The sequence below is a fragment of the Agelaius tricolor genome, unplaced genomic scaffold (genome assembly GCF_023055355.1).
Source record: "Agelaius tricolor isolate 1412-34295 unplaced genomic scaffold, bAgeTri1.0.p SCAF_34, whole genome shotgun sequence".
NCBI lineage: Eukaryota > Metazoa > Chordata > Aves > Passeriformes > Icteridae > Agelaius > Agelaius tricolor.
The window spans coordinates 279,770-349,590 of NW_027269294.1; the positions used below are offsets into that span (position 1 = coordinate 279,770).

The window sequence follows — 69,821 nt, forward strand, 5'->3', positions numbered from 1 at the left end:
TAAGGTTTACTTGGCTTTCTTCATTCACTGTAAATGTTCGTCCTCTCTAGGTTGTGATTGCTCATGGTCATTACGGGCATGTATCTGTCTGCTGAATTAGATTTCAGAGGTAAGCTCAAGACCTGTAACAAAATCTCATTTAGTCTTTTTGTGATTAAAATAATCTCCCTACCTCTTTCTTTCCCTTCAGAAACAAATTGATTGCTGTAGAAGTGTAGGTAGAATCTTTTTTAAGAAGATGCCTGCTACTGGAATAAGATTGAAGTTGACATTTTGACTGTAGGTCCTTCTAGCTGAGGAACAGATTATTAAAATACTTCTAATTATAGAAATTGCTTAGGTGTCTTACACTATGAAAAATAGTATTTTACAGGGGGTTGGGCAGTGTCTCCTCAACAGGAGAGTTCACACAGATTGTTCTGCCCGTTGGGATGCCAGTGAGCCAAATTGATTCTCAGCAAGTTCTGATGTGCTTAGCACTGAATCTGACTCAACTTGACAGTTCTCTAAGTCAAGTGGGATTGATAGCCTTACAGCAGCTCCACTTGTTTTTCTTTCTCCTTTATTTAATTGAATAAGAGTTAGTGAAATTCTATTGTCTGTCTCTGCTGTGCAGACCCACAGTGTAAGTATAAAGCTGTCTTTGATGTGCTATGACCTCATGATTTTAATCTAGCCAGATGAATTGCACAATTATATATTTCATGGCAGTCACAGTAGCTGGGCTACAGGAGTTGCTTGAGAAGCATAAATTAGCCATATGCCCAGGTATTTAATTAACAAACATCCTATTCTGGATCTTGCTGAATCTGGCATCTCAACTGTAAAAACAATGAGTTGTTCTGTTATGCTTAGATGTGCACTTTGATTTTCAGCAGATAGAGTTATTGAGTCTTTGACAAATAAATTAGGTAAATAAGCAGCTAAGTATGTTAAGAAGCAGCTCCTGTCTGCTGTAAATTAGTCTGGATTTGCTGACTTTGAGAGAGGAGGCTCCTGCCATCCCTGCCCATGCACGTTGGCGTGCAAACAGCCCTATCAACTTAGCTCACACGGTGGAACCCAGTGCTCTGCCCTGTATGGTAGCAGCCAGTTGAAAATATTTGTATACAGACAGGGCTTAAAGGAGCTGTAGAGCAGTCTGATGGTGCTCAGGTAAGGTTCTGTGATTTGGGAACACAATCAGAGACAATTCAGAGCAGCAGTACACTTGTGTTTTCCAGACTTCTGCAGTGGCAGGACTATAGAAATTATCCCTGTGTTAGCTAAGAGCTGACCTGCTGTTCTTATGCCACTAATACTGACATAGACACAGATAGACGTATTTGATCCTTAAATGCAAGACTGAAATTTTCAAAAATAAAGCTACAACATCTAAAAATAAATAGGATGCTGCGTAACTCAACATCTGTCTGTTGAAATCAGAGCTGCAGAAGTTTATAGTATGAAATAGTTATGTGTAATATTTAAAAAGGGCAATTTTAGAACTGATAATCAACACTTGAGGTTATGTAAACTGAAGTAAGGAGCATGCTCTCATTTTCAAGAGTAAAAGCTACTTGCTTATGAAAGGCATGGGAGCAAGAAGAAATTTCTTCACTACTCCCATCACAGTTTGCTTGGAGGTAGATGATGAGCTTCCATCAGGGAAACCATCATCCTTCTTCCTTTTTGCCCTATGTAGGCCCTAACCGTGGATCACAGGATTTAGCAGGGCCATTTACAGCACCGCAAGATAGATAGAAGGAAAGGTGTAGCAGTTATTGTAGACAGCACTGGATGATCCATCACTTGGATAAGTGAGCAGCCTGTTCTTCCTTTCTGTTCTCTCCAATAAGGACTTGACAGACAAGAAATTGTCCTCTGTGGTACCTAAACTATAAAAAGTGTGCTGGAACTATTGCTGGAGTGATTGAGCCTTGCTTTGTGCTGTTTCCTGCTGTGTGTCATGGTCTGCATGTTCCAGTTCTCGTCCCCTGATATTAGCCCTTGCCAAGAGGACCATCAGTTGTGAGAAGGTTCAGCTGTCTGTCACACATGAATGAATTCACCTTTTCTTCTAAAACTCAAAAGACAATAAGGCATAGATTAGTGTTTAAAAAGTTAGATAGTGTACTAACATGGTAACTTTCAGGTAGACAGATATTCTCAAGCTATGTTATAATGATCCCTGAATCAATTCTTTAGTGAATTATTGAAGTTAACCCTCACCTTAATTAAGGTCATGGAAAACTAAGTTTGATATCAAAATTTATTTATCTCTTAAGTCTTTCTCAAGATGTCACATCTGAGATAGGAATCAATAAATTAATTCACAATGCTGATAGATTGCAACCACTTGGCTTTAAGAAAAGAACATTTAAATATTTCCTTATCTAAGTATGCACACACTCACCTGAGTTTATTTTCAATGTTACTCATTAAAAAAAAATCTCTTGCCAGTGTTCAGTGCTCATGAACAGTTATGGTTTTCTGAGGAATCAGTACTTATTCCAGCACAAGTGTCTGGGTTTGGAATGGGATCATTTCATTTCTTGAAATCAGAATATGAAATCAGGGAGTTGCAAAACAGTATTTGCCACTTAATGGAATCTGTTTCTGCTTTCCAGTGTGTTAAGGTTTTAGATCTGAATTTTCATCTTGATAACTTTTCTTTGATTCCTTACTGAGGTTTATTGTCCAGAGAATGTGTTGTGTCATCAATCTAAGCACGTGCATTATTCTTTCCATTATTTTGCAATAATAGAAAAAAGTCTAAGTAATAGTCAGTCTAAAAATCTTTCTAATCTCATCTTGCTTATTCTGTTTTAATTTTATCTTGCTTATTCTGATAGAATTCCAAAAATCAAAACTCACTTGTGTATTAAGGTATTCTCAAAATTGCAGAAGAAGCTACTAAAGGTTTGGAGAAATTTTCCAATCCTTTTAATTCCATTAAATTCTTTTAATTCCATTTACAGAGAATGATTTTGTAAGGCTATACATATTTCCATTATTTCTGAAGTTGATAGAATGAATTATATTCTAGAGTTGTTAATCTGTTTTTGTGGATGAGTAGAAATTATCAAAATATTTTTAAATATCTTTCACATCCAGTGATGGTCCACGTTCATCGCGTTACCTGGGTAGTTAGCTGGAAGCAAATAGGCAATTTTGTATTAATTTGTGAACAAGCAGTGTTAGCATTGCAAATGATGCAGATGATGCAAATACAGAAAATGGTCTCTATAAAATTAAAATCACTGACAGTATACCAATATTGCATTTTGAAATATTCCTAATGCAGCTCTACTGGTGTCTTGAAAATCATCTAATAAAGATTATTGCTCTTTGAACTGTAATAACAGACTAACCATTTGAAACATCTGCTATTTCCCCGAATCATTTCTTACAAGCTGTGGAAGACCTATGGGTGAATTTGAAAGGAAAAACCCAAACCTGTTGGGTTTTATGTCACTCTCATCTAATTAACATAAGCAGGTGTCTATTTTTTTCTGTAGATGTTATTGTGTCACTTTACAGAAGTGCATGCATTTTATACATACAAAAATGTTTTAAGAAATCTGTTTTTCATGTTATGCTGGAATTGGTTCTATATTCTCCATTTGTCTTGTGTTTTACGCCTGGAAGGCCAGGATGAGCAGTTGAGAAACTCATTTTGCGTGGACTTGACTTTTAATGGCAGGTAAATCACTTTGTTGAGATTCTATTTAAATAATTAATATTGTGTGAAACTGAGGCCACTACAAGATGTTGTAGCCAAAAAGTGACTTTGAAGAAAGATTCCTAAAATGTAGTCATGCAGAAATGTCACAGAGGCTTGAAAAATCAGAATATTATTGGCAGATGGTTTTAGGTCTTCATTTCCTTCTGGACAGTTTTTCAGTCTTGAGATGGTATTCTCAGTAGAAAAAGGACTTTCAAGGATTCAGGTCTCTGAAGCTCTTGATCTTCCTTCCAGTTCCATTGAGCAGTTCTGATATTCTGTAGCTCAGTATCAGAGTATCAGTAGCTCAGTCTGAGTAGAACTCCCTCCAGATCATAAGTTACTTAGGCGGGCAAAAGTATTCCGAGAACTTGAATGATACCTTTTCTTGGATGTTTCCAGGTTTTGAGCAGGGAAACCATTTTCCCACTGCCTGTGATACTTTATCCTCCCCAGAGCAGCCAGTGAGACATTGGAGAATGGTAACGTGCATAGGTGGTAAGCAGTTGTAGTTGATGAAATCCAATTAAACTGGGTAGCAATTTTCTTCCATACCTTTGCTTCTCCTCCCCAGCTCTGGAAGTACAAAACCGGAGGCTGGGCTGGTATCCAAGGAGGAACAAATTCAGCTGGGCTTCATCCTCCTGGAGTCAAGATTCAAGTAATGGGTTTGTGTTTCATTAGTAGTTTGTCTTTATAAACCGAGTTTCTTCAGGCTGAATTTCATCCTGAAAACAAGGGTTAAGTCAACACTATCTTGGTTGGTGTTGCTTTGAGAAAGATTGATTCTTTCATTTATTCCTTTGCTCCTATACCGGCTGAAATGCATTATTTGCCCTAAAATGATGGGTGTGTGATAACTCTAATGGGCAAAGCCAGGTAGGTCCATTTTTGCTCCTCACTGAAAGAGTAGGAAAAAAAGGAAGGAACAAAAGAAATAAACTTCAATGTGTGCTTCATGTTGGTTTTGGAGCACTGGGAAAAACCCATTTAATTTTTTTTCCTCTTCATTTTAGGTTCTGAAGGAAATGCTCACCTTTTTAGCCAGCAGATGGTCAATAAATATTCTTTTAGAGTAGAGGAAGCAGTGTAGATCTATAACAGCAGTTGTCTCCATCTGTTGCCTTTCCCTCACTTTGCATTGTAATTTTCCTTTAGTATGGAGTTGCTGTCCTTCTTCCCCTTCTGACCACCCTCCTTTATTCTGGATAGCATCCTGGACAGGAAGACAAATATGGCTTGTGATGGGGAGAAAATGCTGTCTGTGCTTCTTTTTTGAGCCCTGAGAGCAATTTCTGGAAATTTATTAATTTTTTTAATGCCAGTTTTTAAATAGCCTAAGTTGGAAACGAACTAGGGGAAAAAAATAAAATTCAGTGTTGTAGTATTGAATGTTAAGAAAACCAAATTGAGGCTATGGAGCCTTACCAAGCTAATAAAGTGATTCTCATTTACCACAGTAGGGATTTTTAATAACCTTTTCTATACACATGATTAGATCCTTAGCAGAAATAAGAAGGTGCTATGGCCTCCCAGAAATACCCAGGGTTGTTTCAATGGTGGTCTGAGGCTCACTGAGTACACCAAAGACAGAAAAAGCTCATGGGGTATTGCTGAGATGGTTAAACTGCAAGTTTTCCCTTTATTCCTGGGGTTACCAAGTGAATTCTTGTTACAGATTTCTGTGTCATGTGAACAGTGCTGACAGACTTGATGTATCAAATCTGACATGTCAGTGAGTGATTTACCGGGGAATGTGTGGTAAGCAAAAGTAAAATCAAGGGAAAGTAGTAAGTAATATTTTCTAGGAGACCCATGATTTCTGGGATTCTCAGGAGAAGTGTGATTTTAAATTCTTGTCTGTGGGAAATCCCTCCTTTGTGTGTTGTGATTGACCTTGATATTTTCTCAGATGGGTTCTTGTTACTGGCAAATGCTGATCAGGATGAACTTAGGTCCTAAAAACCCCCAAATGCTAGTACTTTTAAGTGATTTTACTTGTAGAAATATGAAAGTAGAAACCTTCCTGCATCACACATCAGATTAGGGATAACGGCACCAAATAACTCCACAGCCCTTCAAAGTTCAATTCCTGAGTGTTCCTTTCAATCCAAAGGTACTTTTCTGTATTCTCAGTAAAGCTGCCCAGAAATTATATCAATGCAGATGTAAATAAATATTATCAATGCTTTAATCCTCTAATAGAACTCAACTTCCATAATCTGCTGAGGGAGAGCACCGCAGGGAAAAAAGCAAGTTTGAGTTATGACTGGAAGTGTAAGCTTTGGAGTAAGAGATTGTTAGAAGGTACACTGAGCTTCATAGGTAATGTACTCAGTGCCAGGAAGCTGCCAGCTGAGATTTCAGTGAAATATGAGGAGAAAATAATATCAAACAGTATGATCTCTATATGCTTTTACAGGCCAAGCACAAATAAAAATATCACTCTCTGTTATGACAGTGTGAAATAGAAAATGTAAAGCTGAACACAATATTCTGGCAAGTAAACAGAGGAGACAATCTTAGCTGAAGTGAGTGTATCAGGAGGTTCATGCGGTGTTTCAAGCCTGTAGTATTTGAGGGGATCAAAGTTCTCCAGACCTTTGTTCTCTTGTTCTTTCCTACATTGCCAAAAGCTAACAGAGAAACGACAGCAACTAACATTTAAAAGTATTTAAACAGCTCTGTATTCAAGTAGGTCTGTGTTAATGATTGAGAATGACAGAAACACTTGAAGGAGAAATATTCAGGGTGCCAAAGATACATCCTGTTCAACTCTTCAACTTTTCTCACTACCTAAAAAGTGGAGTTTGGGAGCCAACAGTTTTAATTTAAAGAATGCTGCAGATGTGCTCTGTACTTGTCCAGTAACTCCAGGAGAGGTAAGCAAAACTCTTATTCCCCAACCTGCAGACAGGGCTGGGGAGTGACAGATGAGCTCTGCTTGCTGTCAGTGTCATTACCAGAGGCCAGAGCAGGGACTCTCTGGGACTCTAATTATCAGCATAAACTGATAATTATTCACGTACAGCGTTGCGTGGGTGATTGGATGGGTTACGCTCTCTGTCAAGGCAAATGTTCAAACTGCTTGAAGGTGGGGAATATCCTCATGGATACACTTTTTCTCCCTAAGGGACTCATTCAAAACTGGTTCAAGTGAGTGACTGATGAATTTCAGTGGTTTTGAGTTTAGTATTAAGATCTGGAAAGTGCAGGGTGCCTGAGTTTATCTTTGTTTTGTTGCAAGGAGTGCAGAGTACACTCTAAGTGGTTTATCTCAGCTAAAGCCTTCACCTTAGGGGGCTGTGTGTTTGCTCTACCATTCCCTTGTTTGTTTAAATTACTCCTACGCATTTCCACGTGTTCTACATGTGTTAATGGGCTTATTATTTCACAGATGAAACACTGTCTTCCCTCTGAGGATTGCCATTTGCAGAGAATCATTCTTTTCAGTGTATTTCTCTTCTATTTCCTCAAGTACCACCCTGACCTGCCATGTTGGACCTAGACCACAGCCTCACATCAGAAAGGTAAATTAATGGATTGAAAAGGCTCCTGGAAGGACTCCTGGCTTAGCTCCTGTAAGTACCGTTTTCAATGAGAGTGGAGGGAGAGGGGAAACTGGAAGGATGACAAGACAAACTATTTATAGGCATTGAAGTTATAAATTGTAGTTTCTGTGCGCAGCACATCAGAGAACAGCGTTTTCTTGTAGTTGGAACACCAAAATCCAATTGCAAGTGTAGAAAAGGAAAGTATTTGAATTCTTTTTGCTTGCCTCAACTGAAAGGTCTTAGTTCTTGATGGTCTGAGCATTTTTACAGTTCAGAATTGGTCACTAATATTAGGAGATGGAGTTCTGCCATCTGACATGTTCTGAAAAATTGGCCTGTATAGCAGCATAGTGCAGATCCTCAAACCTTCTCAGCATAAAGAAGTGACAGACACCACCTCTTCCCTCTGTCTAAAGCTAAACATCTTATGTGAGAAACAGAGAACTTGGCCTGTGTTAGTCTCTAACAGCAGCTGCTTAAGTGCCTTGGCTGCATAAACACTTGGTGTAAGTAAAAATGGATTCAGATCTGACCCCCTGTTCCTTTGGATCTACTTTCCATGTGTCTGCTGTTTTAATGGTTCAGTTCTTGAACAGAATTTTTGTAAGAAACCGAACTTATACAAAGCAGTTCAATTTTTTTCCTTTTTCTTCCTCCTGGCAAGAAGTATTCTTAAATTAGAGCCATTAACATCTATTGTATTGCGGAGAGTGCACGTGCCAGACATTTTTTCCCTCACTAATGTGGAGTGGGAGAAACAGAAGTTTGACTACATTAATGGATTGTGGGGAGTACACTCGGCTACCCACCAGCTTACAAGGCAAAATGTAGCAGCATACAGAACTATAACAAAAGGAACTGAGCTGCAGGAGGCTGTAATAAAAGGATGGTAAATGAAATCTAGCTGCATATCACCATGACAAGTAATTCCTAATGGAATTCACTGATCAAAATTCTGCTGGCCTGTCTAAGGCAAAGGAGCGGTTGAAGCCTGCCCTGAAGGCTTTGTGCTGATAATGCATAGGTGAGATAATCACACTCAGTAGTAGGGACCTTCCTAAGTGTTAGAGTTACACATATCAGAATTATGCTTGTGTTGGGAACGCTGGGATCTGCAAGCATTTCCCTCCAAATTTCCCAGATGCAATTCTTCTGTTAAAGATAAAAGCTTTTTTGGCAAGCCAGTACCCTTTTAATTTCAATTATTCTTTTAAAAAATAATCTAAACGGTCAGATGACTTTGACATACTTACCTGTTTCATAGGGTACAATTAGTTGCATGCATTGAAAGATGCAAGATTGCCATCAGAACCATAACTCATGGTGTGAAAATAGATTCCAAGTGAAAGAAATTAATAAATCCATGCTGGATTATGCTACTGACATTTCTCTATCTTCAAATGTTTCTGTGAGAAAACAATGATGTAAAACAAGGAAAACTTAGCTGAATGAAAGGAATAATTTCAGGATGACTCCCCTTATGAAAGATGTCCTAATTAATTGTTGTACAATATTTAAGTGATGAGAGGAAGAATTGTATGGAATGTAAACAAAAAGTGTTTTAAAGCATTTCAGAAGTTTTAAAGTTATTTAACAAAGGTTTAGGTATTGCCTACTTCGTTTTCTTTTTGCAAAGACAAAGGGGAAATTGGCATGCTGAATCACAGTAATTCGTGTCATTAAGCTAATTGTTACCCAGGCAGTGTGGCAGTAGTCACTGTTGGAGCCATTCCTGGCCAATTTATCAATATTAGAGTCTAATACATTGATTAAAATCAGTTACATATGTCAAGTGAAACCTTGGTTTTCCTGCTTCACGACGCTAACTATTTGCCAAAATGGATCTATAGAGGAGTTTTCTTTTTGGCAAGTTGAAAATGTGTCATATCGAGGCACTAAGCCAGAGACTTTGAATCAGCTGGCAGAATGACAAAAAGCAGAATTACGTTGAAGGGAAAGAAGTAAAGTTTCTCTTGGATGAAGGATCAAAATGATTTCTGGCAAGAGAAATAGCTATTGCCAAGGAGATGTGAAGGCCCATCTCTGCTCTCAGCTACCAGCACGTCTGGTGCGGCTGTAACAGCTTCTTCTGCTGTGGAGTCATACGTGCCGCTGTGGCCTCTGTCCTTCTCATCAAAACAGCCTTAGTTCTCTAATCATTTCCATGAGAATGACCATTCCTGGTTCTTTTCTGAAATATTCTATTTGTGCATAAACATGTCTAAACTCTTAATAACCATTCTGTAGTCCATGTGCCTGATCTGTTTTCACTTCTATTCAATTTCCACTCCCCAAGGGAGAAAATTGAGTCCTTTCTCAAAGCATATGACAATAAAAGGATGTAATATTTTGGCAAGCCTCATTACTGTCAGGTGACCTGCTGATCCTCATTTATCAGGAGAGCACGAAATAATAGAAATAAAATATTTTCAGCACTTGTAAGTGGTTATACAAAGACGTACTGTCACCAGGGATGTAGGTCACTTCAGAAATCAGAGCCTCAGTAAGGGAGTACCTGACCTGAAAATGAGCAAAACTTGGAGAAGTTAGACTCAAATGATTTATTGTAGTGGTCCAAGCTGACTTAGGTGGCACACCACATGCATTGCTTTGGAGTAATCACCTGCAATGTCATGTAGGAAGTAGCACAGGAGAATGGTTAGGAAAATAATAATGGAAATGAAAAAATGACTGTTCCAAGGCCAGCAGTATGTAAAACTCTGCAGAGGATTGGTTTATCACTGCAGGTAATCCAATAATGCAGACACACACACACCAGGTCTTGCCAAACCATCTTGGGGTTCTCCATTCTCCTATTGCCAGCTTCCAGCTCCCAGTTCACACTGCTTTTAGCTGGCACTTGAGTTTACATTTTGAAAGGTAATGGAGATGCAATTTTGTGGTTGGCCAATCATTCCTTGACCTTGGTACAAACCTGGGAGAGAAGGGAGGGTGGTGGGAATGCAGTGATCATCCACCTGCTTGTAGCTGCTACCTTGTAATGTCAAATCAGGCAGGACTTGTGCCCATCAAAGAAGGATTTCATCAGGCCTAGCACAGACAGCTGAACGTGTCCTGCCCTCTAATCACAGATCTGGGCTTTTGTATTATTTCAAATTATTATTATTAGTGGAAACAACACTAATATCAACATAACAGAAAGCAAAGTAATATTGCTGAAAAATAACACACCAAGGTATCTTCAGAGTCCAAATGTTGAAATTCAAGGAGAAAAATAAAAGGATTTGCACACTGGTCAAGATGTTGATTTGTGATTTCAACCAGAAAGTGCAATAAACGTCCCTGAGGAAAAAGTTTTTGTACTGATATGTGCAGTTAATCCACGTCCTCACCTCTCTTTCCTGGTCACAGTGTTTCCCAATTAGATTTCTATTTCAGTACAGTTTCTATAGCAAAGAACTCGCATAAAAGAGAAGGAGGGGGAGATTTTCAAAGTCCCCTTGCTAATTAGGTGTCCAGCACTCATGGATTTGGAAGAGGAGCTGGGTCCCTCAGAACTCTTCATGCCTTTGAAAAATTGTCCTGTAATCTCTGCCAGTTCCCTGTACAGCCTCCAGCCTTCAAAGACTTCTAGCCCACAGAAGAGAAAGTGCGAGATGCCTGGGCTGCATTCCCCTTCCTGTCAGACCTGCTATTTACAACTGGAAGGTTTCAAAAGGACAGCCTATATGTTGTTGACAGAAAGGAATTTTAGGGCTCTTAATGTTTTGCACATGAACTCCTTACCTGCTGCAATGCCTGCTTTAGTGTAACTTTAAACATAGGATTTCAGTAGGTCTGTGTGGAATCAATACATGTGACAATGCATTGAGCACCACTGCTCAATGCTCAGGGTTTAATCAGTTTAAGAAACATTAAGTCAGAATCACAGCTTTAAATGACTCTGCTGTTTTCTAAAACTGTGACTCATTTGTTAGGCCAGACAAGCTGGGAATTAGTTATTCCATGTACCATGCTCAAATTGATTGAATCAGCAGTAAGAATAGCAAGTTATTTTAAATCATTCATCTCCTGGCTCATCGGCAGTCAGAATGTCTTTTATTGGATCTTAAAACTAGCAGTGAGGATTTAAAGAAACTTCTGTTAATAGAAATGAAAAAATACTGTCTGATTTTTACTCGACAGAAGTTCTTGAAATGTTAAGTGCATATTTCTCTTTCTCACCACGGCTGTTATGTGGGTATTGCTGTGTTTTCTGAGCTTTCAAAGGCATAAAAAATGAAAGCCTTACCTATGTCCCTGGACTTTGTTAGATAAATAATTTTAAAGGATTTTTTTATGTTTTTAAATCACCTGGGTTTGTTTGGAAAGAAAGAAAAGATATGGTACTGCCACCTTTGTGACTGGGACAATCATTTTTACTGCAATTTTCCAGCTAACCTGCAATGTCTGCTCTGAAATAATGAAATAGACACGATTGCCTGAGGCCTATGCAAGGAGTCTGAATATGTCTTTTGTTCTAAATTTTCCGAAAGAAATTGAATGAAAGCCCAGTGTTTGCTGACATTACAGCTGTAAATAGAACATGGTGTCTTAGGGCAGAGTTCAGGAAAGGGGAGAAAAACAGGGAGCCTTTTTCAAAGTTTTTTTTTTCATACATTTTCAGGTTTGCTTACATCAAAGATTGCCCCCAAGCCTGCAGGAAGGAATTTCATTACTTGCTTGTAACATTTTATGGTTTCTAAAAAATATTGCCTTGATGTTTGATCCAGCATTAGGGAAAGAATAATTTCCATTTCTGGTTCTGCATCATTTGATCTTCCTGAGGTAAGGAAATTGAAAGCACTCTTGCAGTCATTGTAGGCACACTACGCAGGTTTCTTCCAGGAATGCTACTGATGAATTCATTTGGTTAAAAAGAAGCTGAAGTTTAATCTCACCTAACTATAACTAATACAAAGATCACAAATACAGATGATTTTCTAGATTTGCACTTAGAGTTTCTCTCTTTTGATCACAGGGGACCTTGGACAGGTCCTTCCTTAATTTCTGCTCTAAGTGTTCAACAAAGTGAATCTTCACTAGTTCTGTGTCTTGATAGTGACTTTTGATAATAAATAAACATTCTTTTTTTTCTAAAATACTGTAGCCTAAGAAAAAAAGGATGATCAAAAATTACCTCTAGGTTTGTGGATACAAAGGTAAGTTGTTAATTTTCAGGTTCTTTTGTTTACTTGAAGCAATTATTGACGCCTCTGAAAAACAGCACATTCTGTTGACTAAATTCACTGGAAGGGAAAAATTTACATGTTTTATACAGACCTAAGTCACTGGCATAGAACAAACAAGGTACCACAAGTGAATATATATTTCACTTAATTGCAGGAGATGTGTGATTCTTTGAGGGGAAAAATTCAAATAGGTAACACTTCAAATGCAGGGAACTTTTGCTTCTTTTAACTATTAAATAATTAATAAGCTAAATATAACCCCCCCAAACTTTTATTATTTTCATGACTAGAGGATGCTGATTTGTCTAATTTATTTAGAACAATAAACATTTAAAAATGTTATAGCTTTGGTTTGCTCAGTCTGATTTCTTAAGAATTCTTGATAACCCAGAGTGAGGGTCGAGGATAAGAAAGGTAGGAGGTGAAGATGGTAGGGCAGTATCACCAATTCAATTTAATCTTGAATTCTAAAAGCCTGTTCAAAATCAAATCAAACATAGAAGGAAAAATTAGCATAAGAATCACCAGCAATAAAAGTAAAGAGAAAGAATAAAGTAATTGCTTTTCACTAAAGTTTAAAGCAAAGCAATAACAGAGAAAATACTGCAGCTTAAAAAATGATTTTCCATTGTGATGATTCATGTCTAGCCGCTAATAGGTGTTATTTCCCTGCTTTGCAGTAATGCATTCATTACATGCCCAATTTAGAGCAAAGTTAGCCGCAGAATTCTTTATAAATATCCAACAGTCACTCTTCAGCTCATCTTCAATGCTACATCAGCACCACAACCCAGATGGTAACAGTGCAGCACGACAAGAAAATGTGCACAATCCTTCTCTAGCAGTGTCTTATTAGCTGAAAGAATAGGCAAAAATGACAGCAGTTCATTGTATAATTCCTTAGTCCAGTTTCCAGTCCCTTTGGAATCAGCATTAAAATGCTTGTTGTTTGGAAAGAGCATTTGCTTTTCACAGGCACACCCTGGATAATGGTTAGCGCTGTACTGGGAGCACTGGTCTGGTGGAGGTCTTTGTGTTTTGGCACGCGTCACACGCTGTGAGTCCAAACATGTCCTGTCAGACAGGAACCATGGGTAAGACCATTCTGATCTAGAAATACTTCCACACAGTCTTTGTGTCATATACAAGGTGAGGGAAAGGTGCATCCATTCAGGCCAATGAAATTACACTGAGGAAAGGTGGGCTTGGCTGAAATTAAACCCAACAGCAATTTACCACTAGAAATTGGTAGCCATTTAGCGGTTACTGTCGCTACATGAATTCAAAGAAGAGGAAAGATGTACTGGTTTACTCAAGGTACTGAAGAAAGAACCTTTTTAACTAATGTAGTAGCTAACTTTCTTCAAGTCCAGGAATTTCCAGAGTACTCTACAGTGAACAGACAGCAAGGAGTTTTCAAAGACATTTCTATCTGACTCTGCTGAGTGCCTATGAAACTCTCAAATTTATTTTCATTGCCCCAGTCTTTAGGGAACTTAAAATTGAGGTGAAATCTGGGTACATTTGTAAACACCTCCAAAACACTACATTTTTTTCAGATGAGTTGATTATGATGCTCATTTGCAAGAAATTGTGAAGAGAAACATTTGAAATCCAACTTTTGTTTCAGGAAGCTTTTAAAGCACCTGTTTTTTTACAGGTTATCAATTGTATATTGCATAGGTACTGACCTGTAAATATGAGCAATGCAGTTTGTATGTTTACAGTTTAACAAAGAAAGCATTATAAAATATGTCACTCAAAATAATAGTCCAAAAAAGATTGATTTTGCCACTTTGGACATGCCTTTGCCAACTGTCATAAAATGATTTTTAGAGCACTCTCAGTTCCTAAGGATTGTCTGTTGAAGCAATAATATGAGGAAACAATCTATCTGTCTGGAAATGCCATTGTCAAAATAAACCAGACATATTTTCAACTCTGGGATGTAGCAGTGATGAAAATGTAACAGTGCTGCATCAATGGCAGAATTGTCCATGAGTTCAGCAGGACGGAGGTTTCATCTCAGAGCTTCTAATTTTCATGAGTTTATATATTCATTTTCACCCCTAAAAGGACACATCAAGAAATACAAGCATTTAGTTATTCTGATGCACAGACTAGGAGAGCAGGCCAGGCCATCTGGCATCCAAAAAAATCTTATGATTACTGGGGACTTGTTTCCAAAATATCAATTGCTGAATTGTTTTTTTCATTCCAGCAAAAGCAAACAGGTTAAGAGCTTTCTCTCTGAAGGTGATGTTATTTCTGCACAATACAACAGATGGAAGTGCTTTTCACCCCACTCATCACTAAGCAGGAGCATTGAGCCTTATTTTGAGAAGTCTACCAGCTGAAGTTTACAGCTTCATCAGGAACATATTCTAACTTCTGCTATCATTTCTTGAACAAATTACAGCTTTGTGCATTGTGTTTTGTCTGGGAAATGTTCCAAGTTTCAGAGACCTGCTCTCCACTAATTTAAAGTGGATGCTGTGTGAAAAGTAAAATGTCTTTGTAATACGGGGCTGCAAAGTCACAGCAAATTAACGCAGCCAGCAGTGCACAGAATGACACATCTGTGCCAAGTACACCTTTGTGGCAAGGCACTGGCTCTCAGTTTGCTGCCTGGGAATCTCTGCTGCTCCTGGACAAGGTCTTCTTCTGCAGGTTGGCTACAAAATAGAAATGCTTTAGCCTCGTTTTTTGAAATAAAAAAAAAAATACACATGCTGTTAACCCACTCAGCTGAAAGAAAAGCCACTGGCTCAGCTGCCACCATTGGGCTCCTGACTCTTAGACATCCAGTGTAAAATCAAACCAAATCATTGAACACAAAGGGCAGTGGCCTCAGGTCCAAGTCAGATTCCTCCCTTAATTCCAATTGTATTGTCCTTAATAATTGTATTAAGGACAATAATTCATTTTTTTTCAGCAGTCAACAAGTGCGTATATGTCGCAGACATCTTTCATGAAAAATCCTTTCTTAGGATTTTTCCTTGTGAGAAGCTGCAGTTTCAGCAACCAAAAGTAACCAATGGTTATCTGCTGCTGTGCAATGCAACAGGTAGACCCGTGATTGGTCTCCTGTGGATGTTTGGATTTACTGACCACTCATGGCAGAGCTGGCTCTTGCTCTCTGTCTGAGACACAGATCTTTGTTAGTCCTTCTTTTCTATTCTTAGCTTAGCTAGCTTCTGAAGAAACCTTTTCCTTTCTATTTCTTTTTAGTATAGCCTTAATGTAACGTATATCATAAAATAATAAATCAAGCCTTCTGATCATGGAGTCAACATTCTCATCTCTTCTTCATCCTGAAAACCCTTGTGACCATACATATAAGTCACACATATAAGTCATATCTGTACCGTCCATATTTCTAGGCTGTTAAAGAGGGCTGGACAAATTATTAACTCTTAACGTTCTTACCAGCATTGCACAGCAAATTACATTCTAATGGGCAGGTCATGAAAGGAGCAACCTGATGTGGTATTGGACTGAATGCCTAGATTCACAACATTGGGAGGGGTGGTAATAATAATATTTTGTGTAGCTGTAGAATACGTAAATGTACAAAGAAAGAGCAAAATAGAACAGAACCAAACAGAAATAATAAGACCACATTCTGATAGGTGACAGTATTGAGTATCCAGTTATGAGAGCCATTTTTCTAAGGTGTGTAGAAATGCTGGAGATACTTATTTAAGAGTTTCTGCTATAAAAGTTTAATAACAGAGTAATATTATGAAACTGAGAAAACAGGCTAGCTATTGAAATTACCATCATAGCTATATAAATTTGGCTGTAGATTGCTATTGCCAGTAAAGGTAACAACTCTGCACTCAAGTCAATGAAAACTTTTTAAATATCAAGTCCCACAGCAACGAAAGCAGAAAAAGTTGAGCAGCTCCAGGCGAGCCAATAAATACCACTGAATTTTATTACTCTGAGAACTGAGGAATGAAGAAAGTTGCACCCTGAGCTTTGTGAGCTTTGAAGAGAATATTTAAAAATTAGGTTGAATTTTTTTGGGACCTGAGCTTTGATGCGTGGAGTACAATGGAACTGAATTCATATGAATTTTCTTTGTTACAAGCCTTGCTTTGCTGGCTGAAACTGTAACCCAGGCGGAGAAGAAGAAAGGCATTGGAAAATCTCTGCCTCCTTCTGCCCCTCAAGTCATTACTTGTGTAAATACTTAGGAGAGAAGAGGGTACTGTAAGACACACTGAGACAGAAGACAAGTATTTTATGACAAATTAGCTTCAGATATTATAGGAGTCTCTATTAGGAAAATAAAGGAATGCACAAAGATCTTACCAGGGCAGCCATTTAAACCATGCTGCAGCCTGGCTGAGTGCTCAGGACTGTCCTTGGTGCATTCCAGTAGTACAAGGACTTCTGTGGTTTGTCATTATTGATTGGTGGGGCACAAAAGATCAGTTTATTGTGATTTCATTTCTCCAGCCCTAGACTGTGGAAATGAGCAATCCTCAAACACATTTACAAAGGGCTGTAAATGCAATTAATAAGAAAAGCCACCCTGCAGTATAGGTGGAAAAGCCCACACCTTAGGTCAAAGATGCTCAATATACTTTCAATCTCATCTAACCCATTGGAACTTGCAGATTTGTGTTTCCTGAAGGCAAAATCTGAGAAACGGAAGAAGTATTTTCACTTACTTCAGTTTAAATAAGAAGGTGGTCTCTGTTCTCAGCTTCTGCAGCCATCTGTGTATGTGGTCATATCAAATCCTACTGATACTAATTTCGATGGCAAAGAGTAATATAATGAAGAGTTAAGTTTATCAGTCAAATGGATAAAAATAATCCCACTTCAAAAGAAATGATTTTCTAATTCTCTAATGAGTACCTGATTTACATGTAAACAATGGTTATGGTTAATTAATTAAATGTCACATGATTGTTCAAAGTGCACTTACTGCTACTTGTGATGCAGTTTAGTCATAAACAACACAGCCAAGGAAGAATACTTTGAGACACATTTGCTTGGGCTTGCTGCTATTGGAATATCCCTGCAATTGCATTTTGCTTCCTGAAAATGGGACCTACATGGGTAGGTCCTTTTGTGGCTGTAGTACCAGCATAGCAGCAGGGCTGCTCTCCTTTCCTGAGAAGGGAATCTGCAGTGTGTGTTTGAAGTTATTATTGCATTTCCTGATTTAGAGTGGAGATCTGTAGCACAGAGTGGCAATCTTCTCACTTTGGTGTTTTGGTAAACCAGAACTAACTGTTGCCAAAAGGCTTTCCTGTGTTCTCACTGGTACAGTTGGTGTCTCCTCCTTAGGCTCGCTTTGTGGCTAGAAAATTTTATACTGACAGCTGTATGTCTTATTTTTGTTTGCTTTGTTTTCTCATGTTGATCTTTGCTGATTCTTCCCTGCAGTGTATCCTTGAATTAGAATCAATAGACAGTTTATTGTGGAGGAAGAGAAAGAATGTATGCAGAGGACAGAGAGGGGAATCTGAAGGCTTTGTGGCCGTTGGATTCTGTCATAGCAATTTCATTTCTAATCAGAGACTTTATTTATTACCCTGGCATCACCTGTCATCCTGATGAGGATAATGATTCAAGTGTGGTACATTTGTACTTCCTTTAAACTAAAAATAGGCTCCTTTTAGTTCTGTGTCTTTTCAGGATGTCTTTCATTTTTCTTTGACAGCTTAACTCTGGTTTTCATTTTAACTTAGGAAATAGTTCATAAAATACAAGTAGACAAATTCTTCCAGGGACCATGATTTTTAAAAACATTTAATGATGCAATTTTTGTAGAGGGACGGCACTGAATGTTTTGTGTGTAAAGTAGCTATTAATCAAAAACTACAATATGTAACAAACAAAGCAAAACAAAATTGAATTCACCTCTTTTCTTAAAAAAGAGCTGTTCCTAATGATGGAAATTAGAGATACTTTAGCAAAATTGAATGCTCTCTATCACAGAGCTGAAACCCTGGAAAATGCACTAAATGCCGTGAAACCCAACTGGAAATTCTTGTTTTCATAATCTATTACAAACTTGATGGATAACAAAGTCATGGTTGACCTTTCGGGGAAAGCAAATCAGATGTTTTTTTCCAGAGCATTTGTTATGTCCCTACTGGATTCCTTATTTATCTGGTGTGAAGAAATCATACACATGACTTCTGATGAAGACCGTGTGTAACTGTATCTATTTCTGCTTGGCCTGAGGTTTTCCCTTTATTGGTACTATTGCATAGATCACCTTGTTGGGATGTATTTTTCCATGCAGAAAAAGAAAAAATATAATATTATGTTTTTTAATGTAAGGAATGCAAGTTTTCCATATCTTGAGGCTATCTGGAGCATTATTTGGTTTAAAGGAAGCATTGTTAGGGTTAGGATTCCCACTTTGAGGCAATTGGCCTGTGTTGATCTAAAGGATTAGGGACTGTAGCATTTTCAAAACCTTTGTCAGAGGTTTCTCCCCCTTGTTTACTTTGTGTCACTGATAGAAATGTATCATTTTTGGAGTTGATATTTGTCATACCAGACTATGTGCATTTAGAAGGGAACACCCGCATTCAGCATCACAACAAAACCTAAACACCAGCAAAGTGGTGACAATCCTTGAAAGGAAATTGTAATTAAGTTTTTAATTATTTATTATTACTTCTATAATCATTTCATGTCTGAACAGTAGCTTATGATAAAAAAAATCTCCATCACCTGGAGCCGTGAGGCAAAGGCTTTCCATTAGTCATCATACTCTGCATAATGAGCAGCATTGCTAATGAGACACAAAACACTTCAAAGTTATTCAATCAGCAGTCTGAATAATGAGATTTTACACAAAAATGTAAATAGTGAGCATGCAACAAAAGCAGTAAGGTGGATTATAGCTTTTTCTTTTAAGCCACCATGAATGGATAGATTGAACGAAAATTAATTACATTTTATAAATAATATAGTGTTCCACAGATTCCTAAGAAAACAGAATAGGCCAGGGCACTTGGTGCTTTAGAAGAATATGAAATTAAATATGAGACATAGCTGCTTTGAATAAGCTTTATTGGAATCTCTAACATTGCCTTTAAATTTTTGTGGGAAACATCTGCAAAATGTTTCTTATAATAAGTCAGAAGATTCTTAATACCATATTTGACAATTAGGTCAGACTTAGAGATCGGCCTGTAGTATACATTGATGCAAATTACATTAAAATATATATTCTATAATATAATAGGCATCAAGCCTGTCAGAATTCAAGGGGCATCCAGACAATGCTCCAGTCATGCTGCTTAACTTTAGGTGGTCCTGTGAGGAGCACAGAACTGGACTTGATCCTTCTGTGTCCCTTCCAGTTTGAGATATTCCATGGTAGCAAAATACCACGTCACATAACAGCAACCTGAGAAAGGACAATGGGTGACTGAGAGTTGAACATAATTTTTTCACATGTACAATCATATGGTTTTTAATCCTACTACTTGAGAGAAGCAAAATTAGAGGACAATGTTTCAGTTTTATTTAAAATGCCATGAAAATCAGTATCAGGACTGGTAAAACTAATGGCAGCTTCGTGATAGATATTACTGAAAAATAAAAATTTTTACTGATGGAAACCAGGAACATTTGAGATTTGACTTTGGATGCTTTGGAAGGTCTATGTTGCAGGATCATGCTTTTTTCAGAATAATTCCTGTATTTTTATATGAAAGAAAAAATGTCTTTGATGTAAAATTCTGCAAATGTTCAGGTGGAGCTTTATAAATCAATCAGTAGATTATGATTATGAGCAGTAGCAAACTCAGTTTCAAAGCAGTGTGCTCCCTTTATAATCATGTCAGCAGGGAAAAGCTTTGCTGCTGGCCATCTGCTGTTCAGGCAGGCTGCACTAACCTTCCACCTGCCTGAAAGAATAAAGGTGTTCTTTAGAAAGAGACACCAGAATTGTATTTAAAATTATTATTCGGAGCTGCAAAAAATTGTCAAAGTCGGAACCAGCAATGGATAGAATATAACTTAGAATTACTGAGTTATGTTGCATTGAAGAGAAATATATGATATGGGTCTCAATTTCTTACAAAATCTATTATCCCTTATGGAACAAACAAACAAATGAACAAGCAGACCCAAAATAAAACAAAGAAATTGTCTGAAAAATAGATCAATTTCTAGTGAATGTTTTTTACATTGCTGATTTCACTAATTCTGTTTTAAATATGTAAGCTACTAATTATCTCTGGTTATCAAACCAGATTCAGTGGCTAGGAGATGAAGTCCAATGTATTCAGACTTTAAATGCAAACCATGAAATGTTTACAATTCCCAGTTTGGTGAGAAACAACAAAAATCAATAAATAAATTTCAGTTGTAAGAGACTTATACAGAAGAGACTGGGATTAGGATTTTCAAGTTTATCTGTTAGAAAGGGCAGAAAACTACAAAGGGCAGAAAACTTATTGAGCTTCACTTTTTGCTGCACATAAATATCTGATGGTTTAAATACCACTCCTCCCAAGATTCATTGCTCCCAATGATGAAATGTATTTTTAGCTCAGCAGCACATCTCCCGGTGTGGGATAGGTAGCTGTAAACTGGACCAAGACTTAAAATAATGGCCCTGTCATTTTTAATTGTTCAGTAATAATATGAATCATTGTGAACTCATTTAGTATTAATTTGGTTGTTATAAAATGCTTCTATAGATCCTCTCAACTAATTAGCTTGACCTTCCTTTTGAAGGGTAACCGGTGGCTGTCTGGTGTTCAAGCTTGACTTGGAGCAGAGGGCAGGCTGGGAGCAGATTCCTGAGCCCCAAGTTCAGCCTTTCCAAGTTTCCTTCCCACCCTTTGACAAGAACTTGGTTGGATAAATGCAACAATGACCTGGTTTGCTGGTTGCATATGAATAATGAGACTTGATGTTCAAAATGAAAAGCTTTTCTGGATCTCCTCTAGCTGTGGATCTCCTTAATTGCTGTGATGTTTGAGGTAGTTAAAACTTCTCCACTCTTCTGGGAGTAATGATGCTTGTGCATCAGCACAGGAATGTTTAATGAAGAGTGTCTGGGATGCAAGCATATGCCTTAACAGCAAGTTTAAAGAGAAAGAAAATAAACTGTATTTAAGATACATTTCTTCAAAAGGGGCAACACCACGCCAAGAGGGAGAGACAAATAATTCCCTGAAAAAACAGTGATTTCATTTGTCCTACATGACTTCAATGAGATCATAACTTTTTTTTTTGAGAAATAGTGATGATTTTGCTAAACTGAGCTTTTAATGCAGAAGCCAGTGACCCATCCTATTGACAGAGATGGATACTGCAAGTGCAATAATTTGATTGCCAGAATATGACACAAAGTAGATAAGGTATTTTATCTTTTTCATCCACTAGATTATGCATTCTCCTTACTTTGGTATTTCTGATCTATTTTCTGAGAATCAGTTTTGTCTCATGTAAATGGTTCTCTGGAGAATTTCATAACTAGAGGCAGCAGAAATAAAAAATAAAACCTGTCATTAAGGAAAAAATATTTTGCATTGTTGGCACAAAAATAATCCAAATATGCACATGGCCAGGCAAAGCAGTGGAGCAGTGGTTGAGTTTGTTCAGAAAAATGTCCCGCTGTTCTGTCAAAAGCAGCACATGTATCTCATGTCATTGGGCAAGATGAGCAGGCCAAGCTGTAGACTTGTAGTAAAATACCCAAAGAAGAGGTGCAAGTCTAGGATGTCCTTCCAGGAAATTTTAAATCTATGTGCAAGAAAGAGGAAAATACTGTCTATTTTTTTATTTTTCTAAGGTGATGAGTTAATATTAACTGTTTTCCTGTTTCTGCTGCTGTGCTTCCCCCTTCTGTGCAAATGTGTGCAGAGTTGCTGCTGTTACATAAAGAATGCAAAGCAGTAGTTTATTTTCTTCTTGCAAATTAAATATTCTGTACATTTTTTTTCTGGTGTTTTTTTCCCCTTTCCTGAACATCCTTGTTGCTGTTATTGTAGGCAACATAACCCTGGTTGAAAAGAAATCATCTGTACAGAAACAAGAAGAGTGGATTTGGGAAGAAATTGCTGCAAAGAATAAATGCTAGACTGATGTTTTCAAAAGAATAAATGCTATTTTCAACATTTTTGGCATTTTTGGTAAGTGCACAAGTAATATTCTGCTGTAACCTATTTCCAGAAATCTTTTGCATTGTGTAAGTCACTCCTTTGAATGTCTGTGGCTGGGCAGATCACAATATTGTCAAAAGGTGTTCAAATATGATTATTATTTCAAATGTAATGGATATTTTCTGAGCAAATGAATTCTTGAAAATCAGAGATGTTAAAGATATATGAAGACTGAACCCAGTAACCTGCATCCAGATTTTGATGTTTAGTCAGAAACATGTCATAAGTCAAGAGACATTGTAATTACCAATGGATATTCTTTACCAAGGTGCGATTATTAGTTTAATTTTTAATTTTTTCAACTTTGCTCATTCTTACTTAAAGGAGTTTAAGTCTTTTCATTTTCTTTTTGTAACTAACATTTAATATTCCACATCTGGTTGCCAAAATGGAAAATGTGTATTATTTGCTTACAGTAGAGGTGGGAATTATTCCTTGCCATAGCACTGGTATGAAGTTTGTTTTAAAACATGAAAGATCCATTTTAGATTCCTGAAAAGAGGTATTAAAATTTCTTGTTAGATATTGCTGATTGTGATTGAAAACCACTTCATTGAATTACAGTAGAGGGAGATGAAGGACATCTTGCAGCAATGAAAATGGTTGCAAATTTAATTAAAACATTAAATTATTGTTGGAATAAAGGTCATAATCATAAAACCTAATTGAAGGAAGTACATTAGCATGTACCCTAAGGTATCCTTTCCATTTCCAAATATCTATTACATATTTGACATTTGAAGAGGAAAGAGGTTCCATTTTATCTGGATGGATGAACGGCGATGGGGAGAAGTGTTATACATAATACAGTGTAAGAGCCCCATTTTTCAAAACATCATTTGCTCCTTGCATAGGTGCAACACTCTGATTTTATGTCTCTGACTGAGGAAATTCCCCTTATTTCTTGAGCATCATGGACCTGCATAGGGCAGAGGACATCATATCATGTACTTAGACTTTTCCCTGTGGAAAAAGTGGAACTTAACTCCCTTTAAATTTGACAAAGCCTCAGTTACCAGCTGTCACCTTGTTACCTAGGCTGCCTTTGTGAGAGATGTGTTGCTGCCTGGAGAATGGGATGTCTGTGTAACATCATATGAAATGCTTATCAAAGAGAAGTCAGTATTCAAAAAGTTCAACTGGAGATACCTTGTTATAGATGAGGCCCACAGGATTAAAAATGAAAAATCAAAGGTAATTTATTTTACACTAAGCAAGAGATCTGTGTGGGTTATTTAGTTGATGGTGTAGGGACTAGTAATGTTTAAATATATATGTTTGATATTTGGACATGTCTCACTGTCCTTCAGTTATCAGAAATTGTAAGGGAATTCAAGACTACCAACCGACTGCTATTAACTGGAACTCCACTTCAGAACAATTTTATTTACATGATTTTACATACAAAATTTTACATACAAAATTACATGAACTCTGGGCACTTCTCAACTTCCTTTTGCCAGATGTCTTTAACTCAGCTGAAGTAAGTCTTTTGTTTCTGAATCAAATTAATTTTGCTGGTTTTCCCAATTTGAAAGTAGACCTGGATATGTATAGTTAGTGGTGTCAGTTACTGATAAGTGATAGATTGAGTTGGAAATGTTTGTTATAAAGCTTTTCATAAAATAGGCCAAACAAGGTCATTTGTTCTTTTACTTCCTGGCCATATGAGAGTTGTATTTGTTCACCATTGTGATGCTATTGTACCTTGAAAGGAAGCCTCTTATAAACCAATGATTTTGTTGATACAGGATTTTGATTCGTGGTTTGATACCAACAACTGTCTAGGGGATCAAAAACTGGTGGAGCGCCTTCCTGTGGTGAGTCCTTTTGCCTTTTATACAAGGGTTACATTTACCTAAGTTAAATCCCAAACAGTTCTTCTAATACTTCTTATGATAGACTATTAGGATGAGAGAGATTATTCCACAACTTTTCAGTCAAGCAAAATTAAGTCCAAGGACACAGAACCATGTCAAAGATCATTTTGACCTAATCTTTGAGTCTTTCAAATAAAGCACATGTATATCCTATGTATAGCAAATAATTTCTCCATATAGGTTGCTTTTTTTTTTTTCAGATTGTCTAACACTAGATCATGTATCTGTGATAGAGAATATCTGCTCTTTGATTCATCCATTGACCTGATCAGTGTTTCAGTTTCCAAAATGCATTTAATGGTGAACCTCTTTCAGGTGCTACGACCATTCCTTCTCCGTCGCATCAAGGCTGATGTGGAGAAAAGCTTGCCTCCAAAGAAGGAAGTTAAAATTTATGTGGGCCTCAGCAAAATGCAGCGAGAATGGTAATTAATGCATGTGCTTGACTGGGCTGTGGTTCAGGCTCAGAAGGAATGTGCTGTCTGTGACTTGGAGGTTGTGTAGAACTCAATTTATTCTCTCTGGTATACTCCCAGTTTATTCCTGTTTCTTTCTGACACTGCTATGACAGAACCATGCATGTCAGGGAGATTTACCTGATTAAATGAAGAGAAGGGTGAGCTTTAGACAGTATTTGTAGCCTAAAGACTTATGAAAACTTGCTTAACTTCTTGCTTAAAGAAGAGGAGGTTCAGGAGGAACCTTTTTGCTCTGCACGACTCCTGGATGGGAGGGTGCAGCCGAGGGGGTCATCAGCCTCTTCTCCCAGGCAACAGAACAAGAAGAAATGGCCTCAAACTACACCAAGGGAGGTTCAGGTCAAGCATCAGGAGGAATCTCTTAGTGGAAAGGGTTGTCAAGCATTGGAATAGACTGCTCAGGCAGGTGGTGGATTCACCATCTCTGGAGGTATTGAGGAAACAGCTGGATGTGGCACCCAGTGGATGGTGGTGTTTAGCCTAAGGTTGGAACTGATGATCTCAGAGTTCTCTTGCAACACAATCGATTCTGTGAGTCTGTGCTACATTTCTGACTTGCCCAGAGGCAAAAGAATGACACCCAAACCATGTCCCATGGCTGCCATGATGCTGAGGGCAGGTTCTGTCTCCCACAGGCTTTTCCTGGCTTACATGTATTCAAACCTTTCCTCCTCCTCCCTCTGCACCAGCAAAAGATGCAGCTTGTAAATCATCCCCCAGCTTCATTTTAGAGTGAACAGAAGGGTTTTTTTCTTTCCCTGCTGTAGGTATACCCGAATCCTGATGAAGGATATAGATATCCTGAACTCAGCTGGGAAGCTGGACAAGATGAGACTGCTGAACATCCTGATGCAGCTGCGGAAATGCTGCAATCACCCGTACCTCTTTGATGGAGCAGAGCCTGGCCCACCTTACACAACAGACATGCATTTGGTCACTAACAGTGGCAAAATGGTACTTCTAGACAAATTGCTGCCTAAGTTGAAAGAACAAGGTATACATCTCCTTTCTGGGGTTTTGAGAGTTTTTTGGTTCAGTAATATTTTTGTGTATTCTGAGCAAAACCCAGAGGACTTTAGCCAGGATTACTGTTGGTTTCTAGTATGATACCAGCTTGGATCAATAGTCCATTATGGCTTTTTGTGTTGAAGTGTTTTGATTTCTTTTTTTTTCCCACTTTTTCATCGCAGCTAAGTTCACACCATAAAAACATCATTTGATTGGGGCTTTAGATTTTCTTTCATAGTTTTCTTAGCTATCTGAAATATAATTATGTAGTATTTTAGCCACACCTTTGATTTGCCATGAAGGATCATTTCAGATTCAGAGTCCTCATACATAGTTCAAGTCAAATCCTGTGTGAAATTGCTGGATGTGATTTTGAACAGTACCTGAGGTTTTTCTGTGTATTCTATAAACACTCAGACATGGGGGAACTCTTGAGTTGTTTTAAAGTTATTTGAGCTTTGAAATGGATTACTGTAAAAGTCACTTGCAACAGAGTTTTTGACACTGGAATAAATTTTTAGCTCACTATTTTTTGAGTATGCTTACAGTAGTAACTTTGCTAAAGAAGTTGGATGTAGGTTTGTGAGTGGGGACACTTTGCAGGAAAACAAAACCACGTCCAAACCTCAACCTTCTGTAGTATAGAAGTAAACTGTACTTTGTATCTAGGTATCATCCAAGCAGCTGTGACTGTATAACTCAAGACTGAAAACCAAGCAATTCAGTGGTTACTGTGCTTTTTTGATCTTGGTTTCTTCCTGATATCAGGTTTATTGATGAGGTGTTGTAATTAATACTGGACTGGTCTCCAATCAAATTAGCATCTTAAACAAGAGAGTTCAGTATTAACCCTTGAGTCCAAAGGACAAAAGGAAGTAGAAACTTTGTTATATCCTGTGTTTTACTTAAATTTCTCCAGTAGACTGGAAATGGTTGAGTGTATATGCATAAAGTACTGAACCTTTTCTTTTTTTTTTTTTATTTAAGTTGTTCTTGGCAGTAAACTGACAAGTACTTAAGAAGAATTCACTTTATTTCTAGAGATCTTAAATCCAAAACAATCAAATACTTCAAAATTTTATTATTTATACTTGATAATGTTTTTATATTTGTGTTACCATCTTACTCTGCCATGTCTGGGAACTTTTCCTTGGGGAGTACAACACAAAATGAAAAGGAGAAGCCAGCCATTAATTAGACAGTGACATATCAGGGTAAGACAAACGTGTCCTATGGCATGGATGTGCTGTGGCAGCAGCAGCTGCAGCCCTGCATTGTAGTTTGGGTCTGAAATTCAAACGACTTTTCTTCTTAGTACATGGAATTGCCCTCCTTCCTTTTCTGGTAGTGCAGACTTGGAGAGTTTGTTTAATCTTACATTTTGGTGAAAGCATAAGAAACCTTTTTACCCAAACAGGCTCAAGGGTTCTAATCTTCAGGCAGATGACAAGAGTTCTAGATATTTTGGAAGATTACTGTATGTGGAGAAATTACGAATATTGCAGACTGGATGGACAAACTCCTCACAATGAGCGACAGGTATTTACAACTTCAGGGATTGTATTTATGTAAAAATACTACTTGTAAAACATTTTGTTTAACTGATACATTCTTTTCATTGATTTAGGCTTCCATTAATGCATTCAATGATCCTGACAGCTCAAAATTTGTGTTCATGTTGAGTACACGAGCAGGAGGTCTTGGAATCGATCTGGCTACTGCTGATGTTGTAATTCTCTATGATTCAGACTGGAATCCACAAGTAGATCTCCAGGCTATGGTAAGATTCCAGATGGAAATTATGGGGTTTTGTTTTTCTTTTTCTCACAGTACTTTGCTAGAAATGTGTACTTCCAAAATAAATTGGTATTTTCCCATTTTAGCACAGGAGCAGGATTTGTAAGACTAATTTTCAGTTCAAGTGCAGCTTCCACTGTGTGGAACCATTAGTCCTCAGTCACATTTGGGTTCTACAGTGTTTTATGTAGTGGGAAATGCTGGGTGTGTGCTACACCTCATAGTATTGTTTAATGCAAATAGCCTACTTGAGTAAGTAAAAATGAATTAAATCTAGGTTGTTAATCCCAAAACTATAAAGCTGTTGTGGGGAGTGGAGGTGAATGTGTTTTCACTGTTTTTCCTGCGATCTTGAAAATGAGATAAAGAAGAGTTGAATTAAAGTTTTCAAAAACTGCTTTTATGGTGATGGTAATGAAAGGATCTCATTTTAGTAACTATCCTTAGGGGTTTTTTTAAGTAGATGTGGATGCATCTCCATCCTGGATACATGTCAAGGACATGAGTGACCACCTAAGAAAGCAAAGCTATCTAAAAACTGCCAGTGGATTTTTGGATTTTTGGTTGGTTTTTTTTTGGTTGTTTTTTTTTTTTTGACAAATGAGGCCTTTCAGAGACAAGTCTTGGAAATGTCTTAAATTATTTCAGTTAACCTGTGGGTCTCAAGTACTCTAGCAAAAATTACTTCAAAAGAATGATGGAACTGGTGTCTAATAGCTCAAATGAGGCAGTACCAGCTACCACTACAGGTGTGTGTTGAGAATACTGATTCTCACAGTGGTTCATGTTTCACTAGTCAGGAGAGGCAGGGTTATTGTATTTTTCTTGAACTATTCATGGCACTACTGAAGGATTTTGAGAAAGGCAGCTTTTGGTCAGCAGAGAGATGATTTCTTCATGCTTTGATTCTACAGAAGGTTGCTTAAGGTCAGAAGCATCCAAATCTTCTCCTCTGTGTGATTTAATGAAAAACCCCAAATCCTGCTGTTTTTTAGCTATGACACATAGAGACACACTCACTGTCAGTGTTATTGAAAAAAAAAACCCCAAACCTGCAATGTAGATAAAAATGTAGTATCTTGGGTAGCCATGGATAGCTGTAAACATTTTAGTAACCTGTGCTGTTCTGTTTTGTAGATTTGTGTGCTGTAAATAATGAAGATCTTAAACCTCATTATGTAGTCATGCTGGAAGGCAAGTGCTGACTTTTTTGTTACTGTTTTGGGCAGGATCGAGCGCACAGAATTGGGCAGACCAAGACTGTCCGTGTGTTCAGGTTTATTACAGACAATACCGTGGAGGAAAGGATAGTGGAGCGTGCAGAAATGAAACTGCGCCTGGATTCCATAGTCATCCAGCAAGGCAAGTATTATATGAAGGCACTTCGGATCTAGGATGAAATTCCCTTCTTCTCCCATTGTAAATCATGGTGGAATCAGCCAGTAAGAACCAGTGGGAGTGTTGCTTTTGCCTCATCTGAACTCTGAAGGGAGTTCATGTGCAAAGGCCTCATCCACTTGGAAATTTGTTTTACTGTAGGAGTAGGCATTTCCTCACTAACTTTTTGCTTACCTGCCTGGTGGGATATAGTCAGATTTGACTTTTTAAAGCACTCAGTTTCTTCTTTCACTTTAAATTTAAATGAATGCCTTTCCTTTTTCTAATAGACAGAGAAAAGTAAGGTAACCTTAGTTGACTTGCTTGGAATCAGTAATATGTAGTTTGTATGTGGAAATATAAGGGGGAGAAAATCCTGTATTGCTCCTTCCATAACATAAACTCTTTAGTGAGTTGCTATCCTCAAGCATTTTTATCTTTAGGAAGATTGGTGGATCAAAACCTGAATAAACTTGGAAAGGATGAAATGCTGCAAATGATCAGACATGGAGCAACACACGTGTTTGCTTCAAAGGATAGTGAGATTACAGATGAAGATATTGATCACATTTTGGAAAGAGGGGCAAAGAAGGTGAGAAGGTTTGTAAAGGGGAAGCTCACCTGTAGATTTGAATGTGATGGCAAGATAGTAAGTCTCTGGATGATAACTTGGTTCCAAGCTGGAGAGAAAAGGGGTTTTTGCTGTAGAGGGTTTTTGTGTTACTCAATCGTGTCTGTTTTTTCTGATGTTGTCAATAAGATGTTTTATAGTCAAGTACCTTCTAGAATGGCTCCTCTTCTTTCTGGCAATGGGATGTTTTAAAATGAAGTACCTTTCAGAGTGGCTCCTTTCTGGAATGAGGTGTTTAATAATGACGTGCCTTCCAAAATGGCTCCCGTTCTATCTGGGAATGAGATGTTAAATAATGAAGTACCATCCAAATGGCTACTATTCTTTTCTGTATCCCCTGTCCAAGACTGCGGAAATGAACGAAAAACTTTCAAAGATGGGTGAAAGCTCCCTTAGGAATTTTACTAGGGATACTGAATCTAGCGTGTATAATTTTGAAGGGGAAGACTACAGAGAAAAACAGAAGGTAATGTTTTAAGTTTCTTTTGGAGGAATGCACTGAATTGCATGTTTTAGTCATACTTATTTAAGAGGTATTGGGTAAAATACAGTGTCATCTATGAAAATAGTTTAAATAACACTTATAACACTTATAATGAAGTAGATGTAGATCTAATTTTACATAAAACTTGTAGCTGGTCTCATGATCTTGCAAGACTTAATTTTTGGTTTTGGGGGTGATGGGTTTTGTTTTTATAGTTGGCATTTACAGAGTGGATTGAACCACCTAAAAGAGAAAGAAAAGCCAATTATGCTGTGGATGCTTACTTCAGAGAGGCTCTTCGAGTCAGTGAACCAAAAGCACCCAAGGTGAGTTGACTAATCAAAAGAAATAAATTTTTTCAATATGTATGGTAAATGGCTGAAGCTCTAAGCAACAAATAGGTCTTGAGTCATAAAAACTGCTCTGTTCACTTTTATAAAGTGGAGGGACTATCTAAATTTAGAAAAAATTTCCAAAAGACTTGAGACAAACTTCTGTGAGAAAAAATAAGAACAGTATGAAACTTGTAAGACGTTAGGGAGGCTAAGATCAAGTTTTTTCTAGTTCTTATTTAAGCAGCTGTAAATTTTCCTGTGGAAGATTAATGCTTTAAACACGTGTGACTTTTTCACCAGCCACCTCCTCCCAAAAGACCTCTCTTCCCCTTCTCTCACTGCTCTTTTACTTTTAGAATTCTTTGTGGTGGTTGGTGTGTCTTGCATGGTGTGACTTTTTTCCCCCCAAGTTAAGACAGTGCATTTTTGTAACAATAATGCTTTTTGTTTGCTCATAAACTTAAATTACTTTTTACAAGCAAGCAGATTCTGGATGTGAAAGGGAGCAAATGCAAGCTTTGTGTTTCAGGCTCCACGGCCTCCAAAACAGCCAAATGTACAGGACTTGCAGTTCTTTCCTCCTCGCCTGTTTGAACTGTTGGAAAAAGAGATTCTCTACGACAGGAAAACAATTGGTTACAAGGTAACTGAAGAATTTCCTTGACCAGAGGGCTGGAGCACCTCTCTTAGGAGGAAAGGCTGAGAGTTGGGATTGTTCAGTCTGGAGAAGCAAAGGCTCTGGAGCAACCAAATTGCAGCCTTTCAGTACCTAGAGGGGGCTTGCAGGAAAGCTGAAAAGGGACTTTTTACAAGGGAGCAGCTTTAAACTGACAGAGGGCAGGTTTGGGTTGGATATTGGAAGGAAATTCTTCACTGTGAGTGTGGTGAGGCACTGGCACAATTTGCCCAGAGAAGCTGTGGATGACCCACATTCCACTTGCTTGGAAGTGTTCAAGGCCACGTTGGACGAGCCTTTGAGCATCCTTGTCTAAGCAGAAGGTGGCCCTGCCCATAGCAGGGGCTTGGAAAAGAGGTGATCTTTAAGGTCCAGTCCCTTCTGTGTTATTCTCTAAATTCTTGCAATGGAACAGTTTAATGCAACAGTAGGAGAATAAGTACTTTTCCAGCCTTTCACAGTAATTTAAATGAAATAAAATCATGTTCAGCTGTAGAAGCTATTAGGTTATATTAACAAAAAGGTGACAATTAGTAATTATCTGTGAAAAATTAATTCAGTTTTACAAAGTGCAAAACCTTTCAGGTACCTCGTAATCCTGATCTCCCAAATGCAGCCCAAGCACAAAAGGAAGAGCAGCTTAAGATTGATGAGGCTGAACCTCTTAATGATGAAGAACTAGAAGAAAAAGAGAAACTTCTAACCCGGGTATTGTCGGGTCTTCAGTGAGACTGAAATCAGCCAAAGCTTGTTTTGTGTTTCACAGCATTATGGGAGCATTTCTTGGTCACTGATCGGCATGTGCCGTAGTTAACACATCTGCACAGTTTGGTTCAGACTGAAAAGAGTTTCCAGCATTAGGTTTGTCATAGGCCTATGTCATAGGATATCTTTGAGGAATGTGCACCAAGGATTCTCCTGAATCCTAGTCTGGCATTCACTATAGACTGTGATGTCTTTCCATGAAACCTTGCAGAATGGCTGCAGAGCTGGGTGTGCTGCATTCCACATGATTTAATGCACATATTCTGCCTCAGTTTCACACCCTTATGGAAGTGAATCTTGGGGTCTGAACAGTCAGTTTTCCTAAACCACATCTGGTAGTGGATAGTTCCCCTCACTAAAAGAGGGTGTGAGCTGAATAAGTATATAATTAGGAAGCCTGTATATTTAAATAATTTAAAACCAGGTGAATGCTTGATATGCCTTATTTGGATATTTTATTTACACGTTGTATTTTGGCAGGGGATCGGAATTACAGGACAGGATTTCTTGCTTGCGTAGTAATGAGCTGCAACAGCTCACTGTGGAGACACCAGAATCACAGAGGTCAGGAATCAGTACAGTCCAGTCAGCTGTGGCTAAATCACAACATGGCTGGCAGAACTTGCTACTTCCCACTACTTGTAAAAGCTACTGGTAATATGAAATGAACCTACTTTAGCTCATGACTTCAGCAGTGCTACTTGTGTCTCTGCTGAAAATCACCATCACAAGGTGGCTTTAGTCCTTCTGAGGGAGAGTGACCATGCAGCGGTCACTGCAATGATGCAATGGCTGAGGGTGTCTGTGAGGCACTTGGGGGGCCTTTTTGACAAAACAAAAGCCATTACACTACTTTCACTTGAGCAATTTTTTTTTCTTAGAAAGTAATCCCACAGAGAGACTCTTAGGAGGAGGGATTAATTTTTCAGCTGAAAACTTACCAGAAATTACTAGGTAAATAAAGAACTAGTGCTAGTCATTTTGCAGTATTTAAATAGAGAGACTACAGTGACTGCAGTATAAAAAGAGTTCTACTAAATTACAGTGACTGCAGTATAAAAAGAGTTCTACTAAATTAAACTGCAGAGAAAGAAAAGGTTTAACACTGTGGAATGATGGAAGTGTTACAGGCAATTTCAAGAAACCGGTTGAATCAAATTTGGAGATGGACAAATCCTGAACCTCTGTGCAATGTTTCCTCTTGATTGCTGTATAGGGCTTCACTAACTGGAATAAGAGAGATTTCAACCAGTTCCTCAAAGCCAATGAGAAGTGGGGCCGTGATGACATTGAAAATATAGCACGAGAAGTCGAAGGAAAAACCCCAGAGGAAGTCATGGAGTATTCAGGTAACTTAATTCTGTACTCAGCTCTGAGAGTATCTAACTCTGCTTGGCTCATTTGAACTGCCTGAGAACATGGTAACATCCTACTGCTGAGAATTTCTTACACTGCTGTTCTAAGATTTTTGGGGTAGAATTATATTGATGTATTTTGGATCTGCTGCTCTGTCTTTTACCATCATTACCGCCTGCACAACTAAGGCTGTACTAAAATGCACACCTAAACTCCTGCTGAGCCACTTCACTGTATCCTGAATCTAACTGGGTAGCACTGTCTTCAGTTCTTGTTAATTTTTGCAAAGGGAAATGCTGAGAAACACTGCTTAGCTGAAGAGATTTCCCTTTTCCTTGTATTCATTAATGAGAAGTTAACCTTTACCTCCTCCTCGAGAGCAGAACTCAGTAAATACATCACGATTGAACCTACAGCCACCACTGGTAACCTGAGTCTTAACCTCGCATTAGAAGAGATTTTTTTCCACTGTAGTGTAGCTGCAAAGTCCTGGCACTACATTTCTAAAGGTACAGAGCAAGTTGAAAATGTGCAAAAATCTTGTACAAAAACCCCTTATTTAAACACCTAATGGTCTTTCAGGCACTTGCTTGTCTTCGGGCACTCAGTTGCCCTCTTGCTTCTATTGATAAAACTGTGTTCTGTTACATCTGTTTTCATTTGAAGAAGCTTTGTTTCCTTTGAGGAGACTGACACACAGAAGTCTTACTGGCCTGTATTGTACCTCACTTAAACTGAAGACTCCTATATCTACCCTCTTCAAAACAGCATTTGTACTACTGCAGCACATGGTAGCTGGAAGGGAAGGTTTCTTACCAGCTCAAGGCATGTCTGTTGTTACACAGCAGTAAGCTCTGGTAAAAGGAAGGAACAGCTAACATCCTTTTTTTAAGGTTAAACCCCTGACTTTTACAATGCATGATAAGATACTAAGAAGTTGTTCTTTTCTTAGCTGTGTTCTGGGAAAGATGCAATGAACTCCAAGACATAGAGAAGATCATGGCTCAGATTGAAAGAGGAGAAGCTAGAATTCAGAGACGAATCAGCATAAAAAAGGCTCTCGATACAAAGGTGGGTTTGCTCAGTTTCTTTTTTTTTTTCCTGGTGCCAGTGAGGGGAGATGCATGACCCCTGTCTGACCAGTGCTGCTGATGTATGAAGACATCTTGGGCATGACATTGGTCTCTTTGCATAACACTCAGCAATTTCTTCCTATGGCTTTTCCATCCCATGGAAGTGCTGTGATGACACCCTTAGCTATGGTCTACCCTGGTGTTTGTAACAGTCTTCTGTATTACAGCACACAGTTCAGAGCGCTGTGTAACTCCACATAGTACAGGCCTTGGGGAGGAGCACAGTTCCTTCTGGACACGTGGAACTGAAATTAAGAGAGAGAGAGAGAAATGGAGAGAGGGGGATGGAGAGAGGGAGAAATGGGGGAGATAAAGGGATGGAGAGGGATAGAGAGAGGGAGAGAGAGAAATGGAGGAAGAGAAGGGAGAGAGGTAGGTGGGTAGAGCAATAGGGGGGAGAGAAACATAGGAAAACAGGTGGAGAGAATTGGAGTAAAGTAGAAACAGGTAGAGATGGCAGAAGACAGAGGGAGTTAGAAACATCAGATTAGAGAGCACTTAAAAAAGACTGATCCAACAGTCTTGGGGAAGGATGGGAGATAGACCTTTTTACCTTTCTGCTTTTGTCTCTTTCTGTGGTGCATCATATCCATCCCTTCCATAGCTGAACCAGTGGGTCTGGACTTTCTGACAGGAATTCAACAGAAAGCTTTTTCAATCTTTTGTCCCCCTAGAAGCAGCCCAAGTTTTTGGGGCAATCCATCTCAAAACATTTCTGTAAAATTTCGTTTTGGTTCTCGATGCTGCTCAGGGCCATCAGACTGACACAAAACCCCCTCAGTCATGTCCCCAGCCCCGGTGGAACGGCTGAGCTCTCTGAACTCCAGCCTGGCACTGTCCCACCGTAATTACATTGCAATTGTAGATAGAATTGTGGCAGGTTCTGGGCCACTGGCTTGGAATCCTCCTGAATCCTCAGGGCTGACCATGGCATTTGTCTGTACTTTCCTGTCCCTGGGGCTGATCACTCCGTGCTTCCCAAGGGACAGAGCGCTCGTTCTGCACGGCTCCTTGGAGCTGAGGGTGCCTGCCCACACTGAGAGATGGGTGAGTGAGCGACGCCGTAATGTTCAGGTGGGTTCGGCTTATCTAGTTCGGTCGGGCTTATCTAGTTCGGTTGGGCTGAACGCGGTTCCGTCGCGTTCCGTTCAGTTCACCTCAGCTAAGCTCGGATGGATTCGGCAAATCGCGGCCAGAGTCGGCCGTTCGGGTAGGCTCGGCTGTTGTCGGCTGCTGTCGGCCAGACTCGGCTGTTCTTGGCTCCACTCGGCCGCACTCGGCTGTTGTCGGCTCCACTCGGCCGCACTCGGCTGTTGTCGGCTCCACTCGGCCGCACTCGGCTGTTGTCGGCTCCACTCGGCCAGACTCGGCTGTTGTCGGCTCCACTCGGCCGCACTCGGCTGTTGTCGGCTCCACTCGGCCAGACTCGGCTGTTGTCACTCCACTCGGCCACACTCGGCTGTTGTCGGCTCCACTCGGCTGTTGTCGGCTCCACTCGGCCACACTCGGCTGTTGTCGGCTCCACTCGGCCACACTCGGCTCTTCGGCCCTACCTGACTCTGCTCCGCGCTGCAATGGCGGCCGCTGGCAGGGCCCCGCTCCCCGGCCTGAGCCCCGGGAGGGGACAGAGCGCTGGGACAGCCGCCGCAGCCCGGCTCACCCTGTCCCTGCCCGCCCCCGCGTCCCCCGGAGCGCGCCCTGCAGCGCAGAACGCGGCCTTTGGGCCAGGAGCGGGGACAATGCCCTCGGCTCGGCAGCAGCGCCGGGAGGCAGCGGGCGGTGCCCTCAGGTGAGCGGCCGGAGGGGAGGGAGCTGGGCCGGGGGCACCCACAGGGGGCCGGGGCTGCTTTGGGCGCTGCTGCGTGGGACCCGCTGCGGGTGGCACGGCTCTGTCCCGGGCCTTGCGGCTCTCTGGGATCGTGTGCCGTGGAATGAAGGTGGGGCTCGTCCCAGCTGCGGGAACAGCGTTTTATTGGGTGAGAAACAGAGTTCACTCTCTAGAATTTTTACACGTTTGTTAAGGGATAAAAGGCAGCGCTGGGGTGCTTGGCTGTTTGCCAGGAGCACCCGGTTCCCTTAAACCGTGTTCTCTAGATTCTGTTCCATTGCAGTGGGGTGTGCATATTCATTAGAGTTTATACATATTCCAAGAGTCCTTTTCAGTTTAGATGTTCTTTTGCTTGGTTGGAACCTTCGCGCCATCTTGTGGATTAAACCAATATACTTTATTTCTTCCTGTGGTGCCATCCTGTCTTATTTTCAGTCCCTCGCTATTTGATAACGAGGGTCAGTAAATTTTTCCTTTTTTTTTTCAGTGCTCTGGTTTCTGTTTCTGTTATCTTGTGTTTCAGATAAGATTGTCCCCAGCTGTGGGAAATCACCTCATTATCTGACACCATTTTCTGAGTTCCTTACGTGTAAAAGCATTTGAACATTTCACAGTCTCTATTATAGTCTATTATAGTATTACAGTCTAAAATAGTATCTGTTACAGTGCTGTTTATGAAAGCTGTGCAGTGCATACACGAACTGACAGATTATCCTTGATCCAGAGCAGTAGTTACAGACTGTCCCCTCTCGGGAGTTTTGTGCTCAATAACAGCGTGCCAGAGCTCAGACATAAATGGCAAGGGCAAGAACTGCATTTGTTCTGTTCCATTCTGGGCTGGGCTGAGCTCTGTTTGCCGGGAAGCAGCGGGATGGGTGTCCCTGTGCCCACCCCCCTGGGTCCCAGAGAGAAGCTGCTCCTGTGGCTGCAGCTGAGGGGCACTGGGAAACCTGAACGGTCCTGATGGAAACCGATGCCAAAGCAGGTTTGGTTGGGTTTGGGACTTGCCATTTTCCCCTGATCCGTGGGTTTTGCCTTAGGAAACAGGAACTGGGCACCAGGACATTTTGTTAGCCTAGAAGGGAGGAGTTGGTTTGTATTTATTTCCTGAGGCACCTGGATCGATTTGGGTCTCAGTTGGCACCCGAGAGCCTCCTCTGTGTCCTGGGTGGGGTGGTGGCTACCAAAGGGGTAAAAGGTGGAGCAGGAGGGTGGGTGGAGAGGAGAGCAGTGGCTCTGTGGGGATTTGCATCTGGAAAGGGCCCTCAGTTTCCTGGCGGGAGTCCTGGAATCAGTCGCTGAGCAGTGAGGATCGTGCAGCTGCAGCGCCGAGAGTGCAGAGGCTGCAGTGGGCGTTGTCTGCTCGCTCTCCTGATGTCCCATCTCTAATGCTGGGCTGGCACCCAGGCACCTCCCAGGGCTGCACAGCCTCAGGGCAGGGGTGGTTTGTAAATGTTTTAAATGCTGCAGCAGCTCCCTCAGGCTGGATGAGTGTGAGGATATCCAGCTCTGCCTTCGGGCTTGGAGCACGGCAAGGGTGCAGGGCTCACGGTCAGTCTTGTTTAAACACTTGTAATAGCAAAACATTTTAAAGCAGAGACTGTGAGGCAATAACAAAGGCGAGTGTGTGGCAAGGATAGGTCCGAGGTGTCTTTATTAAAGATCCACACTGCTGGATGTTGTGTCGGAGCCCTCTGGGGACAGAAGGTGTCCCCAGAGCTTCATGAAGCCCTTGTTTCCTGCTGGCAGGGCAGGGGGTGAGCCCAGCCTCGGGGGCTGTGTGGCTCCTCCTGCCTGGAGCAGGGACAGCCCGTGGGGCTGAGCCCCAGAGGTTCAGTTGCTGGAGCAGGTGGGGATCTCTTTGTGCCTGGGAATTGTCGCTGCTGCGTTCCTGTCCCAGCTGCAGGGTTCCCTCAGAGCCCGTGCCCTGCAGCAGCACTGGGAGCTCCTGGGCTGGGCAGGGAGCAGCTCTGGCCTGGGGCTCTCAGTCCCATCAGTGCCCATGGAAAGCCAGCTGGGTTTGTTCTGCTGCCATCAGCCTCTCTGCTGTGCCAGCCTCGGTGCCAGGGCACAGAGCTGTGGGAAGGCTCCATCCCATCTGTGCCAAGCGCTGCCAGCGCTTCCAGCAGCGCTGCTGGGGCACCAAGGGCTGCCTTTGGAGCCTGGCTGGCACAGAGGGTGACACACTCTGCCCTGCAGCACCCAGCTGCATCCCACAGCTGCACAGTTCAGCCAGCAGGGAGCAGAGTCAGCTCTGGGGCCCAAACCAGGTTTTGTCGCCCAGAGAGCCCCTGAGCTTCCTGAGGCAGCACACAGATGTGCCCTGGCCTTTGGGGCTCATGGTGAGGGCTGCCAGGGCATTGTGATAAGGCTGAGCTGGAGCTTTCTTAGAAAAGCCATCAGCTGTAAGGAGAATCTCTGGCAAACAGGTGGCTGGGGCACTGGCTGGGAGCAGGTCCTGGGCTTTTCTCTTCTTTTCTTTAAGCTGTTCTTAAGAGGAGCCCAAAACTGCAAAATGGAAAGGAAGGGGGCTGTGGTGGTGAAAGTTGCTTTGCATTTTTTGAAGTGTTGCTGTGGATTTTGGTGTGTCAAGTGGCACTACCAAAACAGCACTGGAATAACCAAACTTCAGGACTCTGCGCTTAATTCCTTGAATGTGTTTGTGTGGGTGCAGGAAATGCCAAATCCCAAAGCAATTCCATGTCTGTAACTTCAAGTGCAACATCTTTAAAAGCAAGTGCTCAGTGTGGGCTTTCCATGTGGGTGCAAATGGCCCAAGGCCTTTCTTGTGTCCCAAAAGCAAAAACCCTTTCCCTGGGAGGTTTTGGAGGGGATTCTCTTTGGGATTTCTTGTGGTGCAGCATCCCGGGTGTCCCTTCCTTTGTGCCAAGTCCAATGGGAAAGGATGGAATGGCTGCCACGTGGGCTCTGGGATAAAAATGGTTCTGTTCAAATGAGGCAGAGAATGCAAGATGAAAAATGAGCATCCTTTCATTGTCTGAAATAGTCAGGAATAAAAGTGCTGGCAAAGGACACGTTTGTGTTTGAATTGGTGTCACCTCTCCTGGGTAAAACCCCATAGTGAGCCAGCAGAGCAGAGCTATGAGAGCTGGGATCCTTGGACTTCCACAGTGGACTTAATTTTCTTTTCTCCTCTCTTTCAGGGCAGGAAAAATCATCCAACTCCTGCCATGTTTGCCCGAAGCTTTGGTGTTGGAGCAGCCAAAGGCAAGAGGCTTCAGCAGCAGGGCTCTGCGCTGGAGGGCTCTGGTCCTGCCCACGCTGTGGGGTGAGTCAGAGGGACACAGGGCTCCCCTTTTCCTCTCTGCTGGCATGAGCTGCCATGGTAATGCCATTGCTGCCAGCCCAGCCCCAGCTGTGCCTGCTGGAGAAGGGCAGAGGTGCAGAGGCAGTGCCAGAGTTCCCTGGGGCTGCTGGAGCTGTGGTGCTGGCTGTGCCCTGAGGGCAGCTTGGGCATTGTCTGTGCAGCCCAGGGCTGCTCTGGGCCTTCCTTGGGGAGCTCTCAGTGCATGCCCAGCTCTGCCAGGGCTGGCAGCCGGTGCAGGGCTGGGTGACAGCCTCTGCTGGGGCTGGGGGCAGGCACGGCCCTGGCACAGGGGCAGGGGCAGGGCTGGCAGCATCTGGGAGCCGTGGGAGCAGAGTGAGGGGTGGTGCTGGGCACAGGGGTCAGCCTGTGCTGGTGTCAGCACAGCCCTGCAGGGCCCTGGCATCTGGGAGCAGCTCCAGCTCTCCTGGGGCCCAGGGATGGGCTCTGAGGGACTGGCTTTGCCTGTGCCTTTCCAGGGCAGCAGGAACAAGGGCAATGTGGTGCCAGAGCTGGGGCCCATCAGGCTGTATTTCCCTCTGGGAAAGCAGAACAGACTCTGGGCTGAGCTGAGTTTCCTGCAAGGGCTCAGAATCCAGGGAAAAGGGAGTTCAGGAATTGCATCTGCTGCTGGGAACATTGCCTTAGGCTTGCTCAGTTTGTGTCTGTGAGCAGTGGGCTCTGGGCTGGAGAGGTGCTGTTGGCAGCAAAAGATGGAGTCCATGCTCTGCAGGGATGTGCAGGGAAGGACTGAGTGGGAGGGAAGGGCAGTATTTAGAAATGAGATCAGCATTTCTCCCAGAATTGGGGTGCAGCAGTGATGGGGGTGGTTGGCTTTGCTCTGGGCCTTGTTATTCCTTGTGCAATTTGCAAATTCTGCTGCATGATTTCCTGTCCAGTATCTTTCTAACAAAAACTGACAGAAATTGAGGTTTAGGAGTAGAGCTGAGGTCCATTCACTGCACAATCTTGCCAAGGCTGGAGGACTGGGATGATGGCTGCTCTCAGCAAAGGTCACTTCTCAATGCTGTGTCAGATTTGCCTCAGTGCTGGGCAGGAAAGGTGAGGGTTTGGATCAGGAATTGTGCAAACAAGGCCTGGGTGTGGTTGATTTGTTTTGTTTTTCAGTGAGCCAGGGCTGGCACAGGGAATGGTGCAGGTGCTGCTCTGGCACCAGAGCTGCTGCCCTTTGGAGCCATGTTCAAGGTGTGACCATAGAACACTTTGGGGGCTGTTTTCAGCACTCTGGGTTTCAGAACTGCTGTCCCCAGCCCGTTGCCAGCCCTGGGACATCTGCTCTGCTTCCAGGCTGTCCTTGCTGGAGCAGCCTGGTCCCTGCCGTGCCCAAGCCCTGAGACACAGAGGGAGCCCTGTGCCCAGGGGCCTTTGGCACCTTGTCAGGAAGGTGGCAGCAGCCCCGGGAGCAGGCTGGAGGTGAGAACTGGGTGTTGGGAGCTGAGGAGTGCTCATCTGGGCTGGGGGGAAGGGGCAGGAGTTTCCATGCCCCTGGAGCTTTCCTGCTGGCATGGGGCAGCACAGGGAGCAGCATTCATTGTGCCCCTCCCACGGGCAGTGCTGGCCTGGGTGTCTGTGCTGTGCCACCAGAGCGTGGCACTTGGCTGCTGTCACTGCTGTCACTGCCAGCCCAGCTGGGGGCTGTGCCCTCCTGCCAGCCCCAGCCAGGAGCTCCAGGGCTGCCTCTGGGCCCTGCTGGGAGCGTTTGCTGGGAATGTGCCCCATCCCTGGGAGCGTCCCTTTGTCCCTGGGCTGCCAGCCAGAGCTTTGGGCTGCTCAGGCTCAGGCTGGGATTGCCAAAGGCACCGAGAGGGAGCAGCACAGGGAGGGTGCTCAGAGAGGGGCTGGCAGAGCCCAGCTGGCAGGCTGGGCTGGCTGCTGCAGGTGGGGCTGTGTGCACTGCAGGCAGGGAATGTCCCCTTCCCTCAGCAGCCCTGCAGATCCCAAGGGCTCCCAGAGCAGGATTTTATTCCTTACCTCCCTTTGTGGAGATTGATTCTCCACATTGCCATGAGCAATTCTTGGATTTCTCTAGGAGCAAACCTCCCAGCAGAGCCAGATTGCAGCGGAGGCCAGAGCTGTGTTTGGAGCAGGGAGTGCTGAGAGCTGCGTCTGCCTGTGCTGCCCCAGCCTGAGCACAGGTACAGGGAACAGCCTGGGCAAAGGGATTGGGGCAGTGGCTGATGCCCAGGGAGAAGAACACAAACCCACAGCCCTTCAGCCTGACAGTCCCCTCCACCCAGAGCTCAGCACACATCCTCACAGGGAAGCCCAGCAGCTGAAGGGAAAAAAAACCCACAGAAGAAAAAGGTGATTTATTGTGCTGTAAAGTTCTTTCAAGTTGTTATTAAAGCCCAACCAACATTTGCTCTTGATTTTGGTTGGGTGAATAATGAGCAGTGGGCACAGGTGATGCCATTCATGTGGCTGAAAACCTGGTGTGATCTAGAGGGGATCCAAGAACTGTTTGTGTAGGGCAATGGAATGTGAGGGGATGTCAGGGGCAGTGAGTTGGCATTTTGGAGGGAATTGCTGAGGTCATTGAAGGGAGACCAGCAGACAATTTCCCTGGGAAATCCCAGGCCCCTCGGGCCCACAGCCAGGACTCTCCAGGGCTGAGGGGGCAGCACTGGAGACTCCCTGTGGCCTCCTTCCTTGGCAGCAGCCAGCAGGGAAGGGAGAAGAGGATCCCTGTGGGATGAGACTGCAGAGAGCGAGCAGAGGAGCAGCCTCGGGCTGGAGAAAGGCCAAGGGACCAACACGGTGGCACCAGGGCACCTGTGAGGAACAGAATGGACACTTGGAGGCCACACGGAGGTGAGGAGTGCATGGTTTGGGCAAAATGTCAGTGAATCTCCAGAGAGATAAGGAGGGGATATTTAGGAGGGAAACGCTGAGGTGAGGAGTTCACCCAGCCTGGCACAAGGTGTGTTTGCACAGGCTGGGGCCAGAGGTGGGGGTCAACCCAAAGCCAGCCCTGCTCAGCCTCTAAATCCCAGGATAAGATGTACAGGCTGCCCACTGAGGGATTAAAAATACATAAAACTGAAACCAAGAGCATTAATGAGATTCTTGGGAATCCCATTAACTTGTTGGCAGAGCTCTTGACACAGTTTGGAGCTTTGATGACAAGAATGCATTTCTTTATTTGGATTATTCACTGTGTGGGATAGGGGGTTTGTTTGGATTTTAAGGCCCTCATGGTGGCCCTGACACTGCTCAGGAGCTGGTAGAGAAGCAGAGTCAGAGCTCCTGGCAGGCACAGGGTGTTTTCCCCCATAGTGGATTGTGGAGCAATTGTCTGGGACCCGGATTGTCCCTCTGGGTGATGCCACTTGCTGTGGTTTGTATCATTCCATCCATTTAATTCCCAAAACTTCTCAGCCCAGGGGTTGGAGCTGACAGGGCAGGACAAAGATTGTTCTCTGTATGGTGCCCAGATTTGGGGTTCCCTGTCAGCTGTGCCAGTTCTGATGAATTCTACCCATAGCCCCAAATTCCCTGCTCCATTCCCGCTGCAGTAACCTCCCAGTGCCCCATGGAGTGTGGGCATTCCCATGCAGAGCTGCTGCCTTGGACAGCAGCTGTGTCAGGAGCCAGCAGAGCTTCCAAGGAAGCTCAGCAGCACAGGGCCAAGGCCAGGGTTCTATTCCATAGAAGTGGCTGTTGAGAGCCCTCAGCCCAATGGTGTCCCTGGGCTCACTGGCCAGAGCTGCCTGGAATGGAGCCCATTTCACCCCCCTGAGCTCCAGGATGGAGAAGATCCAGTGGATGGTTTAGAGCAGGAGAAGGCAGTGGCCAGATGTGCTCCCAGCCTGAGCTGAGGCAGCCCCTGTGCCCAGGGGGGGACATCTCTCCCTGCAGAAGCTCAGCTCCTTTCAGAGCCTCAGCAGGGGCCTCTACAAATTCTTTTCTCTCAGGAAAGGGATGCACAGCTTTGTCTTCAGCACACCTCCAGTGGCACCTACCTGGGAAAGCTTTCCATCACTTCTGCACTTCCAGCTGGATCCCTGAAAAACTCCGAACTCCATCCCACTGATTTTCAGGTACTTCTGAGGGCTGCTGCCTGGGATTGAACATCTGTGGGGGAAGATGGCCTTGGCTTTGATGCTGCTGATGGCCGATGGCCTCAGGCTGGGGAGGAGGGAAGGGATTTGGGGTGGCTGGGCCACAGCTGGCAGCTGTGTGGGAGCTCTGAGCCAGGAGTTGCTGCTGAGCCCCTCTGCAAAGGGCCCGTGCCTCCATTCCCAGCAATGCCAGCTGCTCCTTGGGGTCCTGCTGGGCTGCTGGTGGTCTCTGTCCGGGCTGAAGCATTTCCAGGGGCCTGCTCAGAGCAGCCCCTGGCCCAGGAGCCACAGTGCAGGCACAGCTCCTCCCCTGCAGATGCCAAAGACACGAGGTGCTGCTGCCTTTCAGGAGCTCCTGGCCTCCTCCTGCCCTGCGCTCCCAGCCAGCTGGGACACAGCCAGGGAGCACCAAGGAGCATGGCTGGCAGCCAGCAGGAGACACCGAGGCCCCTGGGCCAGAAAAACAGCCCTGGCCTCAGCAGCCAGCATGGTTTGGAGCTGGCAACACTCACCTGCAGGCAACGCCCCCCGGCACTCTCCAGAAGAGCTTTGGCCACAGAGCAAGGTAACCCTCAGGGCTTGTCTTGTTGGCTTCTTCCTGGGGAAACAAAGGGACATTGTGGGAGCACATTTACAGCTGCTGGGGAAATCCTGGCAAGGGCAGAACAATCAGGGCTATGGGGAAGAGTTTGGTGCTGCCATGTTGAGTGCCAGCCAGTTCTGCCCCACAGCCATTGCAGGGGCTGCTGTGCAAAGCAGCAGTAGCAGAAGGGAAGGAGCTGCATTTGCAGAGGAGTTCTCTTAGTGGCAGCAGTCATTGCCATCCCACACAGGGCCTTTGGAACAGCCCTGGGATTGGCTCAGGTGTTTGGAGCAGGGTGCTGAGAAGGCCAAAATTCTGGGTTTGATGCACAGCTGGGCCAGTCACTTCTCACATTTGACTTGATGATTCTCACGGCTCTGGAAATAAAGAACAAATCGTTTGCACTGGTTTTTTAACCCATGGGGTTTTTCCTAGCATTTCCCTGGGGCTCCAGTCCCACCCCAGGCACAATGGCAGCGGGAGCAGCAACGCCTCGGCCCCAGCGGCCGTCCCAGAGCGGCTGCTCGTGGCTGGGAAGCTGCAGCCCCCAGCAGGGGCTGCGGGCACGGAGCAGGGGCTGCGGGCGCTGGGGCTCGTAGGGGAGCGCGGCGCTCGTGGCGTTACCGGGCCGGGGAGGCTGCGGGGCGGCGCCGTGTCCGCCAGGGGGCGCCCCGCGGGGCGGGCGGCGGCGCTGAGCGAGCGGCGATGCCCATGGGGTCCCGGGGCCGGTACGGGCGGTCTCGGTGTCCTTCCCGCTGCCAGCCGCGATCCAGAGGCTGCTCCGGGCAAGCGTCGTCCTCCTGGCGGCCATGGCAGCGGCACGGCACCGGCTCCCTGCCGCCGCAGCCGGAGCGTGCCTGGAGCCCCGGCGAGACCCAGCCCCGCACTGGCCGCAACCGGAGCGGCAGCGCCTGTCCCGGAGCGGCTTTTCCCGACCGCAGCGATAGTGGTCCCGATGCCAGCCCCAATGCTACCTCGATTCTCTGGCCTTGGCACCCATACCCTGCCCGCCGAGAAAGAAGCAGCTCGGCCCAGCTTCCACAAGAAATACCGGCAGGACCAGGATACGAATTCCCAGGCCTAAATCCCCATCCCCGTCCCGCTCCCAGCCGAGCACCGTGGACCCCGCGCAGCACCAGCAGCAGCCCCCGATCCGGATCTCCGCATAGCGCTCCGACCGATGCTCCCGCCGCCTCCCGGGATGAGCATCCCACGCAGAAAACGGGACAGGCGCCGATCCGCCGGGATTTATGGGCGGGCGGGGGGCGGGGGGGAGGCGGGGCCCTGGGGGCGGGGCCGGCACAGGTGCGAGGGGCGGGGCCTGCACAGGTGTGCGGGACCCCAGTGCGGCTGCGCGGGGCGGGGCCTTGGGGGATTTAAGGCGCGGGGAGGCCACGGCAGAGCCATTTGCTCCTCGGCGTTGGGTGAGGGAGGTTGCTGCCGGCCGGGGCCCTATATTTCTTTTTCTCTGCGTTTCTTTTCTCCTGCGTTTCTGTTGTGTTGTATTTCTGTGTATTTCTCCTTTCTACCCTCCCTTCCACCCCTCCCCCACCCCCTACACCCTCCCCCCCCCAAACCCCCCCCCTCCCTCTCCCCCCTAGCCCTCCCCTCCCTCCCCCCCTACGGCCGCCCCTCTCTCGTTCTCTACCCCACCTACCCTACCCTACTTTCCCATCCTCTGCCTTCCCTCCCCAGCCGGACTCCCCCCTGAGCCCGCTCCCAGCTCCCCCTTCCCCCCCACCAGTCGCTCCCCACCCGCCCTCAATCCCGCTCCTTTCTCCAGCCTGCCTTCCCCCCAGCCCCGTCCTCTGCTGTCCTGCACACCCCGATCTCTCCCCACCTTCTTCTCCGTTCCCCTGTTCTTGTTTTCCATTCCCCACTCTCCTCCTTTTCTCGCAGCCGCGGGGCTCGGGGTGCCGGGCAAGAATAAAGCCCTGAGGGCCGGAGCCCGGCGCCCCCGGCCTCGCTGGGGTCCCCACACGGGGCCGGAGCCGCTCTGCGGGTCCCCCCATTGCAGTCCAACACACCGCCCGACACCGCCGGGGCTCCGGCTTTCCCAACATCACACTGGGGGGGTCCTGGGGTGGGGGGCCCGAGTTACAGGGGCCCCCTCGTTAGGAGGGGGTCCCAGGGGGGAGGGGGGTTAGGAGGGGCCCCCTCCGGAGGAGGGGGTCCCTGGGGGGGGGTCGGGGAGGGCCCCCTCCGGAGGAGGGGGTCCAGGGGAGGGGGCGGGGCCTGGGGGTAATACCCCCCAGGCCCCGCCCCCTCCCCTGGACGCCCTCCTCCGGACGGGGTCCCGCCCCGGCCCCCTCCAGGGACCCCCTCCTCCGGACCGGGGCCCGGGGGGAGGGTGGGGCGGGCGGGGACAGCACGGCAGGGGACGGTCGTGTATCTGGCAATTTTTTTTTTTTTTACGTGTGTTGACGCTGCAGAGTGACGTGCCCCCCTCTACGTCCCCCCCACCCCACCCGCCCTCCCCCCCTCCCGGGCCCCGGTCCGGAGGAGGGGGTCCCTGGAGGGGGCCGGGGTGGGACCCCCGTCCGGAGGAGGGGGTCCGGGGAAGGGGGCGGAGCCTGGAGGGGGATTACGCCCCCCAGACCCCGCCCCCTCCCCTGGACCCCCTCCTCCGGAGGGGGCCCTCCCCGACCCCCCCCCCAGGGACCCCCTCCTCCGGAGGGGGCCCCTCCTAACCCCCCTCCCCCCTGGGACCCCCTCCTAACGAGGGGGCCCCTCCTAAACCCCCCTCCCCCCTGGGACCCCCTCCTAATGAGGGGGCCCCTGTAACTCGGGCCCCCCGCCCCAGGACCCCCCCAGTGTGATGTTGGGAAAGCCGGAGCCCCGGCGGTGTCGGGCGGTGTGTTGGACTGCAATGGGGGGACCCGCAGAGCGGCTCCGGCCCCGTGTGGGGACCCCAGCGAGGCCGGGGGCGCCGGGCTCCGGCCCTCAGGGCTTTATTCTTGCCCGGCACCCCGAGCCCCGCGGCTGCGAGAAAAGAAGGAAACGGGAGGACGGGGAGACAGGAGAGCTGGGGGTGGTGAGGACGGGGAGGGAGAGGGGTCGGAGTGACGACGGAAGCGGGACAGGAAGGGAAAGGCCGAGGGGGGACAAGAGGGACGGTGGAAAGAGGAGGAATAGAAGGGAGTAGTGGGGAAGGGACACGACAGGAACGAGTGGGGGGAGTCGGGTTTGGGAGGAGAGGAAAGGAGCGTTTTAGGGCGAGAGGGAAGTGGGAGAAAGAAAGGGAATACGCGGGGAAGGAAGGAGGGCTAGAGAGAGGGACAGAAAGGGAGGCCGAAGCCTCCGCGCCTTACCTGCGGAGCCCGCACACGGAGCTCCCGTCCGCACCGTGCTCTGAGTGAGCAAATGGCGGCCGAGGCGATTTCCGGGGTCTAAAACACCTCGGCCCCGCCCCGCGCAGCCGCTCTGGGGCCCCGCACACCTGAGCCGCGCCCGCCGTGCACACCTGAGCCGGCCCCGCCCCTGGTCCCGCCCTTTCTGCCGCCTGGCCCCGCCCCCGTTCTCTCAGGCCCCGTCCCTTGTGCCGCCCGGTTCCGCCCCTGTCCCCGCCCCCTGTTTTCAGGCTCCGCCCCCCGCACCGCGTTCCCCCGCCAGGCGGGGGCGCTGCGCTCGCACCGCGCTCCGTGTCCGCCAGAGGGCGCCCTGCGTGGTGCCGGCCCCACACGGCGGCTCCGCACCGGGGAACGGCCGCGATCCCGCACCCGGCAGCGCCCCGTGCCCGCGGCCATCCCGGGCCCCAAACCGGTCCCGGGCCCGCTGCCGCTTCCATCCGCCCGACGGGGGAGAGGCGGCACCGCCCGGCACACCCCAGCGGCGCTCTGCCCGCCACCCCCGGCCTCGGTGGCGGTGGCACCGTCGCATCGCCCCGTGCCCGCGCTCCGTGGCCCCGCCCCTCGCACCTGTGCCGGCCCCGCCCCCCTGTCCCCCCCGGTCCCGGGGCCATCGCTCGGGAGCCTCGCTCAGCGCTGTGCGAGCCCCGCCCGACGGCTGCTCCCGCCGGGGACCGCTCGGAGCCCGGGCCGCTGCGGCGGGGCCGTGACCGCGGCCCGGGCTGCGGGGGCCGAGCGCTGCCTGGCTCTGCCGGGGGGCCCCGGGCGGTGCCGCCTCTCCCCCGTCGCCATCGGGACTGGCATCGCTATGGGGCGGGAGGGGCCTGGCTCTCCTGAGCCCGCAGAGCCCCGTCCCGGTGTCACCTTCCGTGTCCCGGCGCCGCGGGCGGGAGTGGCGGGCAGGGAGCGGCAACCGCCGGCCCCGCCTTCCCGTCCCGCTCCGTCGGGCCCGGGCTCGCCGAGCCCCGGCCGGGACCCGCCCAGGCCCGGGGACACCGCGGCTCCCGCCCCGCCTCCTGCCCCCGGCACCTCCCCGCCCGCCCGGCAACGGCCCCGGGGCCTCCGGCACCCGAGACCGCGGCGGGGGCTGGGCCCGAGCCCCCGAACGCCGGCCCCACGGGCTCCGCAACGCCGCGCTCCCGGCTCCTCACCCCCCGCCCATCGGCACCGGGGAGAGGCCCCACGAGTGGCCCGGCTCCGGGAAGAGCCTCGGCCGGAGCTCGGCCTCCGCTGCCGAGCGCCACGAGGGAGCGCCTGAGCGCTTCTCTCAGCCCCGAAGCCGCCCCCGTCAGGCCGGGGCCGGGCCCGGACAGCGCCGGGCCGGGGCTCCGCCTTCCGAGCACTCGCACGCAGCATTTGGGCTCTGGCCCCGGGCCCCAAAATGCAGGACTCGGCCTCTGTGCTCCAGGCCTGGGCGAGCCTCGTTCTGCACCCCCGAAACACAGGGCTCAAGTCCCGGCTTCACAGCCCTCGGCCTGCCCAGCTGCGACTGGGTCCAAGTGCCAGCAGCAGAGCACTTTGTCCCTGAGCCCTCCTCACCTTCACCACCACAAAAAAAAAAAAAAACCAACAAAAAAAACAAAAACAAAAAAAAACAAAAACAAAAAAAAAAACAACCAAAAAAAAAAACAACAAGCAAACAACCCACAGGACTCCCGATTCTGAGACCAGAAAAATGCCCAATTTATTAGTCTCAGTTCACAGGGTCGTGGAATTGACTGCGGCCATCCCCACAGATGGTCACAGGGAATGGACCTCTCACACATTTGATTCTCCTGGGAGAACTGCTTCAGGCTAGCAAAAAACCCACCCGTGGCATTAGAAGGTAGGAAGCCTGCCCTGAAAGGATGCCATCAAATGCAGCCTGTCTGCAATACCGCGTTATCCCAGCACTGCGATATCCCATTATCCCCAGCCGGGTTTGTTGCGCCGCCTCCGGCTCACGGAGCGATGCCGCTCGTGGCTCCGGGCGCTGCCGCGGCGCGGGGAACAGCCCCGGATCCGCTCGGCCCGGGGGAAGCGAAGGGGTGCCCGGTGCCCGGGCCGGAGCGGGCAGCAGCGGGTGACGATCCGGGCGCTCCTGCCCGGCTCCTGAGCTCAGGCTGAGGCAGCTCCCAGCTGCCGCCGCCGGGAAGGAGCAGCTCGCCAAGGATGGCCGCGCTCCCGGGCCATGGCAGCTGCCCCGCCTCGCTCAGGGACAGCGGCAGCTTTGGCAGAGGAAGCGGAGCCCCAGCGGCCGGGGCTCGGCAGCAGCCGGCACCGAGCCCCTTGCACTGAGCGGGAGCAGAGGGACGGGCCCGAGCCCGGGACTCGCATCCCGCCCGGGGACTCGGGGACGCGGGCTCTCTGCTCGGGCTCCGCCAGGAGGAGGAGGCGCATGGCAGTGCCCGGGAGGAGCCGGCACTGCCGGCCGACAGGGCTGCTCCTGAGGGGAGAACTCGCTCTGTGCTCCTTGCGCGGGATCAAGGCATGGCCAGAAGCTTTCATATTCATTTGACAGACTCTCGCACACCGACCGCTACCAACGTGCACTGTGCAAAGCAGCCACCATGGCTGCAGGCTCCAAAACAAAGAGAAACAGCGCTGTTCTCCTTTCCTTCTTTACGCAATCACACCTAGCTAAGATTCATAACACCTGATGCCATTTTCTGTTTAAAACTCTGACCAATACCGTGCCACTGACTAGGTCTCAAAAGCGGAAAGATGACAGCCATCAATTAAAGCTGATGCCAGATCTTTGCCTATTTAGCTTTCCATGACAGAAATCCCTGGATGGATCCACGTGCTCCTCTGCTCCTAGCAGCTGAGCTTTTGTCTCACTCCAATCTCCTTAGGATGCCCTAAATCCAACCTGTTCTGCTTCTCAGAGCAAAGCCTGCTGCCATCTCTGCTCGTGACCTTTGCATGGCACACATTGTTAGCACACTGCTAATGGCAAAACAAATTGCCTCTCCTTCTTTCTGCAGTGAACAGTTCAGCTTCTGGGGAGCTGCAGCTGTGACACTCATGAGCAGCTCTCAACATGATCTCAACGTGGAGCTGCTCTTTTCCAAGTCTGCCCCTGTAGAAAATCCACGTTGTTGGAAAATGTCACCAAAGCGGGAATTGCTGCTGAAGCTCTCTTAGCACACAAGGGCAGAGCCATTCCTGGGGCTAAAAGTGCCTCATTCCCACTTTTCACTGCTCTTGGATCAACCTATGTGTTCATTTCCATCTTCCTGAGAAGCCTTGATCTTTTGTAGTGGAATCAAAGCAAAGCAGAGCTGAGCAAAACCCCACCTGTTGCTATGATCCTTCCCGCTGCTTTTATTGATGTTGTTCCAGCTGGATTTATTTCATTATGAAAAGGCAAATTCAAGAGTCTTTTTATCTCCACGGTTTACGTTGTCTTTTGCTGGCTTGGACTTTTGCTTTCTGCCCTCTGCCGGTCTGGGCGCGTTCACCTTTCAGGATTCCCATCCTCTGCCCTGCCCGGGCTGCCTCTGGCTCAGCTCCCTCGGCAGCCGCTGCTTTCCCCGGAGCTCTCGGCCTTTAGCTCGCGTCCCTTTCCATGGGCCACGCCTCCCAGCTGCTCCAGCCCGGGCATTCCCGCCTGGGAACGAGCAGGGATTCCCTGCCCTGGCCCAGGGAAGCCTCCAGCCCTGCAGGCATTGCCGAGGCTCAGGGGCCGCTCCAAACCCTTGGTGTCCCAGAGCTCCCGGATCAGTGCCAGGGCAGAGCTGGGAGCCTGTCCTAAGGAGCGGGACTGACGCACGCGGTGCCTGCAAAGGCCCCCATGGATATTGGATCCAGCTGGCAGGAGCAGGTGCGGCCAAGGCAGCCCATTCCATTTCCTGCCCACCCAGAGATCTCCAACACTTCAGCCTGCTAAGGCTGGCACACAAATCCCTGCCCTGGGGCACGGCAGCGACTGCAGCGCACCCAGGAGAAGGCAAACGCAACGATCGGGGCTCAGTTCTGAGGCTGGGATCGAGGTTCATTCTCAGCCATTTCAAACAAGGATTGCACCCCACTGCTCAGTTCTTTCTGCAGCTGGGACTCCAGGAAGAGGAGAAAGGAGGCACTTTACTGGAGCCCCTTTCCTGCCAACCACTGAGGGTCATTCAGGTGCTGAGAGAAAGCACAGCCAGGGAGAGCTGCCCCTGCTCTGCTGGGATTGCACCCTGCACTCACGGGGGACAGGTGGCTCTGTGAAATTGGTCTCAGCATTTTTGTGCCTCATAGCTCCCACTGAAATGATTTTGAGCAGAACTGAGGCTGCTGAGCGTCACTGAGCAGCACAGGAGACATTCAGCAATGCCCATGAGCTGGCAGAGATGATTGCTGGCGATGATGGCCTGAGCCCTGGGCTGAGAGTTCCAGTGGCAGCAGCAGTGACAGCCACCCCGGCATTGCCCAGAAACAGGAGAAACCGGCCCTGCCCTGTGTGGGGAGAATGTCTGCTGTGCATCTCCCAGTTACAGCCCCAGCGCTCCCTGGGCTCCTGCAGACATTAATTCCTTCTGCCTTCCTCACAAGGCATCTCCACTCGTTCCATCGTCTGCCTGCTGGGCACTGCTCCCCTCCTTATTGCACAGGGGAGAGCGAGGAACTCTGCAATTGCCCCGCACTGAGCTCCTCTCACATCATCTCCCACTCCTTTCATGGCCTCACCAGCCAGGAGAAACATTCAAGGGGGAACAAAGTGTGCTGTGCTCTAGGCAAGGTCAGAAAGGGGCCCAAAGAGACAGATTTTGGATTAACTCTGGCTGGAGAAAACCAAAGGCAATCAGGATTGCCTCCAAAAGAAAACAAGAAAGGAGGGGATTGTTAAAGCCATTTATAGAGTCACATTAAGGTCTGTTCCTCAAGGTTTTGGCTTTTGGCACTTCTGTAAGCAGCACGACAGACTGTGGGCAACTGTGACAGACTGCACAGAGAAGGGGGGTTTTTATAAATAATATAAATAATATGAAAATAGAGATATCATTTTTATATTGTATATTTCTTATATTTATTTATAATAAATATTTATAGATATCAGTATATATAATATATATTTGTATATTTGTATTTCTATTTTTATGTTATTTATATTATTTATAAAAAACCCCAGCCTATAACCAAATCAAATCCAAAAAACCCCAATTTATTTTAACTATATTTAAATATTTTTATATTTACAATCTATATTTATATATCTTTAGATATATATATAAAATAGACCATCATTTATATATATTATGGTGTGTTACAATAATATACTATATATTATAGTTTTTTATATTTATCTATCTATTTTCTATATTTATGTTTACCACTATCATTTTATATTTATTTTTATATTTGTATTTATTTCTACGTTAATCTATATATTAGACCATATCAATTCATTAACCCAACGCATCAGAACCACACAAATACCGCACCTTCATCAGCACCGGTACGCAGCCCACGCTCATCCCATCGCAGCATATCCAAACAAAACCTATTTCTAGGACTAACAGAACAAAGACCCCACGACATTTAACCCTAAGGAAAACTCAAACCAACCGAACTGTAAAGAAACTTTAAATCCCACTATAACTAGCCCAAAAGCTCTGTACATTCTCATCATAAACTTCCTCCTAAACCAATGGCTCAAAATCCCAAAAAACTCAGATACACATGGAAAATGACAGAACTGCTAGTAAAAACAAACACCAATTTAAAAAATCAAACCAACTCACTAAACTCAAAACCCTACAACTGACCCTAAACATTACTAAAAAAAGCCCCCAAAGCTCTACATTTATGCTAACCCACAAATAATAACCAATAATCTTTAAAAATTATTTTAAAATTTAAAAAAAGCATGAAAATAAAAAATCTACACTATTAAAATACTAAAAAATATCACTACCCAAATTTAAAAACATATTGCCTATAAAACCCCACCATATAAATGCCCCTGTCTCAAAAAATAAAACTAAAAAAAAAAAAATCAAACCAGAAAGAAATCGGAACTTAGGAACGCTAAAACCAGAACGTTCAAGAAGTTCCACCATATCCCTGATCATACACCAACTACAAACAACGTGAAACGATACAAACAATTCTTAAAAACCTCCTTAAAACAACTACAATTAAAAACCCTTTCAACAATTCAACAATTCAAAACTGCATTGAACAAAAGCCATCTAATAAATTAACACCCAAAACTCCAGCAGCCCAGCTGGCCCTACCAAATCTCTCTGTTGATACACACAGTAAACAAAACCAAAATCCCAGGAATACCTATCAGAAGTCTAGGAAAGAAACCTCTTGAAATTAATCCTACCTCAAATACAAACCAACCCGTCCAGAAAGTGAGCTTCACTCAAAAAAACTATTTACACAGAGTTAATAAGACCAAGAAATAAAACAACACACCATCTACCACCAACGAATACAACAGTGAAGGAAAAAAACCCACTTTTTAAATTTTATTTTTTATTTTTTAAACTAACTTCTTTTATTAGCCAGAACAAAAGGTTTTGCCAGGACTGTAACATCTTCTCCTTCTTCTCCTTCTGAAATGTCCCTTCTCCCTCCCAAATTTCCTTACAACTTCTGAGTTTAAATCCAAGCGGCGCTCTGCAAAATTCGTGCGCTTGTGAGTCCGGTGCTCCTGTCAGGTTCTCTGTCTCACTCCACATCTTCTTACACTTTCAGTCTGAACGCTGTCCTGCCCTGATGAGTTTGACAGAAGCATTGGCACATGTTAAGAGAGCATTTCCCTCCCTCCCTCCCTCCCTCCCTCCCTCCCCAGAGCTGGTTTCCTTAGCGCATTTCAATCGATCCCAAGCCCGCAATGATGCGCGCTCACCTCAAGGCTCACAGCAAGCACGCAGCAGCTCAGGCTGCCTTGGCTCCAGGGCTCCGTGCCTTGGATAGCTGAGAAAACTCCCGATGAGCCTCTGTTCCAAGACATTGGAATGCAATTTCCCTGTGCATTTGGGGGCAGCTTTGGGTCCCTCTGGGGGACGGCACCCAGCGTGACCCCCCCCCCTCGCCCGCCCCCCACCTGCTCCTGCACCGCCGTGGGGCTCCCTCTCCCGGGCACCTTGGGCTGCCCCCAACGGCATCAGAGCCCCGAGTCTTCACCCCGCCTTTCCCTGACCCCCAAAGAAGGCTCCGAACGAGTCCGCCTGCCCTGGACAGCAGCGCAGCGCTTCCCCCAAGCCCTTCCCACACGTGCATGGCCCCAGCAAGGGATTCTGCTGCAACAAGAAAGGGGGGGCAGCCCCCAGAAGGCTTGAGGTTCCTGCCCAGCCTCGCTGTCACGGGCCAGGGGCAGCGAGAGAGGGAGCGGCACAGACGGCGGGGACGGCCCGGCACGGAGCGGGGGCCGCTCTCAGCGCGATGCCGGCAAAGCCGCAGCTCCGGCGCTGTCGGCCGCGCCGCTTGAGCGGCACGGGGGGATCCGCCGAGAGCCTCCGGCCCCGCGCGGGGACTCCCGCAAGGGCCCAGGGGCGCCGGGCTCCGGCCCTCGGGGCTTTATTCTCCGGCAGCCCGAGCCCCGCGGCTGCGGGGCAAAGAAGGAAAGGGGGCACGGGAAGAGAGGAGCGAGAGCAGGGCACGACAAAGGGCGGCGAGGGAGCTCGGGCTGTGCAGGAAAGCGGCACGGGAAGGGAAAGCCCGGGACGAGGGTACACGGAGGCTGGGCAGAGGAAGGAGACAGGGGGAACAGAAGGGAGTAGCGGGCTAGGGACAGGACAGGAAGGAGCCGGCTTTGCGGGGGGAGAGGGAATGGGGGAAAGGGAGCGAGAGAAGGCGAATACGGGGAGAAGGAAGGAGGGCTAGAGAGAGGGACAGGCGGGGAAGCCTCCCAGAGCCCCGGCTGCACCCCGAGCCCGGCCCGGCGCCTCGCCCTGCCCGGGATGCTGCGGCGCTCGGCGGAGCTCGGCTCGCTCCGGAGACGCTCGGCTCCAGTCGGCTCTTGGCGCCTGCATTCGCCTCTTCGGCCGAGCTCGCCTCGCTTCGGCCCAACTCCCAGCCGCTCTGTGCCTTCGGCGCGCCTCGGCTCCGCTCGCCTCGCCTCGGCTCCCCGACGGCGGGCGGGCAAGCGCCGCCGCCTCCCGTTCAGCTCGCCCGGCTCGGGGCTCTCCCGCTGCCGCGTCCCGCGGGCGGCCCGGCCACGGCGCGGACACGACCGGGAGCGCGGGCTCGGGCAGGAGCTCATTAGGCTGGGAGCGCACTGGCGCTAAGCAGCGCGCACGAGAGCAGCAGGCTCGCTTCGCCTGAGCTCGGCTCGCTTCGCTTCAGGCAGCCTCGGAAGCCTCGCCTCGGTTCGCTCGAGGCCGTCAGGGTCGGCCGCTCTCGCCTTGCTTCGGCCGAGCTCGTGCGATTCCCCCGAAGGCGGCGGCGTTCGGTTGTGGTTTTAGAAATATCCTCCTCTATCGATTGGATCTCTCTACAGTTAGATTTATATTTCTAGAATACTTCTATTAATCCAAATAAAAACCCCATCTCTAACCAAAGAAATACAAGAAAACACCTTCTTTTAAACGGTATGGAAATATTTTTATACTTTGTATAGTTATACTCACATTTATATTTATCGTTTCTTTTGATGCAATCTATTAATAATTATCTATAATATCTATAAAATTCTAGACATGTATTTAAAGTATTATCTATATTATGTATCGTATCTACTGCTGCAACTGATTTTTTCTTCTAGTTTTAAACGTTATCTGTATGTACTTATGATATCTTTCTAGACTTAGATTTCTACCTTCATATTCTTTGTATTTATAATTTTTATCATCAAAACCCTGCCTATTGACAAGTTAAAAAACCCGCTTCCTTTAATGATCTAAAAAATATTTTTATATTTATAATTTTCATATTTCTATTTATAATTTGCTCTCTAGTACGTGATAACATACCTGCTCCTGCACCGCAGTGGGGCTCCCTCTCCTGGGCACCTCGGGGTGCCCCCAACGGCATCAGAGCCCCGAGTCTTCACCCCCCCCCCTTTTCCTCTAGTTAGAAACGACACTGGAACTTTTTTCTGGAAACAAAGACATGACCTAAATCCTCTCCCCATGTCCTAGAGAGATAGATGTTCAGTTCTTAGTTGACTGGGCAGCAGTTTCTTCAATAGAATGATAAACAATATGGAAACGTTTTAGCTACAAGCAAATAGGCAAATCTGAACAAGGTCCTGGTGGCCAGCCACTGCAGTTCTTCTGAAGCAATTTTTTAAACAATCAAATACTGATACCACAAAAAATAAAGCAAAAAGCTGACTACCGGCTAAGAAAGAAGGAAAAATTAACTTTTGACGACAACAACAACATTCCAAGGACACAGGCTTTTTTCCAATCTCAGACCTTATTACTACTACCTCTCTTGGGAATTCTCATCGTGGATCCCAAAAGGAATAAATCCCTCAGAGTGTCCTAAAGCACCAAGGAGCTACCTACAAGTGAAGGTGGCTACTTTCAGTGCAGACACAGCTGATGACACAGCAGTAGCACAGTTCCGTGCTGCACAGGGATAGTACTGTCTCCTCTTCTCCAGCAGCTGACTCTCTCCTGCCATGGCTTCTGTAAATGCATCAGAGCACGACCTTGAACACAAACAGGCAAGAAAACACCATCAGAAGTCTTTCATTACGCAGTACAAGAAGGGTTCCAAGCAGAGACCAACAGCATTTCAAGGAAGCAGTATGCAATTAAACCCCCTCAGATTTGTTCAAGTAGCCGGCAAAATGGAACCATTCAGAAATGACAAAGAAAACCCCCCCAAGTATTTATACAGGAGTCCTTAATGTCAGAAAGGGGATGACAGGTTATGTTCAGATAAGATGAATGTTTATTTGGATCTATAAATAAACTTCTCTCGTGGTCCTTTGCCAAAAAATAGAACCTACAAGTGAACACCTACACCTGCCTCAAGAGACCTAACGAGCCCCTGGCAGCCACCGGCATCAAAGCGCAGTGGATGTTTCTAATCCAGGCTAAGGAGAACAATATCACCTTTTGTTCTCTCCAGTTTGTTTCCTCTGCAGTCCTAGTTGCTCCTTATGATTTTTACAGTCTCTGTATCTTCTCGGGCAGCGCTGAGTCTGACGACCGGGATACGAGAGTCCTTCCCTGCCCTACGGAGAGAACCAGGAAAAAAAGTTCAAAAAAGAACAGGGCAGTTTGAAGTTAATACCTCCGACGAGAAGCAGCACCCGACAAACAGAGCAACGGTGAACAAAGCGTGACACCTCCCTGGGGACAGAAGACTGACAAACTCTCCGGGATTTACAATTCCAGTAACCAAGCCCTTCAGCACAGCAGCCAAGTGTCCCATTAGGTGGTGCTGCACCAAAGCACGATCCGAGAGGTTCCAAAGAGTGAAATGCACGTTACTGTCCAAAGACGTAAAATCTTGCAAAATACCAAAACTACAATAGATCTAAACTACATGGCAAGAGTACAAGTGTTAGCTTGAGGAGCTGGAACCATCCAGGTGAGCAACTGCTAACCGGATCCTCAACAGACTTTGAGGAACCCTTCAGGATACAGAAGGGTTTTCCCCAGCAATGTCACAGGCCGAGTTTTGATAGAAGTGCACTTGCCAGATGCTCAGAAACGTCACCCATCCTCCTCCGGGTGTCCTGAGAGAGCTGCGAATGGCTCTCACCTGGTTTGAGCTGGTTCTGTAAGGGCTCAGGGTGAATTTCACCAGATGCAACCAAACTGGGCAACACCCAGTGGGACAGAAGGAACCCAAAGCTTGTTTTACCCAACGCTTGGGTAAGCAGAGCTCCAGCAAATACTGAGGAAACGATCAGAACAGGGTAACAAATAATAAACATACCTTTTTTTTTTTAACTTGCCTTTTTTTTTTTTTTTTCAGATGAGCAAAACAATTAAGGAGAAGGTGAAAACCTCACCATGACTGAACATTTCATCACCTGTAAGCTGACCATCCTTAGCATAGAGGACTCCAAATTTAAAATTCACCGATCCCTGGAAAATAAAACCAAATATTATTTGGTGAACAGTCAAACAGAAGACATAAAAATTTGTTTCCTCTAATCTTTGCCTACATCCTACACGTTAGAACATACATTTTATACCATCTCCTACTACACAATAATTTACCTTTAAACTTTGATAGTATAGCATAAAATCATTAACTTAGATGGGTGATCAATTATTATTAAGTTGGTGCTTCAAGTTATTTTTGCTGTCAGGTTCAAAAAAACATGACTTCTTTTTACTGTAACGAGCAATTGATTTAGAAGTCATCAAAAGCCCATCAAAATACAAAGCCGTATTCACCGGACGGGTCTGTGAGCAAGAAGTAGTCAGGCTTGTACTCACCTCTTGCCCTTCAAGAACCAATAAATCCTGTCAACAAAAACAGCATCTTTAGCCCCCTCCTATTAAAGATTCTACAAGGATGATGCTTTTATTGGTGTTTAGAAGTTTGGATTTGAAATGGCCATTGCAATGGATAAAGAGACGGTTTAAGTAGTATTAGATTCTTATTCTTATTCTTATTAGCTACTGGAAGAAACAAACCAGTAGGATCTATACTTAATTACTTCTATTTCCAGGAAATCATAAAGAAAAAGAACCAAACAAAGAAAAGTCACTTCCTACCTTTTGTATCTCAGGATGAAAAATGTCTCTTGGGCTCTTCTCCAGTTTCTCCAGGCTCCTGGCACTGAAATGCAAATGAACGAGTGCTTTATAGGAGGGCAAGTGCACATTCCAACCCCGAACCACCAACCGATGGCAGTTACAGCGCTTACAAAATGAATCCTTCCCAGAGCCTCTGGGAAATGGAACGGTTTGTGCAACTGCCATTTCTTCCCCAAAATACTGACTCCCAACACTTCCTAAACTGAGTTTGCATTTTAAAAACAGAAATTAGGGAGACTCAGGGTGGAGATCAGGTTGAAATGGATTTCCTTCTAAAGCACAGGGCTCTGTTCCATCACCCTACACTTTGGCTCCACACAGAATCACGGGGAGCATTTTAGGAGGGCTCAAGAACCAATTCTATTTCTCTCTTTTTCTAGTTCTCTCTCTTCCTAAATAATTCAAGGCAAGTCAAATGAAAAAGGACAAGTTCAGCATCAAATTCACACTTTTTCCCTTTGACTGCTCAAGAACAGGCTTTAAAACCACTTCTTGCTGCCTTCAACGATTAAGACTTGCAAAATCATTTTTACATGTGTGATAGGTTTATCATAAAAACCACAGAACACAAGCTCTGAATTACAGGAAAAGGTACACAGGCAAATATCTCAGCTGATGGTGGCTTATTTGTAAACACAGACCTTAACGGAGATTGCACGGAGAATGTTTCAGTGGGACTCTAAGGGAAAAATATTTTCTGAGTAGCCTGTAAACAAGAAAAGCTAGGCTATGTTACAGGACATACCCACTTGTTCTGCATATTCAAATAAGATTATCAATAAAAACAGTTAAGAAGGAAGAAAACCAAGGTAATTTTACTCAGCTATATTCACTGCCGATTTAGAGGAAAAAAAAAAAGTCACGGGTGCTGCAAAGAAAAAAACGTGAACCATAAACGCCTACAGTAGAACTTTAAACCAATTGCTTGGATAAAAGCAGCTCATGGAACGTGAAGTAGAAAAAAAGCGAAACCAGTATCAGACCTGCCTATTTTCTTACCATTGCACAAGAAAATCCGACAAGCGGTAGAAAGTCACTGCCTAAAACCGATCCTAGGACGTAACCGAGAACAATGGAGGCATTTGCTAATCTAAACGGAAACCTTTTCCGGACCCTAGTGTCAAATCACACGTTTTGTCTCTCAGCAGCTCGAGGCTGGAGAGCATTTCCCCTGGGGGTCGGGAGGGCAGGGGCACAAGGGGCTGAGTTTGCCGATCGCACCTGTGCCATCAGAAGGATCCAGCCCGGCGCTCCTTGCGCTCGCCATTCTCCGGGCCATCGCTGTGTTTTACTGCTCAGCGATGCCGCTCCATCTGTTTGCGTGGAAGGAAGAGCCACGAGCACTGAGGCACTCAGCAGCCGTGTCATGCCAGCGATGTCGAGCGCTCTCTGCTCGCAAGGCTGAGCCCGCCGCGGAGCCGCCTCCGCAGCCGCTCGTCCGCCCCCGCCCGCAGCAGCGGCAGCGGCCCGAGGGAGACGCTGCAGCTCGGCGGCTCCCGCGCCTCCGCCAGCCCGAGGGCAGCCGCCGCACAGTGACCGCGGCAGCGCCCGGCGCCGCTCGCCCGGGGCGGCTCCTGCAGCTCCCGGCCCGCGGCAGCAAAGCACCGCCTGGCGCTCCGCCATCGGCGGGCGGCAGCGCGCCCCGCCCGAGCCGAGCCCCCGCCACCGGGACCGCTGAGCGAGGCCGAGGCGCCGGGCGGACGCCCCTTCCGCGCCGCTCGGCTCCGTGCGGGCGGCCGGACGGAGGCTTCGCCCCTCCAGCGTCGCTGCCGCGGCTCCGTCCCGCGCGGGACAGGCGCCGGGAGCTCCCCGCGCCCAGCCCGCTCCCCCGGCACGCGGCCGCCTCGGCCCGCCAGCCACTCCTACGGCGCGTCGGCCGTTGCGTCAGACGCCGCGCTTTACGGCCGCAGGGCCTGCCGGGAGTTGGAGTCTCGGACTGACAGCCACCGCTCCGTTCTCCGCCACCGGGAGCTGCGCTCCCGCCAGGGGATCAAACGGCTCCTTCGCTCCTGGGCGCGGAAGCACCTTAGGCAGCACCGCCCCTCCCGAATGTCCTTTCTTTTCCACTCCAACTCTTTTTTCTTTTTTTCACTCTGTTTTTCACCCCCTTTTCCACTTTGGCTCTTTCTTTTTCACTCTCACCCTTTTCCTTTTTCATTTTTTTTCTTCCTTTCTCTTCCTTCTTTTTTTTTTTCTTCCTTTCCTTTTCCCTTTTCTTTTGCTCTCTCTTTCTCTCTTTCTGTCTCTCTCTCTTTCTTTCTCTCTCTCTCTCTTTCTGTCTCTCTCTCTTTCTCTCGCTCTCTTTCTGTCTCTTTCTGTCTCTCTTTATTTCTCTCTCTCTTTCTTTCTTTCTCTCGCTCTCTCTCTGTCTGTCTCTCTATTTCTTTCTCTCTCCCTCTCTTTCTTTCTTAGTCTCACTCTCTTTCTGTCTCTCTTTATTTCTTTCTCTCTTTCTTTCTTTCTCTCGCTCTCTCTCTGTCTCTCTCTTTCTTTCTCTCTTTCTTTCTCTCGCTCTCTTTCTGTCTCTCTATTTCTTTCTCTCTTTCTTTCTATCGCTCTCTTTCTGTCTCTCTATTTCTTTCTCTCTTTCTTTCTATCGCTCTCTTTCTGTCTGTCTCTCTATTTCTTTCTCTCTCCCTCTCTTTCTTTCTTAGTCTCACTCTTTCTGTCTCTCTATTTCTTTCTCTCTCTCTCTTTCTTTCTTTCTCTCTCTCTCTCTTTCTCTCGCTCTCTTTCTGTCTCTCTTTCTTTCTCTCGCTCTTTCTCTCGCTCTCTTTGTGTCTTTCTTTCTCTCGCTCTCTTTCTCTCTCTCTCTCTTTCTCTCTCTCTCTATTTCTTTCTCTCTCTCTCTATTTCTTTCTCTCTCTCTTTCTTTCTTTCTCTCACTCTCTTTCTGTCTCCCTTTCTCTATTTCTTTCTGTCTCTCTTTCTTTCTTTCTCTCTCTTTCTTTCTGTCTCTCTCTTTTTCTTTCTGTCTCTCTCTCTTTCTCTCTGTCTCTCTTTCTTTCTTTCTTTCTCTCTTTAATTATTTCTCTCTTTCTTTCCCTGAATTTCTAATCTTGGCTTTCCATTCTAGTTTTAAAATGAAAAAGCAGCAGTAGAAACGTTCAGGCTACCGGGGAGTGCAAAAAACCCCCAAAGGGTAATGATTTTAGGAAAACTATTTCCTCCATGGGAGCCTGAAATTTTCTACAGCTGCAGGTGACATAGAGCTTTTATTTCTTCTTCTATATAGTTTATACTTTATACTCTATTTATACAGCGCCCCCTGCCGTCTGCAGCGGGGCGCTGCAGCCACAGCGCCCCCTGCCGTCTGCATGGACGCACTGCAGGCACAGCGCCCCCTGCCGTCTGCACCGGCGAACTGCAGGCACAGCGCCCCCTGCCGTCTGCATGGGCGAACTGCAGGCACAGCGCCCCCTGCCGTCTGCATGGGCGCACTGCAGGCACAGCGCTCCCTGCCGTCTGCTTTGGCGCACTGCAGACACAGCGCCCCCTGCCGTCTGCACCGGCGAACTGCAGGCACAGCGCCCCCTGCCGTCTGCATCGGAAAACTGCAGGCAGAGTGCTGCGTAATGACGTCAGCCCGTCGACACGGCGCCCCGCCCCGGACACGCCCACTCGGGCGGCCGTCGCCATCTTGTACGGCATTCCGCGACGGCCACGGCGCTGCCATGTTGTACGGCACCCCGTGTCGGCCAGGGCGCCGCCAGCCTGTACGGCACAATTTTATGTCAGTCGCGCCTTACGGCAGTTTTACGGCATTTGCGCTTTACGACACCTTTTACGACAGTCGCGCTTTACGGCGCCTTTTGCGACAGTCGGGCTTTACGGCGCCTTTTGCGACAGTCGCGCTTTACGGCACCTTTTACGACATTCGCGCTTTACGACACCTTTTGCGACAGTCGCGCTTTACGGCACCTTTTACGACACCTTTACGACAGTCGCGCTTTACGGCACCTTTTACGACACTCGTGCTTTACGGTACCTTTTACGACACCTTTACGACAGTCGCGCTTTACGGCATCTCTTACGACAGTCGCGCTTTACGGCACCTTTTTGCGACAGTCGCGATTTACGGTACCTTTTACGACAGTCGCGCTTTACGGCAGTTTTACGACAGTCGTGCATTACGGCATTACCCTTTATGGAACTTTTATGTTACTTTACAGCACTTAACGGTGTTTATTTTGTTTTTCATTTATTTTTAATTTATTTTATTTTTTAAATTTTATTTTTTACTTAATGTTTATTTTTAATTTTTCTAATTTTAAAGGTTTTTATTTTAGCTTTTAAATTTTATTTACTTATTATTTTTCTATTTTTCTATTTTTAAAGCTTTTATTTTTTTTTTCTAATTCTAGTTATTTACTTATTATTTTTAATTTTTCTGTTTCTAAGCTTTTTATTTAATTTTTTAAATTTTATTTTTTATTTAATTTTTAATTTTTCTATTTTTAAAGCATTTATTTATTTTTAATTTTTCTTTTTAATTTTTCTATTTTTAGAGCTTTAATTTTATTTTTTAATTTTATTTTTTATTTTTCTATTTTTAAACCTTTTATTTTATTTTTCTAATTTTATTTTTTATTTAATTTTTATTTTTAATTTTTCTATTTATAAAGCATTTAGTTTATATTTTATTTTTAATAAATTTTTATTTTTAATTTTTTGTATTTTTGTAGGTGTTTTTTTTTATTTAGTGCTGCCCAGACCAACTCAAGCTGGTGATTGTGGTAGTGTTTGAGGGTCTTGCATTACGGCACTACCTTTTATGGAACTCTTACAGCACTTTACAGGTTTTATTTTGTTTTTCATTTATGTTAAATAAATTTTGTTTTTAAAATTTTATTTAATTTTAATTTTTATTTTTAAAGCATTTTTATTTTATTTTTAAATTTTATTCTTTATTTACTTCTTATTTTTAATTTTTCTATTTTTAAAGCTTTTTATTTTATTTTTTAATTTTATTTTTTATTTAATTTCTATTTTTAATTTTTCTATTTCATAAGCTTTTTATTTTTTTAAATTTTATTTTTATTTAAGTTTTTTTCTATTTTTAAAGCTTTTTTTTTTTTTTTTTATTTTTTATTTTTTTATTTTTAGAGCTTTTATTTTTTTTTTCTATTTTTAAAGCTTATTTTATTTTTCTAATTTTATTTTTAATCTTTATTTTCAATTTTTCTATTTTTAAAGTTTTAATTTTTTTATTTTATTTTTTATGAAATTTTTATTTTTAATTTTTCTATTTTTAAAGTTTTATTTAATTTTTTAATTTTATTTTTTATTTTTAATTTTTCTATTTTTAAAGGTTTTTATTTTTTTTTTAATTTAGTGCTGCCCAGACCAAGTCAAGCTGGTGATTGTGGTGGTGTTTGAGGGTCTTGCATTATGGCACTACCTTTTATGGAACTCTTACAGCCCTTTACAGTTTTTACTTTGTTTTTAATTTATTTTAAATTAATTTTGTTTTTTTTTAAATTTTATTTAATTTTAATTTTTAATTTTTTTATTTTTAAAGCATTTTATTAAATTTTATTTGGTGCTGCCCAAACCTGCTGTAGTGCATTTTTATACTTTGTAATACTTTGAAGTCATTTTGTTTTGTATCCCCATATTTTTCCCAAATGGTTTATCCCAAACTGTACCCCCCTCCTTCTCCCTGTGTTATCCCTCTCCCAGGATGAGATCATCCCCAAACCCCCACCCTGGCTCTCTGTCAATCACTCAGCCTCCCATCCCCTCCATGCAGAAGTTTCGGTCCAAGTCGTCCAGTGATCAGCCAGAGGCCAGGGGTCAGCCCCCCGAGCCTTGCCCCATACGCTGTCCTGTATGTCTATGCCCCAGCATCCATCCCTTAGGGTCACTTATTGGTTGGTAAGATGTTATCTACTTTGGGTTTCCACCTCCCTTTAAATGTGACCTTGGCACATCTCCCTGGGGCTTGGCAGGAGGCCCCTGAGGTGCAGGAGCTCCTTTGGGATCCTAATAAAACCTTGGATTAACCCCTGCTAAGAGTCGGCCCTTTATCTTCTACCGCTGTCTCTGGTGTCTCTTGTGCTGCACAGGGGCCCAGCCCAGGTACCCTCAGCACCCTCGGGGCACAGAGAGTGTCTCCCCCCAGCCCAGGTGCCCTCAGCACCCTCGGGGCACAGACAGTGTCTCCCCCCAGCCCAGGTGCCCTCAGCACCCTCGGGGCACAGACAGTGTCTCCCCGCTCTCGGCCGTGTCAGGGCTGCCCCCCGGTTTCTGCCGACTCGGGACTGGCCCAGGGTTACTGAGAGGCTCGCACAAACCCGCTCGGCCGCTGATTGTGGCAGTGTTTGAGGGTCCCCAGGACGAGGGAACAGACGAGAATCTTGACTCCACCTTTCAGAAGGCTGAAATATTATTTTATGATCTCTATTACATTAAAAGAAAATGAGATAGTAGAACTATACTAAAAGAGCAAGGAGACATCAGAAAGCTGGAAAGGAATGGATAATAAAAACCTGGGACTGCTCACAGCCCCGACACAGCTGGACCATGATTGGTCATTAAGTAGAAACACTGCACAGGAGACCAATCCAAGATGCCCCTGTTGCTAAACCATCTCCAGCCCACACTCCACAGCCAGCAGATTGTTACTGGTTCCATTGCTGTTCTGAGGCTTCTCAGGAGAAAAATCCCAGCAAAAGGATTTTCATCAAACACGTCAGTGCCAGGTGATGGCACAGGCAGCATGGGCCGGCCGAGGTCACTGTGTCATCCCTGCCAGCCCAGGTGTCACAGCAAGGAGCAGAGAGTTCACCCTGTGCTCACCCTGTGCTCACCCAGCCCTGCCAAGGGACCGGCTGCCAAAACAGAGCCGTGCCATGCATGCCAGTGTCTGCATGGCAGAGAGAGGACATGAAAAGCCACTGAGGAAGCTGCCACCTCCTCCCTGAGCTCTGCCCTGCAGGCCGGGCCATGGGCAGCCACTGTGGGAAGGCTGCATTTGCTGCCCATCAGCTGCTCTGTGTCTGACAGGAATTGAAATAGCCCAGGTTTGGGTCGGTGCTGAGCAGAAGGCAGTGAGGAGAAAGGGAGAAGGCTGTGCTGCAGGCCAGGTGGATCCAGGCAGAGCCAATTTGGGCAGCAGCCTTGTCTAACAGCATTTCATTTTCCACTTCTACTACATTACATTTCATTTTGCACTTCTGCTAGAACTGCATGTCAACAGCTTTCAAATATCCTCCTCAGTCCCAGCAGCCTGCTTCAAAGTGCTGTGTCTTTATCAGACCATTGATGGTCCTTCTGAAATGTGAGTCTCACCGGCCGCATCCAAACCTTGTGCTTGAAGAGCATTCCTAAAAATTAAAGCAGATTGGGCCTTTGGGGAAGAAGGGGCTGCAAAGCATCTCCTAAAGCATTTTCTACTCCAATTTCATTGTGAGGAAACACACCTGAAGGATGATGCAGGGATTAGGATTGAGACAAAGATGAGTTTGGTAGGTCAATTTTACTTTGAGAGCTTGAGAAGCACAGGAAGCCCAGGTGATGATCCCAGAGGGTTGAACACAGAGGTTTCACCCTCCCGGATATACAAGGGCCTTACCTTAAAACCACTGCTCTCAGCACGGAGCTGTCTCAACGCTGCATTCATGTTTTCTCCTCTTTGTCCATGTGTAGAATTGAAATCCCTCTTGGGGAAGAAGCTTATTCCAAGTAAATTCCTAAAGAATTAGCTGAAAAAAACCCTGAAATGTTCTTTCATAGCCTTGTAGATTTTTAAAGCCTTTGACATTTGAAACACTGTTCCCCTGCAAGGCCTTTTCCTAAATCCCAGCTTCTCAGAAGGCCCAAGGGGACAGGGTTGGCCAAGGGTGGAGCTGTTCTGGATTTGTTGGTGGTGCCTGGTAGTGAACAGTGTGTTCAGAGCTGCTCTGCTGGTTCTGCCTATCACTTTGACAGGGAAGGAGGGTGCTGGGATATGATAAATCACTTCTAAATGCTGCTTGCAATGAAAACACTGTGCATAAACCCTCCTCAATGCTGTTAAATTTGTCTGCTAGATTTCTTCCCTCCCACCCCACCACTGCTGCTCTAAGATCCATTAGTAGCTCAGTCTTTCTTTGTGTTTTGTTTGACATTTATGCCCAGTTTCCCCAAAGTTTTGGGGGTTCTTTTTAAAATATGATATTGATTTTTTTTCTTGGTTTAAAAAAAAACCTGAAATACACACACACACACACACTAAAGAAGCATGTCTCCATGGCTCAGCCCTGAGTGGTAAAGGAAGAGCAACAGGAAGGGTGGTTTGCGGTGCTGGAGAAAGTCTCTGCCAGGCTTAAAGGAGCATCCCATTTCCACAGATGGCTTTTTTTTTTTTTTTTTTTTAATGGGTTATGGTGCTGGGAAGATCTGGAAAGAGTGCAAGTCCCTCATTCCAGTTTGGATGTCTTGTTTTAAGAAATGTGTTCTTTCAGTTCTTGAAGAGCATAGTTTTGGATTCATCCTCACATCCTCCAGTCTTGGTGGCTCTGTTGGTTTTTTATTTCCCTTTCTCTGCCCTTTTCCCTGCCCTCACTCCCCTGATGGCTGCAGGGGATGTGATTCAGGCACTCATCACTGCTCTGCAGCTGCTTTACAGAGCTAAAACTGACTGGGTCTTTCACCCTCCTCTCATAGCAGTGGTGCAGAGTGAGGCACATGGCAGGGCAGGGCTTTTAGCTGTTGTTTTATCTTCTGGTTTGATGTTTAACACATGAGACAGAACCCCAAGCCCCTGCTCACCATGTCAGGCTAGGCTGCAGGGGAGCACATTGACAGCAACACAGTGGCTGCACCACAACCACCATCAATCAATCCGATAGAAAAAGGGTTTAAGGCCTCTGACAGCGCCATGGTGACTGAGCTGAGCCCAACCTGGGTCTAGCTTAATCCCTGATCTGTGTAAAGCCCTCTTCTGTGCTTTCCTGAGGCTGGGACAGCTGGAGAGGTTGCTCTCCATGAGCACAGGATGGCAGCTGTGGGCTGAAACTCGCTGAGCTGCCTCCCCAGTAGGGGATGGGCTTGTGAGGGATTTAAAAGAAAAAACATTACCATGTCTTTGTCAGTCTGCCATGCTCGCTTAAGCTGGCTGCTGGTGATTTGTAGTATTTTATAAAATAAAAACCAAATGCTTTCCCTTTATAAGGAAATATGCTATGAAGAGGGCTTCAAAGGAAAGATGATTAGTTACTATCCAACTGTTGCTAAATTCATTGCTTGATGGTCCATATACTGCATTTTTTAATGTCACTGATAGCTGATACAGACCATTGCCAAGCTGTTTGATAATTATTTATCAGCCATCTGCATCAGCATCATCTGCATGACCAGTGATGGCCAAAAAGCAGGAAGGAGAGAAAGGGCTTAAGCTGTAGGCAGGAAAGGGAAGGCAGAAACCAAGCAGCAAACAATTGGCACCTGGGCTCCATTGAAGACTAAAAGTGGGAAAAAATGGCTTAATTGAAAAATCTGCCTATTATGTGTGCAGTCTCCAAGGGGAAACAAACAAACCCATTCAAAGGAAGGGAAAAAAAGGCAAAGAATTAAAAAATCCTTGTGCTGTTATGCAGAATTGGGGGGTTTAACTTTTCCCAATCTCTTCCCAGTCTCAGGCAGAAATATTTCTATAACCAAACCATCTCCCTTTTTCAAGCATTTAGCTGGATTGAGTAATTTCTTAAGTCCTCCATCATCAGGACCAGTTTGGGTTTGGCAGCTCAAACACCTTGGCAAGGCCAGGACAACTTCAGTGGTTCTCCTTGTCCTGAAAGAGAGGAGAAAAGGGAAGTTAAGCTCACTGCAGAATCAAAGCCTCCTGCATTTCATCTTTTGGCTTAGATTGCTCACCATGGAGTATGAGCCATAAAAAAAGGGGAGGTGGCACCAAATTGAATTAAAAAGTGCCCTTTCCCAGTGCTTTTATTCCAGACATTCAAAGGAAGCTCATTTTTCTTCTAGCATTCTTTCCCTCATTTTAGCAGAACCATTCTCACCCCAGACCCCACTCAGCAGTTGTTCAATCTTTTGGCACTGGATCTGGACAAAGGAAGGGACACATCTGGGTCATAGGAAAGCACAGAGGGAAACCCTCCAAAACTGGCCAGAGAAAAATGAAATGCAGGAAGACTTACCTGCAGCTGGATGCTCTTTGCACTGGGCTTCCTTTAAAGGAATGGATTTGCTGCTAAACACATCTCAGGCTCAGATGTGACCAGGGAGAAGGTGGGATGGAGATGAGGAGTCAGACAGGGAATAACCCGGGAGATGCAGGGCCCAGGAACATCAAGGATGGAGAAGAGAAGGAACAGGGATTGTTCTCCTTGTTTAGATCCATCAGTGCTGAGAGCTTGGGAAGCACATGAGGGTACTAGAGGGATGCTGGGCAGGAGCAGGAGAACTCCAGGATAAGGGCAAGCTGCTCCCACTCCAGGGCTGGGCCAGGGAAGGAGGGGAATTATTTC

At 45.6% G+C, this 69,821-nt stretch overlaps 2 protein-coding genes and 3 long non-coding RNA genes across 9 annotated transcripts in view; 3 read left to right on the top strand and 2 right to left on the bottom strand.

The window, feature by feature from the left end:
* The first annotated feature begins 22,167 nt into the window (after positions 1 to 22,167).
* On the top strand, positions 22,168 to 23,996 carry LOC139602496 (uncharacterized). The gene is made up of 3 exons (XR_011683256.1): positions 22,168 to 22,582; positions 23,651 to 23,806; positions 23,923 to 23,996. It is a non-coding gene; the product is annotated as an uncharacterized lncRNA (long non-coding RNA).
* Positions 23,997 to 24,607: 611 nt separating this feature from the next.
* On the top strand, positions 24,608 to 35,074 carry LOC139602495 (SWI/SNF-related matrix-associated actin-dependent regulator of chromatin subfamily A member 5-like). Its single transcript, XM_071452387.1, has 12 exons — positions 24,608 to 24,917; positions 25,739 to 25,965; positions 27,397 to 27,518; positions 27,607 to 27,759; positions 29,006 to 29,142; positions 29,601 to 29,745; positions 30,131 to 30,250; positions 30,484 to 30,594; positions 31,133 to 31,246; positions 31,865 to 31,987; positions 33,261 to 33,393; positions 34,353 to 35,074. The coding sequence occupies exons 1-12, from the start codon at positions 24,781 to 24,783 to the stop codon at positions 34,526 to 34,528; spliced, it is 1,698 nt and encodes a 565-aa protein (XP_071308488.1). The 5' UTR covers positions 24,608 to 24,780; the 3' UTR covers positions 34,529 to 35,074.
* On the top strand, positions 34,883 to 44,767 carry LOC139602455 (mucin-19-like). The gene is made up of 6 exons (XM_071452323.1): positions 34,883 to 34,905; positions 35,686 to 35,908; positions 35,958 to 36,322; positions 39,526 to 39,650; positions 42,364 to 42,518; positions 43,622 to 44,767. Exons 1-5 carry the CDS (start codon positions 34,883 to 34,885, stop codon positions 42,483 to 42,485), a joined length of 858 nt encoding a protein of 285 aa, XP_071308424.1. The 3' UTR covers positions 42,486 to 42,518; positions 43,622 to 44,767.
* Positions 44,768 to 54,131: 9,364 nt separating this feature from the next.
* Positions 54,132 to 54,769, bottom strand: LOC139602501 (uncharacterized). The gene is made up of 2 exons (XR_011683260.1): positions 54,525 to 54,769; positions 54,132 to 54,388 (listed from the first exon to the last, which is right to left on the bottom strand). It is a non-coding gene; the product is annotated as an uncharacterized lncRNA (long non-coding RNA).
* A 10,040-nt stretch (positions 54,770 to 64,809) lies between these two features.
* Positions 64,810 to 69,821, bottom strand: part of LOC139602517 (uncharacterized) — a 7,668-nt gene continuing 2,656 nt past the window's right edge. The window contains exons 3-5 of one of the 5 annotated variants that reach the window (XR_011683276.1): positions 69,492 to 69,821; positions 69,208 to 69,396; positions 65,720 to 69,124 (exon numbers count right to left, since the gene is read on the bottom strand). The exon at positions 69,492 to 69,821 is cut by the window's right edge and continues 969 nt beyond it. This is a non-coding gene — a long non-coding RNA (uncharacterized lncRNA). Of the gene's footprint in view, positions 69,125 to 69,207; positions 69,397 to 69,491 lie in introns of all 5 variants that reach the window. The other 4 variants (XR_011683273.1, XR_011683275.1, XR_011683274.1 and 1 more) reach the window with 4 other exon arrangements.

Bases quoted from the DNA above. Each gene is read 5' to 3' on its own strand.
- LOC139602495 (XM_071452387.1), top strand. From the start codon at position 24,781: ATGCATTTAATGGTGAACCTCTTTCAGGTGCTACGACCATTCCTTCTC. The intron at 25,966-27,396 runs GTATACATCTCC...TTACCCAAACAG, and splicing joins GCCTAAGTTGAAAGAACAAG to GCTCAAGGGTTCTAATCTTC. The intron at 27,519-27,606 runs GTATTTACAACT...TCATTGATTTAG, and splicing joins CTCCTCACAATGAGCGACAG to GCTTCCATTAATGCATTCAA.
- LOC139602455 (XM_071452323.1), top strand. From the start codon at position 34,883: ATGGAGGAAGAGAAGGGAGAGAG. The intron at 35,909-35,957 runs GTCGGCTCCACT...CCACTCGGCCAG, and splicing joins CTCGGCCAGACTCGGCTGTT to ACTCGGCTGTTGTCACTCCA. The intron at 39,651-42,363 runs GTGAGTCAGAGG...CTTCCTTGGCAG, and splicing joins GGTCCTGCCCACGCTGTGGG to CAGCCAGCAGGGAAGGGAGA.